The sequence below is a fragment of the Lissotriton helveticus genome, chromosome 2_2 (assembly GCF_964261635.1).
Source record: "Lissotriton helveticus chromosome 2_2, aLisHel1.1, whole genome shotgun sequence".
NCBI lineage: Eukaryota > Metazoa > Chordata > Amphibia > Caudata > Salamandridae > Lissotriton > Lissotriton helveticus.
In genome coordinates, this window is record NC_136060.1 from 223,403,070 (window position 1) to 223,475,158 (window position 72,089).

The following is a 72,089-nucleotide window of genomic DNA, read 5'->3' on the forward strand; positions in this document are numbered from 1 at the left end:
TTCTTGCTTGGTTTCTGAAATATGATTTATGATAACCGATGGAGAAAAGTAACTCTATAATAACGTACATTAGGCTATCTGATCCGGAACTGGCTTAAAATAAGTCTGCTACTAATCTCATTTCAAGAGATGGGATACACATCCTTGGCTTAACAAACCTAGCTAAGAGGGCAATGGCCTGTCCCTGAGACCAGGAAGGGCCCATTGGTGTTAACTATTGACATCTTAGCAGGGATCAGCTCTTTGGGAGCAGACAGGATCAGTTGTCAAGAAATGGCAGTTTCAGCATTGCTCCTTTTGACTTGGACATGTACCATCTTCTATTTCTCCTGTTAACTGCACTATCCTAGATAGCCAGAATTCAGTCAAAATTGGAAGGAGAGCCATTTTTGGCTCTGCCAGGTGGGAGGAAGTATAATCTGTGCAAGGTATGTGCTTTGTTCTGAAGACGGACCTAACAGGTGACAGCTGGGTTTTGCCATCTTGAAATAGGGCCTTCTGGGAAGTTTTGCAGTAAGGCAAACAGAATGTACTGCAAAACGTGTTAGAATTGTGTGGGACCATTTCGTTGGCTATAGCACAGGATAACTCTGGAAGATCACCACTGCCTTCTCTGAACATTCCTATACCTGGGAAAGCTCTTCTCAAAGAAGTGGGCTTGCTGAAAGAGGATGCCTGCATCCTTCTGGAAGAAGTGTCCTTTCACAAGGACTACTAATTTCTCCTGACATCCATTAGCTGACACTACGCCCCAGAGGCAAAAGTGGTAAGCCACCTGTTTTCCTGCTTCTGGGACCCCAACCATAGTAGTAATTCTGATCACAAGAGGGCTCAATTGACCATTGAGGGCTCTACTCTACAGGAGACCAAACTAGAGGAACACCTAGTACCTTGAAGGCAGCCCTTTGGAGATGGGGCTACAGGAAAGACCAGGAGGAATTTCCCCCCCTCTCTAGGACTGGGACATCATACTGAAGCTTACTCAAGAAAATTGTGCTGAAGGTGTGCCAGAAACCCTGTTTTTTGCTGTGCTCAAAACAGGTTTAGCAGGATCTCATTGTGATAGTATCCAGTCTCATGTCACACTGATTATCTACAGATATCAGCCTTGCCCAGTTAAGGGGTTTGATTTAAAAAAAAATAAAACCATGGACCTGGGTAAGATGGCAAATCTGTCCAAACAAGCAACCTCTGCAGCTATGAAATCCAGGTGTCTCCCAACAGTCCTTGGTTCCAAAAACTAATGGCTTCGGCAGGAACTCTATGACAACATATCTGATTTTGAGGGACCCTTGTCAGCCAGCCTTGAACCTTGTCCCACTGGAAGATTTAGATTTTACAGATAACGGGCCTGATGTAGAAGTTGGCAGATGGACTGTCATTCCTTCATCATGGTGGAACTGATCCATCCATCAAGGCGGTAGTTATCTGTCTTTTGTATTTAGAATTTGGGCTAACAGACTACCATCAGTCATGTTGAAGGAGGGACTGCGTGATGCTCATCAGTATTCTGTTGGTGCTCACCTCATCCTCCATCTTCGGAGAGCACTCTGTCAACGCTGGTATGGAGAACATCCATCTACCAAATTTAGAGTTAAGTGTCATCAGAGAGGGATGGAGTAGACTTCAAGAGAGAGAACAGAAAGGTTGGATAGGGTTTCTGACAGTTGATGGGGAGATCAATGTTAACGGACGCTGTCAGAACCCCTTTCAGAGGGACATGGGCTCCACTGTGGGGGTTGAGGCCTTTTACTCCTAATGTCCTGGAGTCCAAACTTACTATGGATTATAAGCAACTGGGCCACATACCAATTCAACAATTGACTCTTAGGGTTTGCGTCATTGAGGCAGTCCAAGGGTCCCTTGGGGGGGAGGTAGATGCAGAGGGTTAACACAGACTAACAACTCAACATTCATGCAGCAGCAGCAATATATGATTGCCCTACCAAATACTTATATGAAAAAAGAGAAGGATTTTGTTTTACCGCTTTTAACATAAAGGTAAACACACCATTCAAATACAACAACATAGTCCCCCTGAGGTTTGGACTCTAGTGTTTCATGGGCTGTTCCCTGTGTCCCACTCAATCCACACAGAAGATTTCTTCACAGCAGCTGCCCCAGCATACGGCTCACACCACACAGCAATCTGTCTACGGCATCCCATCCTGGCATATGGGGTCAACAGTCCCCACTGCACAGGGGCTCTGCCTGATTCACACAGTTGAGCGCACAGCAGCGGGTCTTTAAATGAATAAACCTGTAGACTTCACTCCCATGAGACTGGTTAAAAAAGTCTGTTCACTTCTATTGATCACTACACAGTATGCTGCCATCATTGCATTCATGCTGCTTGACTCCTGGTTAGGGAATTAATTGTTCACCACTATGAGGGTAGAAATGTGGGTGTCCTTCTCGGTCCAACTGGGCAGCAATGTGTGAGACAGGGCTATGTCATGGTGCACATGCATGATCTGTGTTTGCCTATGACAACAAAAACCAGCATTAGGAAATCAGACATCAGTATAGTTGGGGCACTTAGAGGAAGGTTGCATATCTATTACAATGTCGAGAACTCTTCCATTCCATCAGATGCATTTGTTAGCACACATCAGCTTAATAACAATAGAGCAACAACACCTGCAGCTCCCACTACAAAAGACACTCCTCAAACCACACAAACCACTTACCATTCACAACACGAAGCAGCAGAGGGCCTTGACACAAAATTGCAAATGGACCAAAATTCTAAGCACTATTAGTTATATCTGATCATTGATGACATAATTAGGGTTGAGTTCCAGTTTCATGGTGTAGAGACCATGAGCCAGAGTAGTAAAACTTTGGCCAGAAGCGTAGATAGGGTATGTGCTGTCTCCACACCAGACAATCACCAGGAGGACATCCACATTGGAACATCCTGTGGGTGGAATAATCTTTTCCCAAACTTCCAGGGCACACCAAGAGACCTTGGCAACCGGGTATAGGTCTCCCAGGCCCCTCATCCTTCATGGCCTGGGAAGAGATTGTTTACCATAACCCACACTGAAGGCATTGTCGGATTTCACGGTGGAATGTAGACTGGTAAGTACAATAGGGGTGATATCCCAAAACCAGTCCCAGGATGCTTGTTTTCGGTCCTTCGAGGACAAGGCTTGGCAATTCAGGCTGAACTGTGCCCATGGGAAGCAGGGTTAAGATTGATTGCAAATGGCTGTGTCCAAACTGGGGAGGCATGGTGAGCAAAACAAATATAGAATCAATCCAGATCTGTGACTTGATATGAATGTTTGAAAATGTTCATCTCTTTGTGATGGTATAGACGGGTACGTGCAAATACTAGGGGTGTAATTTCTAAAGGTAAAGTTAAAATTAAAACTAAACTTAGACCAAAAGCCAAACTTCGCTATTTGTCGGTATTTACAAAGTGACTTATGAATAGTATCTTTAAACCTGTTCCTCATTCGGGGTAGAATCTCTACATTTGGAACAGAATCTCAGCACTATGGGTGGACCAAAGCACTGTGAAATAACAAAGCAAGCTTTGATGTATGTCGAAACATATATGCCTAGACTCACACATTATGAGATACATATGTATATGTGTAGGACATGTGCATGTAGGTAACAGTGGAGTATGACAACATTTTACTAAACATTTGATTACACATTGAGTGAGGGACCTTGGAGGTGAAAAAACTAAAACTGTTTTAAAATGTGATAGGAGTAGAACTTGTTAGCTATTAAGGGAATGTAGTGGAGGGGTAATTGTGATGGCAAAAAACACACCTCTACAACAATGCAGATATATCAAGCAAGATACAATACCATCAACCTATTAATATGACCCTTTTAGTGGCAACAAGAAAATCACAAGTACATTTGTTATAACATCTCTTCTACAGTTTCACATTTAACAATTGCTTGTAATGTCTTCCACAATCAGGTCAAATGTGAATACAAGTCAAAACCTCTAATCATACCTCAGATTTCCAATTTTCTCAAAAACACTATGCACACACCTTTGTCTGTTTCCCGTCCCCCACCCACCTCCAGAAGAATGGTGTTAGCCCAGCAGCCAATCACAGCCTGCCTGTATACATGAAATATGAGCAGTCACAAACACATGAAAAATCCAAAACCAATTTCGAAAACTAGAGTAAATTCTAATAAATAAAATCATACCAGAACAACAGAAATCCAATCAGTAGAAACGGAGATATCTAATTTCATAATTGTATTTAAGTATAGCACCTTAAAGCACAAAGCACCCAAATACATTTAAAATTATATTTAATTGTGTTTTATTATTTTATAGTTTAATTTAGGTGTTGGTTCTGGTTATTATAGTGTTAAAGCATGTGTACTCAATGAATGTTTATTATTTTGTTTATTAATAAGATTTTTGTAATTGTTTATTAATTCTGTTAATTATGGAAATACATTTAATAAAAAATGTTGAAGTGTTTTTTATTGGTGTTGCGTTATAGGGTAGGAAATAAAATAAATACATTTATGTTTTAAATAATTTTTCTGTTTGTTAATACTTGCTACTTTTAAATAATTATTGATTATAAATGTATTTATTAATTTATTTCTATATATTATTTGTAGGTTTTTGTTATATGGAATTAATATCATAATATGTGCTCTTTAATATATTTAATATATTTAATTTATATATTTAAAATATTGCTTATTTAGTTAAATTTTTTGTAATATATATATATATATATATATATATTTATTTTTCCAATTATTTAAGTGTTATTAATAATTTTTGTTTCCCTGCTATCCAGCCCTTTCTCTAGTGTTGCACTCACTGGAGTGGGAGAAGTCATTTTTACCACTCCGCTGTCCAACACTTTCCCTACTGTTGCACTCACTGGAAAGGGAATAGTAATTTTTACCCAGTGCCGGAATGGCTACCGGGCAGTTTGGAATGCTGCTGAGCTGGGGGGTTATTTCGTTCGTGGAGACCTGCGTGTGCTAAACGAAATTCGTTTTGCAATAATATTTCGAAGCACATGCAGGTCTCCATGAACAAAATCAGCCCCCACTGCAGTGAAATCAGCCCCCAGCTCGTCAGCTTTCTAAACTGCCCGGTAGCCAGTCCGGCCCTGTTTTTACCCCTACGCTATCCAACATTTTCCGTCTGTTGCATTCACTGGAGTTGGAATAGTACATTTTATTACAACGCTATCCAACACTTGCCCTAGTTTTGCACTTACTGGAGTGGGAATGGTACTTGTTACCCCTCCGCTAGCCAACACTTTCCATACTGTTGCATTCAATGGAGTGGGAATTGTAACTTTTGCCCCTCTACTATCCAACACTTTCCCTACTGTTGCACTCACTGGAGTGGAAATAGTAATGTTTACTTCTCCTCTATTCAACATTTTCCCTACTGTTGCAATCACAGGAATTGGAATTGTAAATTATTTCCTATGCTATCCAACACTTTCCCTACTGTTGCACGTATTGTATTGCAAAATGTAAGTTACATCTTTTTTAATAGTTTCATGTTTTAATTTATTATAGAATGTCTTTTTTATTTTAAATTATTTACATATATATATATAATATTTTTATATAATGTTAAAGTTTGCAAATTAAATAAAGATAACGGTTACTACATTTGTGAGTAAACATATGTATATGTATACATTTGCATGTTTGTTTATATTTTGTTTAATTAGGTGTATTTCTTATATTTACTTAAAATGTATATTACATGTAATTCATTTTGTTACAAATACTAATATTTACAATATATTATTTTAATTTATATATATTTCAAAATTGATACTTTTTACTTCAATATTTTTTTACCTCTATATTTTTCACTATTTTTGTACTTACCTGATAAGATATTGGAGTCAATATTTTTGAAGTCGATATATATTTTTACGATATTTAGAACATCGATGTTTGTTACATCAATATTCTATCAGTGAACCAAAGGGAACAGGTATTCAGCCTTCCTTCTTAGAGGTCAGGGAAGGTGTTAGCAGCAGGGCAGTACTCCAGTAGCAGCAGGGTAGTCCTCTGAAGAACACGCCAACCTATAGCAGCAGGGCAGCTGTCTGGGGAACAGGGAATCATTTTTATGTGGTCCACAAGTCCAGGAGTTTACTTAAGACGGTTCAATATTTATACCTGTTGCCAGCCTTTGATATGGGGATGACATCTTGGTTCCCTTCACTTCTGTTTCTTGAAAGTTCTCCCCTTCCCCTGTTAAGGCTCCAAGTAGTCTGGGGTGACAAAAGAGTGGTTGTGTGTGTGTATGTCCTGAAGGTAGCCATTTGAAATTTAAGTGAGGCAGGGAACAACTCCACTTCACCCAGCCTGCCAACACCTAGGGCCAGATGTAGGTGGCCAATTACCGGTCGGTAACGGCCGAATTCGGCTGTTACCGACCGGTAATTGGATTTTGAGATGTAGGTGCCTCAAAACAGGCCATTTCGGTAATTTTACCGAATCTGTAAATATACCGGTCGGTAAATTTACCGACCGGTATTTTTACAGAATCGGTATAATCGAGATGTAGGTGGGACTCTTCTGAGTCCCACAAGCCCTACAAAATCGGTATTTTACCATCAAATACAAGTTGATGGTAAAATACCGATTCAGGTGTGCATGCACATGTGTGCATGCACACCTGTGCCATATGACAGGTAGACCTGCCCTTAGGGCAGGTATGCCTGCCACATGGCACCTGAACCCGTTTTGGGGGTGCTAGAGGGTGTCAAAGTGACACCCCCTGCACCCTTGTGAAATTCGGTATTTACCGATTCGGTAAATACCGACCGGTAAATGCCCAATCATTCCTATGGGCTTCAAAGCCCATAGGAATGAATGGGCATTTACCGGTCGGTATTTACCGAATCGGTAAATACCGAATTTTACCGATTCGGTAAATGCACATCTGTATTTACCTACATCTCGGTACTTATATTTTACCACTTCTTAAATACCGAATCGGTATGATTCGGTATTTAAGAGGTGGTAAAATAATTTTACCTACATCTGGCCCTTAGTCCTCCAATGTCCCATTGTCTGTGAGGAATACACAAAGGTCAACTGCCAAGATTTCACAGTCCCAGACCGAAGGCACAAAATAGCTAGGAAAAGAATGTCAAGGTTCTAAAAGTCAAAACACAAGAGGAGTAGGCTGTGTTTAACTTTCCATGCCTGCTCTCATGAATTGTATCAAAGAGAAGTGGATACATAAGTCTCCTCCTAATATCTAGGTGTGACATGTAGTTTTTATTTTTATTTTTTGTCTTATTCATAGTGTCCTTTATGAGATACTGTAAGCCCTGATGAAGATTTTCAAAACTAACACACAAGTAATTATGGGGCTCATTATGATGGCTGGCGGACTTTAGTCCACTCACCACCCTAGTGGAAACAGGACCTCCCGCCTGCCAGGCGGCAGTCCCCCACCCCAATTATGATGCTACCACCACCACAGCGGTTGCATCTGGAATTTTAACATTGTGGCGGGTGCTGCTAGCTGCAGCACCTGCAGCAATGGTACAATGCCATGTTGTGCATTGCCATGCACAATGTGGCAAATGCAAAAACAACAATTGATAGACGGAATGTTGCACAATGTGGCAGGCACAGTTCGGTGCATAGGTACCCTCCAAGTGAAGCCCCCCAACTCCCGGGGGTCCGCAACGTGCCCCCAAAGCAAATCCCTGCCAGCCCTTTCATGGCGGCATTGCAGCCATGGAAAGGTCTGCAAATGCTCTACATCCTAATATGGATGACCCCCATATTTGTGCCCCTGCTCTGCCTGGCCAGCAATTGTAATGATTGCCGGCTGGCGGAAAAGCAGCGGATGGGCTTTCTGTCCGCCGCGATACCCACTGCCATCGTAATATGGCGGTGGGTAATTCAGGATACGATGGCGTGACAGTCGCCACCGCCAGCATGGCAGTGGCAAAAGTTACGCCATAATAATCAGCCCCTAAGGGTGGAACATTGTGCCCCAACCAAATATAGCCAACTGCTGTATTAATGGCAATGTATAAGGAGTATATGTATGTATTGCCTTCGCTTTGATACAATTCATACTGACACTTTTTTTGTGATATGGATAGAAAGATTTATTATGTTAAATATAATTTATGTATTTCATCATTACATCTTTTGTCTCACTGTGTTGAATATTAATGTGAATACACCACAACTAATATATCATTAAATAAGTCACTGTTGGACGTACTATTTGTCCACAAGAAGAGTTGTGTTTTGACTAAGACAAATTGGTTATTCTTTGGGTTAAATGTATCAAGTATGTATTTTTTGTGCAGGAAAGGTGTGGGATGATACTTAAATAACTCTTTAAATAATATTTAAAAAAATCTTTATGTGAGCAGGCATGGAATGGTAAACACAGCCTTAGTGATTTTTTAATAATTCATGGTATAGCTGATTCCTTCCGTTCTGTATTGCCGATTTATGGATCTCATCCCCTATTTCCTTAGCAGGATCTCTCCCCTATTGCGTTAGTCTTTCTAAAAGTGGCTTTTTTTCAGAATGAGGTTTGGAGTCTGACTTTAGCATTAAAGAGGAATTTACATTGCAATTCATTTCAGTCGAAACTTAACATTCCTATCGGTTCTCAATCAACCGTTAGCACTTACTAAATGTAATAAGGTAGGCCAAATGTTATCCAATGGGACAGATAGACGGTGCTGTAATAATAATTTAATTCATGAGTTTTTCACTACTAGGACATGTAAAACTTAAAATCAGATGTCCTACTTTTTAAATACATTCACCTGCACTATGGGCTGTTCAGGGCCTATCTTAGGGGTGACTTATATGTAAAAATAAAATTTCTCTAAACTTTAACTCACAGAGATCTCCACCTTGGTAGAGTACAAGGAAAAGTGAAAAACTTTACTAAACTTGAAAAACAATGGAGAAAATATTTTCACCATCATCGGGACCAGTGTAGGGATCATCAGCGGTCCGGACACCGCGATTACAATGCAGCCGCACATGGTGAAAGTGCATACTCCATGCAAAACTCAAATTTAGCTGAAAAAAATCAAATTTTTCTCACATTTCTGTGTAGGAAAGTTGAAGAATCACTGGGTTGACATAAATTTCTTACCACCCAGTGATCCCCAGGTCTCCTGATAAAAATGGTATCTCACATGTGTGGGTGGGCCAAGTACCCATGGCAGAGAAGGGCCCAAAACATATTGTGGAGACATCAAAATTATCTGTCACAAAATTACCTGGTTTTGCTAAGGGCCCACCTGCTTTTTTGGTCCCAGGCACAGTGGCCAACTAGCGAAACCTACCAAACCCACACATTTCTAAAAACTAGACACCCAAAAGAATACAGGCAGGTGCGACTTGTGTGGATCTCCCAACGTTTCCCTACCCAGAATTCCCAGCAAAAATCAGATTTAGCTGAAAAAAATCACATTTTCTCGCATTGCTGTGTGGGAACATTGTGGTATCACTGGGCTTACACAAGTTTACTATCACTCAACATTCCCCCAGGTCTCCCAATAAAAATGCTACCCCACTTGTATCAGTGGGCCAAGTACCCGTGGCAGGGAAGAGCATAAAACGTATTGTAGAGACATCAAAATGATCTATCACAAAATTACCTGGTATTCCAAGGGAGTCACCTGCATTTTTGGTTCCAAGCTCGGTAGAAATCTAGGGAAAGCTATCAAACCCAGACAAATCTTACAACTAGACATCCAGGGAGTGCAGGGAGGTATGACTTGCATGGATCCCCAATGCTTTCCTATCCAGAATCCCCAATAAACCTCAAATTTAACTAAATAAATTATATTCTTCCCACATATCTACCTGGGATCACTGTGCCAGCACAAATGGCCTACCACCCAGCGTTCCCATTGGTCTCCTGATAAAAATGATACCTCACTTGTGTGGGTTTCTAATGTAGAGTCAGCCAAAAAAAAGCATATAAAAAAATAGCGCTTAGAGCTCGCTGTTCTATCCTCTCAATCCCTATGTTGTTGGCCCTTCTAACCGCAGGCCTTTGGTCCACCCACACAAGTGAGGTATCATTTTACTCTGGTGACCAAGTAATCCCACTATGGTAGGTATTTTGTGCCGGCACTGTAATCCCAGACAGAAATGGGAGGAAAATAGGATTCTTTAGCTAAATTTGAGGTTTGCAGGGGATTCTAGGTGAGAAAAAGATGGGGGATCCACGCAAACCACACCTCTCCTTTGGGTGTCTACTTTTCAGAAATGTCTGGGGTTGAAAGGTTTCCCTAGATGGTTGCTGATTCCGGTACCCAAAATGGAGGTGCCCCCTTGTAAAACCAGGTTATTTTGTGATGGATATGGGACATCTGCGTTTTTGGTCCTGGGTTCAGAGGCCACCTAGGGAAACCTACCAATCCATACCTTAGATCATCTTCAATGAAGTCAAAATGGTACTCATAGCATACAAATCACATTTGTAGACAAATGCTAAAATATGTTTTGCCTCCACAGAAAAGATACTGACAGATGTACAAAGTTCTGTAGTGAGAGAAAGTGCACTAGTACAGGGGAAACACATAACTGTTGTGACTCCAGTACCAACCTTAGAGGCTGTTACTAAAGCAAGCATTCCAAACGCAAAAGCACTGCATCCACGATGGATACAATGTTCTAATTCTCTCACTGCGATACCAAAGGGGATGATGGACGGAGTGCTTGACCAAATCAACCACTCACCCCCAGTCAATTGATCTGGGTTTAATCCATCATCATTCTTTTGCTCACTCCACCACTCCAGTTCCAACATGGCCATATGCACATCAGTCTGACCTTGTGCCTCATGGGAACAGTCCAGCCCGAACCGCCAAGCCATGTCTTCCCTGGACCGAAACAAGCATCCTGGGACCAGAATCGGATTCATACTCATCATCAGCCAGTCTATCTTGAATCCAGTGGTGGAGAGAGCAAGGGACCCACGTCTGGGCATGCCCTACCAACTCAGGGCAAACAAAGTGATACCAAAGGGGATAATGGACAGAGTGCTTGAGCAAATCAAACACTCACCCCCAGTCAACTGATCTGGGTTTAATCCATCATCATTCTTTAGCTCACTCCACCACCCCAGTTCAGACGTAGCCATATGCAAATCAGTCTGACCCTGTGCCTCATGGGAACAGTCCAGCTTGAACTGCCAAGTCATGTCTTCCCTGGGCCGGAAACAAGCATCCTGGGACCGGTTTTGGATTCATAATCCTCAACAGCCATAATTCTCTCACTGCAACAGATGTAGATTACAGGTATGATCCTACACTGAAAACTCTAGCATGGCTTCAGTACAAACAAGAATATCCTCCCCCGATTAAAATCCTGCCTCTCGATTAGTATGATTGGATCATTTACACTGACAGATCTGCTCAGCCTGCATAGGAAGTACACAACAACATTTAAATGGTGAATGCATGATGGAAAGTCTAGACCTGATAAAACGCAAAAGCAATCCGAGGGGACTGCACCGCGCAGCTGGCAGAACTACAAGCCCTGATACTGGCACTATAAAATATGGATCAGGAATTTCCCAAACTCACTGCGTGCGTTTCTTTTTATTTTATTGTGTCCAATCATACAACGAATATGTTCGCTATCGGGGTCAAAATTGGTTGAGAGATTCCCAAGATTGCACAATAAAGCACAAGCTGCTTTGGGAACAGGTGGCAAAGCTGAAAGATTGCTTGCCAAATGCTCATGTAATTAACTTATTGAGTCATCAGCGTGTTGGCGTGCACGTTAAAGGGAATTTATTGGCTGATGAGGCCACCAAGGTGACATTACAAACTGCTGTCGTTGCTGCAATCACTCGCTCCAGCACAAGGATAGACAGACAAATAATGATACCTGTAAACGCTACACACAACAACTCAAGTACTCCTACCAGTTAGATGCACAAAACACTCTGTAAGCTCAAATTCCTGGAGTGAGGGATAGACTAACACCAAGCATGGATCGATTGGAGATTAGGATTCATTCTAGCTGTACATGAGGGTCTGGGTTCAGCACAAGCAGGCATCCCTGCAACTGTTTCACTACTATACCAGCATTATTGGTGGTGAGGTCATGCTAAATAGACCAAGGTTTTTGTTCTCAAGTTTGACATCCGTCAGCAGATGAAAGGTTCCACTATAGCATGCCCACCTCAAACATCACTACGGATATTAGACAGGCCCCTTGCATGTGTCTATTTAGACCTTACAATCTAACAGGGCTTACAGGTACATATTGGTGGCAGTGGATTCATGCTCTATATTCCTTTGGGTTTAGCCTCAGCGCCCGGCTGATGCCTGAAGGTTTTGTGAGTCTTCATAGGGGCATACACAATTGGTACATTACATTACAACTGTGGTCCTGTGTTTAGCTCACAGGCTTACAAAGAAGCCATGGGAAGTTTGGATGTAGCATTGCAATACTCCTCTCTGTATCATCCTGAGGCAAAATTGATCATGAAGAAGAAAAAACAGGACTTAAAGAAATCCTTAAAAGCTAGGGTATTTTGCTTGGGCGGCAGTAGGGTCAATCACCTCTTTGAGGTCCATAGGGTGCCTAACAACATGCCAAGAAAATCCCTGGGCGGCCATGCTCCATATGAAGTCCTGTTCAGGAATGTGGATACCAGACCATGATTGTGGCAGCACAGTGGTGGATGAAAAACATTTGCCATCAATGATTGGCTGTTTTACAGGAACTCAATAAATTCTGGGAAATACAACGCAGTGTCTAAGTAAAACGCACCACCACTGGAGAAGTTAAAACTGTTCCGGCAGAAGCTGCCTGTGTCCCAAAGATTAGGGACCTGGTCAGCGAAAAGATAATGGACAAAAAAGAATTTAGGCCATCATACAGAGTGCCTTTACCTGTCCTGGCTGTCAAATTAACAAAAGCAGTACTTCTTCCGCCCCTTGCTGACTGGAAAGACAACATATTTGTCTCAATTGATCTGATCAAACTACGCTATGTTGCCAATACTTAACAGTAGGCCACGTGTCAACAGTAGGCCGCGTGGACTCCTGGGTAGGCACTGATGTCCCCTCACTACCATACAGGACGTTCAGATGAAAAGATAAATAACATTTGAAGGCAGTGAAGGAGTTACCAACAATGGAATGCAACTTCTGCCTGTTGAAACTGAGCAAAATCAAACGACAAATTACACACAGATCTCAATTCGACCTAATACCAATCTCTATGTGAATATATCTCAAAAGGAGGGATCAGTCAGTTCTGTAAAACCTGCTGACTACCAAAGGTAGATCAAACTGCATCTGGCTACTTCAACGAGTTTGATGATTTCTCATTGGATTCAATTAAACCTGAGTTATCGCCACCGCCTGGCCACCAAAAACAACAAATTTGTGATTTCTACATTTGGCTGAAAATGACTCATTTTGTTTTTCCCTGGCTACAGCTCTGGATTGCAATTGGTCTACTGTTCCCAGTCCTTTGGATTGGTATAGTGGCTGTCTTTTTCTTGCTTGTGAATGGACACTCTGCAGTACAACATGTGAACTTGGTCTTGAAACCGCATGCATCATCACACCATGAACAGAGGTACCTGTCCTTAGTGAACATTACAGCAGTTCCAGTTCCTAAAGGAGTTTGGGACAGAGTTTCCCATGATGTGTTTGGTCCTACTGAACTTTCAGGTATACCTCATTTGTTCAACATTTCTCTTAGTGATATCATCTCTTTTAGTACTCTCTGATGATTGAGAGATTGAAACTGTGCTTACTATGCTGTCTTATTTAGAACAGTCTGCTGCATTTTCAATTGATGAATTGTATATGGTACATCATGTTTTGTTACCAACACTATGGTCAACATTTTTTACATAAAGCAAGTATCCCACGTAATGTTTTCACCTATCATCAATAGGAAAATTGCCCAACACCGCCAAAATGTAGTTCATCGACATTTGCACAGAAGTTTGCTTATTTGTCTGGGTTTAATACTTCAGACCCAGCCTCTTGCTACTATAGGCTTGCACCTACATCTCCAAAAATGAATATGCTTACTAACACTAAGCTGATATACTTTGCTTCCTTTATTTTCCAACTGTCTTTGCAGGGCTTCGACTTTTGAAGGGACACTTTAGACATAAAATCTGTCTGGAGGGCTAAAGATTGAGAGGTTCAGGGAACTGAGGCCCGATTTAGAGCATGACTCATACCATATCAAATTATTTTCCTAAAGAAGACTCTGCAATAGACTTCTTGTCTTGGGCTAGCCAAGATCAAGGATTTGAACACACATTAGATTCCCTCACTTACACACTATGAGGGTTGGCAAAACTATACTGTACACAGTGAGGATACAGTAGATGCATAATACACAGTGGCTTTTGCAATTCATCAGACCGCAATTGGAAGGGATGGTTGGTTTGGCCTATTGGCACAAATGGGTGTCAGTCAAGATTCCGGAGGTACCACCGAAGGCTTTAGTATCCACAGGCCTGATCAGCACTATGTACAATCAGAACACTCTGGGGTGATGACATCTTACAGTGTTGGGAAATTATGTCTAGAGTGGCTAATGACCTCAACACTGTCCCAAGTGAAACAACAATTGTCCCTTCTCCCAGATGACATGGATCTCAGAGATTTTTTGGTTAGGTCTCCAGAAGCCACGTAAAAATCGCTTCTTGCATGCTTTTTACAACAAGCTACAGAAAATCTTCCAATAGGAGGCTGCTGAGAGACTACAAGAATTAGATAGGTTTAACCTTGAGAAGGTTTTGGCTGTGGTCGACAATGGTATGACCACATTATCATTCAGAATGTATTCACTAGGCAACATTTTGTCTTCTGCAATAGATATGATCACATTTACAATAAGATCTCTGTCTCCAATGTAAATACATGCCACAATACGGTCGCTGAACCCGCCCAAGACATACCAAGTTTTATCACCCTTAAAGAATTCCCTCTTCTCACCATCCACGACACTGAATCCCTGCTAAATTCAGCCAAATCGGGCTCTCCTAAAGACCTAATACCAGCCAAAACTGCCAAAAAACTTGCAGCTTAATGGCAGAACCTCTGTGTGCTATTCTGAATAGCTCAATCAAAGAAGGTAGGCTTCACGAAGAATGGAAAGTCGCCCAGATAATGCCCATCAGGAATTGTCTCCTGATGAAATAGCAAACTGTCGTCCAATTTCACTTCTCCCCTCGTACAGCAAATTGTTGGAAAAACATATCAATACTCATCTATCCACTTTCAATGAAACCTCCAACTGTCTTGATCACTCGCAGTCAGGATTCTGCCCCAGATATAGTACTGAATCAGCCCTGTTTAATGTTATTGATGACATTCATATGCAGGCGGACACCCGCTGAGCAGTATACTGTTCGACCTGTCCGCCGCATTTGATACCATCTCGCACCAGATCCTGTTGGAAAGACTTGGATCTATAAGCATCTAGGATACTGCACTAGACTGGTTGAGGGACTTTATCAAGGAAGGAAGAACCCAAACAGTAAACCTCGGTAAGCATGGGTGGATTTTACGAATTGGCAATCCGCGAACTTGCGTATTTACGGATTCGCAATCCGCAAAATCCGCGAACTCTCGCGAATTTGCGGATTTTTTTTTTTTAATGTTCGCAAGGATTTCTGCCAGTTCGCGAGGGTTCTGTACCAGTTCGCAATTGCGAACTTACTTGTCGGCTCGCAACGGCCGCGACTATGTTGTTTCTACATCTGGTTCATCATCACAGGTTCACAGCACCCTCTGTTTCACCACTGCCACCCTCTGGTACACCCATGCCACCCTCTGGTACATCACTGCCACCCTCTGGTTGGTTTATCACTGTAGATTATGGGGGTGAAAAAAAGCAAGCACACCTGCCCTGCTTCAACTGACATGAATTAATTTGGGGTTGATTAATGTGTCACTGAATTTAAACTTCCAGTCTGGCTGGCACCTGCTTCCTTATCTGTAATTTGCTGAACTCTGAAGGGGCCCCTCAGGAAGCACTACAGGGAATGGTTACTAATGATAAGATTGAACTTTTGCTAGAGTTCGCGGATTGCGAATTTACCGAAAATCCGCAAAATCTGCGAGCGGAACGGATTTTACGCCCATGCTTAAACCTCGGACCGTTCGGCTCAAAAACCACCCCAGTGGCCAAAGGAGTACCAGAGGACTCCTGTCTTAGCCCTTCGCTATTTAATATTTATGTAGCCCCTCTTGCAGCACTCCTCAGGGAAATTGGGTTTACACCTATTTCCTATGCAGATGACAAGCAGCTCCTTCTCACCTTTGATAAAGACACCCCTAATATCAAAAGCATATTTGCAGAAGGCATGAGATCTATAACATCATGGATGAGCAGCAATTTCCTGCAGTTAAACGCAGGGAAAACTGAAATAATGCTTTTCAAAGATGCGGTCACCAGCTGGTCTCCTAGCTGGTGGCCGGAAGAACTGGGCTCGGCACCATCCCCTAAGCCAGTGGTCAAAAACCTGGAGGTCCTAATAGACAGCAAACTTAACCTTGACGAGCACATAGCTACAACCAAATAAGCTTGCTTCCACGCACTTGGCCTGCTTCGCAAAGTCTTTCACTTCCTTCCCACTTCCACCCGTAAAACTCTGGTTCATGCCTTAGTACTCAGCTGCCTGGATTTCAGTAATGCCTTGCTGATCTCTGCCAAAGAATCTGCCCGTAACAGCTTTGAGGTAGTGCAGAACACAGCAGCCCGCCTGGTAACCAGTACACCATATCAAACCCCGTCATTGCCCTTGCTATGCAAGCTTCACTGGTTACCCATCCGCAAAAGAATCCAATTTAAAATCTGCTGTTTGGTGTTCAAAGGCCTTAACCAGCTGGGTCTTATATATCTGGCTAACAAACTGATCAGACACGCATCATCGCGCACCCTTCGCTCCAATGGGAAAGGTCTTCATGTCGTCCCACGCATCAAACAAACAGGATTGGGAGCTAAATCATTCTCCTATTTAGCCCATCAACTCTGGCACCAGCTTCTACTTGACATACACCTCTGCACCAACTATCCAAGCTTTAGGAAAAATCTCAAAACCTCACTCTTTTAACTCCCACTGCCTCACCTGCATGCGATCACAGCGCGGAGATACCCCATGTGGGGTGATTCAAGTGCTTTACAAATGACATAAAAATATACTAGAACAGGGTTTGTCTATTCTACAACATGAACAATCACAATTGAGGTCCATTACACTATTAAGTGTACAAACATTGCGTTCTGGCCATGTGCCCTTGCATTACATCAACAGCACGACTCTGTTCTCTGTATATAATCTGACAGATAGATAGATGGTTGTGGCATGCAGAGATGCAAAATATGCTGTATTGCACATTGAAAAATCAGACCAATTACCTTTCACTATGGCTGAGTCACCTTCCACACAATGGTTAATCCATAGCTATATTACACTGTGTAACAACATTCCAATTTCAATACTGTCTCAACTACCATAAGGTAGGCGGATATGGAGTGCTAGGCGAAGGGTATATACACGAGTACTGGGAATTACTGTATAGATTTAGATGCAGGAATAGGGACACTGAAGGTTTTCTTAATGGTTCAAACTGTGAAAGAGCTTTAAAAGGGTGCTTCATTTGCAAGGACCATTTGCTTTATGGGGCCTGTAATGCTTCAGTTGCAAACTTGTCCTGTTATTTGAGGGGTTCCCCATCTGCTGTGATTCATCCAGTGTTCAGCTGCTCTCGAATGGGAGCTATTTGAGGCAGAATGATGAAGGGTGTTGTGGGATGGTACCAGGTTTCGCATATCTGGTCACAGTAAGTACCTGGGTTACTTGTTGTAGGCAAGTATTGTTTCCACCAGCCCACACAGTTAGGGAGGAAATGCTATGGTTGAATGTTTCCTTTACACGGTTTGACACTCTGAGCAGACTGAAAGCCACGCTTTTTCAGAAAGATGAGGCCTTAACCTTTGATCTCCAGGTTGCATGTTCTTCATCTGCGGTACAGGCACTAGTCTGTAAGAAACGGTCCTTTAACATGTCTGATATGAGGGGGATTGTGCACCTATTTAAACATATAGGTTCTGGACTGTTGAGCACTTGTCAGACAATCTTCTGAGCCATTCCAGCATTCATACACTCCGTATTGGGAAGCATTTATGGATGGCTTCCACTGGTCCTACTCCTTGTAGAGGGCATCCTGGATTTAGTTTCCCTGCTTTGCAATGGACATCCCAGTTCATTGAGAGATTGAAAAAACACAGCTGGTGCGACTTTGTCGTGAGCACATGGCGCTCCATGTAGGCACACCACAACTTCGAGAGCTAAGCGAGCATGGATGTATGACGTTACAACGCATACTTTTACAACGCCTACCTTTACATCGCAACTTTTACAACGCATACCATTACAACGCATAATGCTTTTAGGTGCTGGATAGTGAATAGTTTAATTTACTATTCCAACTCCAGTCCCCGTGGATAGTAGGGAAGGTTATTGGATAGTAAATTAACCTATTCCCTATCCTAGAGCGCCCCCCAGAGCAATGCGTTGTAATAGTTTGCGTTGTAAAAATTGCGTTGTAATGGTAGTTTGTTGTAAAAGTTTCGTTGGAAAGGTTGTTTCCCGCGAGCATTGGTTCCTATCATTGAGACCAGTCTGGTTTGACTGCATCTTGCCTGTGTTCCTCTGTCTATTCTGCAGATACGAATGCGTTTTGGACTTGTGTCTGACCCTTCCATCAGCTGCGCCACCGGACATAGACGTACAACTGAACCCCTAAAATCCCACGTGTATCAGTGTCCTCAGCATATTCAAATGATGAAGGCAGCATTGTTAGAGCCTCCACAGGAGGCTTCAGCTCCTGGCGGAATGGACAAAGGCTCTACAACACGCTCACAGGTGTCGAGAATTTCCTCAGCGGCTGCTGTGAGAACTGGAAAATATCACCTTTGCACCATTGACCTGATACAAGAAGTGTTACAGGGGCTGTCATATGCGAATCTGAGAGACAGTTATGTTGCATCTCCCACACTGGACACATAAAGTTTTGGTTCTCCGTGTGATGGGAACAATTCTGCCTTTTTCAAAAACAAGCCAAATGGCAATCAGTAACGTTGTTTTTCTTCTGCTCTCACTGTGGCATCATGGCTTTCGATGTGCTCAGTCAGTATAATCATATATTGAGTCTTTAGTGGACTTGTAGAGTTTTTGAAGTTTAATAGCATCTTTTTGTATGTTTTTAGACCCTGATTTCATGACGATGTTTTTATGCATTTTAGCAGCCTTATTTTAGCATTAGTTGACCTTGTCGATCTTCAGATGAGGAGTGGGTGTTATGTCATCCTAACCTAGGCCTAAGTAGCCAGGCGATCTTTTACAAACATTTGTCCTACCTTACTCTGCATACCGGTTCCAGCAACAACCTTTTACCCAGTTATGTACTGAATAACTATCAATTGGTTTCTTTGAAACTATCCTCATTTATAATGCATAAGGATTCTTAGCATCATATCTTAAATCCCCTGCACATGACGTACATAGCAGGATTAACATACTCTGTACAAAAGTCATCTCTATCTTCATTCTCGTGCGGCAGGGCTACTTTGCATAGTTACAATTAATGATGCAGGCTTATCTGTAAAATCCTACTCACAATATATCAATTGGGGTAGAACCCCTCAGGCTACCTTTTTGGTATAAAAGAACCTTGCCTTCACTAGGTAACTAGAGGAGATGCTTCCACGCTGACACTAACACGGAGGTCCCTGCACGCTGAAGCTTCAACACTCAGTGGTCTGACATCCCTTACGGTGTTCAACTCGTGACTAAGACAGGGTCCTTCATTCTCTCCCATCAAATAATGGGGTTTTCTCTTTCCTAGGGGATTCTCGGACATTCCCCCGGACATCAACAATCACAGAGAATGCGCAGCGTCTGCCCCTGGAGACCCGGTCCTGTAGACGAGTTTCGGCTTCGTTTCTCCAGCTTGAGTGCTATCTCTGCTGCTACTGACGTCTCCATCACTGTGTCAAGGTGGTCGAAGCAGAAATATTGTGGATACATCAAAGAGAGTTCCTTCCCCCTCTCCTCAGTAACCTCAAGTTAAAGAAGATGCACCCAGGATTGTCAGTGTGTGCGATGTTCATCGCAGCAGGTGTGTCCATTGCAACCATCAGTGTCGACTTCAACCATTTCCCTAACTCACAAAGAGACCCTCATTCTCTGCCACACATTTAATTGAAAGTGAAAGAAGACCTGCGAACAACAATACCAGAAACAAAAGCAGGACTGCATGAAAGTGATCTCCAGCTAGAGCAAATAAGCAGCCATATTGGAACGGTGTCGAGGCCAAGGAGTTTAGGTGATTTGGTCCACCCAATTAACTATCTGGGCCCACTCATTAGGGATTCTTGACTTATTTTATCAGACACTTAGTTACCAGTCAATATTGGGGTAAGAAGTTTAGTTGGTAATTAAAAAAATATTAATTTAAAATAAAAATGCCAGGAGAGCTGAAAAAAGCAGGAAGTAACTCATACAATATAATAGGAATGGGAAACAACCCTAAGATCTAGACACTACACCACCTACAGAGTATTGGAGATAACAGACTTGATTTGTCTGACCTTCAGATGGCTGCCAAGCTACACTCCCCTTCCTATCCTACCACCCTCGCCAACTCCACCAGCCTGTCTCAGGACTCTAGACTTTTGGTCCCTTCCTGACCCTCATCTTTATCCGGCGGAGTCCAAAATGTATGCATAATAGGGAGAATTATCCTGTCGATGTTGATGGTACCTGTGTGCCAGTTGTTCCACGTATCTCACCAATGATTGGATTCGCTGGTGAGATCTCAATGAATGCCGTCATCAGTATTGGCAGCCATTGGGGGCAACACGATGCATAAGTCGTTACTGGACCTAGCAAGGCGTCAACATCCAACCGCAGTGCTGATGGGAGTGTAAGACAGATGTCTAACACACATTCTTCTCCGCAAAGCAGGCATCGTAGAACAGGTAAGATGCAATCTTGCCAGATTGGTCTGAATGAAAGGAACCAGGTGGTATTCAGATCTCTTAAACGAGCCAAGCCAAGAATCTGTGTAATTCTTTCACAATACCGCATGGCTAGGAGGGCTTGTTCCATGGTAGTCTGGGTTTCGTTGGTGACTGGACTTGCCATATCAAAGTAGAAGGAACAAAAATAGAATTCCTGCTACGAGTCTCAAAATGAGAGGCAGGCCGCCGAACACAGAGTGCACGAAATTTGGAAAAATGCAGAGGACTGCTTCGAATGGTGTTAACATTCCAGAAAAGATTTGCTAGGTAACGGCAGAGCTAGAGTCAAAAATCCACAGCTAGGCACATTGCGAAAAAAGGGTCAGTTTTCACTGGAAAAATTTGTCCACAGTGTTTTTTGGGCCGTTTCGTGTTGTGGGTACTAGGCCTACCCACACAAGTGAGATACCATTTTTATAGCGAGACTATGGGAAAGGGTACAAGGGCGGAAGTTTATGGCTCCATGCAGACTCCAAAACTTTCCATCACAAATGTGTTTTTTTACAAAGTTTAAGGGTTTGCAAGTGATTTTGGGTAACAGAACCTGGTGAGAGCCACAAAAGTAACCCCATCCTGGATTTCCCTTGATGTCTAGATTTGAAAAATTTATAGGGTTTCCCGTGTCCTAAGGTGCCGGCAGAGCTAGGGTCCAAAATCCACAACTAGGCACATTGCGAATAAAGGGTCCTTTTTCACTGAAAGCACCAATCTCTCCTATCTGGCTTACCAAAATTTTAGATTTAAAATTAATTTAGCTGGAAAAAATAAAAACAAGAGGTGTTCAGCAAAACAGGAACAGTTAGTTTAATCAAACACTACATCCGGGAGTGCGGCATATAGAAACAGGTCTGAGGACTGGCTTAAAATACATCAATTTTAATGACTTTTTTGTTTATTTCTTGAAGCAGCTTAAAACAATTCATACATCCTGTTTCGGGAGTGGAATACGGTTCTTTTCATGTAGCCAAAAATCACTCCCACCTGATAAGAAATGCAGGTGAACCTCGACCTTGCTCTGGCATATTACATGTGGGTAATGTGTCCAGATGTCTGGCATGGGTAGCAAGTGATCACAGCATGTGTAGTGTGTGCTGTGTCTTGATTGGCTGAGTAGGATCTAGCTGTATGGTGTTTTGGGAACGCACTCCCCTGTGGCTTATCTCCTCAGACAATTGTGATGTCACTGCCTTCTTCACCCGTTTGTCCTGCTGGTTACATGCCACCCACCTTTGATCTGTCAATCAGTTGCCTCATGCCTAGGGCATGGGACAAGCATGGCCTCGTGTTTCTGACCTAGGTTGATGGAGTGGTCATAGCTAGCCAGTTTGGTAACAGTGATTTGATTTTGGTTTTGTACATAGAGTATCATTACGTACATTGATATTAACAGTTTCATGGGCATTGAGTGGTTGTTCCCATGCTAAGCCCTTGGTTTTTGACACATTCCCAAATCTTTGACTTATTCCCAGGCTTACAAGGTCTTGTAACTCTGGTAATGCGCCAAAAAGATAGGCCTCCACTGGAGAAGCATAATAAGGAGAATTATCCTATTTCAACTAATTTTTTCTCCCTTCTGCAGTACACATAGCTTCAGGAATGAGCCTCTCAGGATTGTTTTTGTGCAGGAAGGTAGCCCTTCCTGCACAAACACAATCCTGGCTATAAGACAGGCACCCTTACACCATGGTGTAATAGGGCCTGCTTTGCCACTACTCATCCAAAATGACAACAACAAGAGGACTTGATGTGCTACCCTGTGTCATAAAACTCATAAATAGCAAGCAGTTGTGCCTATCATGCGTCCAACACCATAGGTTACAAGAAAATGCGTTTTTCCTTTAATTTTCTTTGTACTATACTTGTGCCGATTATTTTTTTTAATGGGTTGGCTACAAAAATAGCCTACTTACATGAATATATAATTGCACATTTCAAGATAGTAGAAATTCACTTGATTGTTATAGTTCCGAGGTTTTGGGCTACATGAAATGGTATAAGGAATAATACGACTGCAAGTGAGTTTTCAGGCTTAAGCTTTCCTTTCAAAAACACAGGGGCATATTTATGAGCCCCTTTGTCTCACTCTTGCACCACGCAATGTGGTGCAAGAGCAACACTAATGTATAATGAGATTTATGATGCCATGCACAGCCACATTGTGTAGACAAGTGTAGCTCCATAAATATTGAGTATTGTGTCAAACATGAAATCACTGAATTGACGTGCTCTGCACTAGGGAGGCATTCCATGGGCCTTGCGTTGGTGTTCCCATGCAACATACATGGATTTTGGCACATTCCCACAAGAACAGGTACCTTTGGGAATGCTCCTAAAAGATACACCTCCCAGGAGAGGAGTAACGAGGAGAAATATCTTTAATTCTACTAGTTTTTTCCACTTTCTATGTCTGCTTTCTGCAGCATACATAGAAAGAGGTTCTATGTGTGCTGCATTGTTTTTGTGCAGGAAGGTGCCCCTTCCTGCACAAAAAAACAATTCTGTCTACAACACAGACACCCTTGTAACATGGTGCCTGCTTTGTTGCTAGGCTGTCAAAATGGTGCCAGCGCAAGGGAAAAGGACAGACATGTACTGTATCGGATGAATACGGCACATGCCCTTTCCTTGTGAAATAGGGCAGGAGAGCATGGTGACTTGCTGTGCTGCTCTGCGCCATAAATGTCATAAATAGGCCCCACATTGTTTTCAGTTGTACTGATGTATGTGATGCCATATTTATGACTCAGTTTGCATTGGTCTTGCACATCGCAATTAGGTGCAAAAGCAATGCGGACCTGAAGTCAGATTTTTTATTTCACACATAGCCACTTTGCTTGGCTTTGAGTAGCTCCAAAAATCTGGAGTAATGCAAAGCAGAGCATATCGCTTTGTTGCGCTACTCTGCCCTCTGTAGGCTTTCCATGGGAGTTGCTTGGATGTTCCCATGTAACTCCCATGGTTTTGGATGCCTTCCAAAATTTACAAGACCTTGTAAACCTGGGAATGTGCCTTACCATGAAAGTGTAATGAGGAGAAATGTCTGTATTCCTCCTCGTTACTTCCTCATTACACACATTGAAAGAGAAAAATGACTCTCAGGATTGGTTTTGTGCAGAAAGGTGTCCCTTGCCGCACAAAAATAAATCCTGCATGAAACTCGGGCACCCTTGCACCAACATGCAAGGGTGCCTGTGTTAGTGCTAGGTAACCCATTGTGCACCAGTGCAGGAGGAAAAGTCATGAATAAGCTATTATCCTTAAATATGGTGCATTTGTGCACTTACCCAGTCACGCAGGGCAAAACAGTAAAGTGACTTTCTGTGCTGTACAGTGCCACAATTTCACAAATATGCCCCTCGGGTCAATTGAAAAAAACCATATCAGAACATTTTTGTAGCTAGTCTCCTTTCAGGCTCCGGAAGCCTTGCATATGGATTTGCAAAAGTACATCTGATGACACCCTGCGCAATTCACAAGTAACACAAAGGTGTCATGCTGTAACTAACTTTGACTTGACACACCTATTAATTAATGTGCTAAACAAATGGCGCATTATCTCAGTGAATAAGGTTGCATCTAAATGAGCAGAATATAGGTAAGTTATGCAAATGTATTTGACACTAATTACTCACATTTCAATATGAATTAATTTTAATTAAACACTGAATGCCTACCAAATAAAAACGGTCTGAGCCGTTTATTTTAGAAATACACAGTAAATAAACGCTTAAAATCTAAGAAACCTGTCAAAAAAGAATAATACAATATATATGAAAGCTACGACTGCAGGTGTAAAATTTGAAAAACCTCAAACGAGCTTATTCTTTATGCATTTTATTTTCCAAAGTATTAGCTTAACTCAGTATTCTTAAACATTGCAAATCAAGGAATGCTTCTTCTGGGCCCCAGGCGGGCTGAGGGAGTCAACTCCCAGCCCAGGTGATTGAGGAGTGTGCAGCAGCAACATGTCCAGAGTGGTTGTGATGTCTGGCGCAAGCGCAGTGCAACATCTTTTACCAGGTACAGCAAAATGAAAACTAGCGTGCAAGGAAAATACTTCAATAAAGAAAAAGCAGAAACTCCAAGATGCAGGAAACACAGCTCAGTCGATGACCCGTTTAAGATATAGTATTTGTTATCACGTTCTAAACAGATTTTTCTTATGCACAGTTGCCGCAAAACACTGTAGTGCTCATTAAAAGTCAAGTAGCAATAGTGAGGCACAGAAAAAAATATACAAATTACACACTTGTAAAAGTGCATCACTCTCCTTTAGCAGTAAATTGTGAACACGTAGGAATTTTAGGAAAAGAGTTGATGTTCACATCCAAGTGGGACCTAATTTTTGTTGGAACCTGTATCGTTTAAAAAAGATTGAAAGCTCATTCGAACTGAGGGGGCCAAGTGCGTCCAGTACCATATAATAATTTAATGGTTCCTTAGCTTTCTTCTACTGGATACACCAAATCTATATACCACAGCACCTTGAGACTCTTATGTTTGATTTGCTGCGCTTTATAAATCCTTGTTTGATTGACTGATATGTGTGTATGAATTTGCAACCCTTCTACTAGAAAACATTGACATGGGTCGAAACGTGAAAAGGGATATAATAATACACCAAATAAAAGAGTTTAAATAAAAATACTTCATTATTTTTTCATTCATATAATCAGACATATGTGTACTAGAAAATATTCACATGTAAGCAGGCTTATGAACACATACAATTTAATATTTTTTTCCCTATATAATCATACTATAAAGGGATGAAATAGGATTTCTTAAGGCCTATCAGTGGAGAGTGGGGTGTGCATTTGATCCATAGAGACTAGAGGAGCATATTAAATTATGCATGTCACTATGGTTTAAAAAAAATTAAACGGTGTCACTTTGGTTGTCAGCAGGCAGCATGGATGTCAAATAAGCTAAAACTTAGGGCCAGATTACGGCTTTGGCACAAATGCACCAAAGCAGCGCAAGGACCGCCAGCATTATTACAAGTTAAAAATGTGTAACTCTTAATACTGTTGGCAGTCCTTTGCCTTTTTCATGGCAGTGCCTGGAAAACAGGCACCGTAATGGGAATGGCAAAAAAAAGTTCCAGCACGGTATGGACTGTGACGTCCATGTGGTGCTGGAACTTTGTGGGAATACACACAGGGGGGGCATATCTTCTGCACCCCTGAAAGTATCCCCATTGTGGGTGGGGCAAAGTGGCCCTGTAGATGTTCTTGCACCATCGGCTTTTTCTTTGTGAGGTTCTGCTATGAAAAGGCTGGTGATGCAAGAACTTGTAATATGCTGAGCGGGACTGCTAGCCATATTGCATTGTGGTGCAGCTGCGCCACTGCCAGGGTACGACTGTTTACTAGTGGAGCCAGTAGTCCACAATCCGGTATGACTTTGGAAGTCGTAACAGTGGACCACCACTTCTCCACCACTGTGAGTCTGCCGGTCACAAGACCATCCGACTTGTAATCAGCCCCTTAGTTTGTTCAGCATGAAAGGATAGAGGAAATATCTCATGAATGGTCGGGCATCTCCATATCATTAGATAGTCTCCATCTCTGTGAGGTGAAGCCTTTGGAGATCGCTTTTGTCTGACTACAACAACATGTTTGAAGGTAGTGGAGGAACCATGTCGTCTATAGTTATATGTTTTTTATAGGACGGGGAATTCTTACAAGATGGCAGTTAATTGGGGGATAGGATTGGTCACTGTAGGAGCAGATTTGTTTGCCTGTTGGTTTTTATGTGTGCTCTTTATTGTAGATAATACTGCTAATTAATGCATTCTATTTCTTTCCTCCTTTCAGTACAACCAAAGAAGGGGGCCAGGTGCAACAAATGCCACCAAATCCATTCTGCCTGGAAATACCCTTTGCTGGTAAATCACATGAATTTACTCTTCTTATATTTGGCATTCATTAATCTCCCTTCTTTAACATACAGCATGCCCCCAATATGTTCCTTTTTTGTCATTTTCCTAACTGTTTCCTAACCTCGAATTTTATCTATTTAGGAGTCTGCTAACCACATACCGGCTTGGGTTTCCTATTACATTCCATTCTGCTTTCTCAGTTAAGGTATTGAGTGATTTGGGGAAATGCAGGGTGGCTGAAAATGTGTGGCTCCCTGCAGATTCCAGAACTTTCCATCACAGAAATGTGAGGATTTGGTTTGCTAGAGATTCTGGGTAACAGAACCTGGTGAGAGACACACAGGTCACCCTATCCAGGATATCTCTGGATGTCTAGCTTTAAAATAGTTATAGATTTGCTAGGTTTCATTATGTGCCGGCAGAGTTAAGGTCCAAAATCCACAGCTAGGCACATTCGAAAAAGGGTCAGTTTTCACTGGAAATATGTTGTGGTAGCAAGCCTCAGCCAGGTCTACTAGTGCAAGGGATTCACCCTTCTCTGCTTAGAGTCCTTAGACCAATAAAAAGAAGTTAGCACAGAAACTGGAAGAGAAAAGACAGAGTTTATTAAAACTCATGAGGTGGAACTACATTCAAACAACACCCTTTGGTATAGTATGAGGTAGCACACTGACTAGAAGGAGCTTGGTCCTTTTATACCCACAGGGGCTGAAATGTAGGCGGTAAAAGGCACAGAGTGTTGGTTTTAAATACATATAAGGTCATACAGAGAGTGTGCTAGCAACAAGTGGGAAGGGCTGACAGTCCGCTAATTCTGGTGGACACATCATGACAGTTACAAATTGGAGACAGCTGCATGCTCAACTGAGCATGTGTTAAGCAGAAGAGGATAAATATATCTTGTCTCTAGGCAGATTTCAAGGGCAGTTAACAGGAAGGTAAGACAGAGCACATGGCAAACAAAATGGCCGAAAGAAATACAAAATTGATTCCGTAAACGGACAAGAATGTCTCTAAATACAAGATGTCTTCTGCTAATGCGTAACCTAATCATTGCTAAATTACAACAGATCACCCTTTCAGCATTTGCTAAAGACATTCGTCTGTCTAGGGTAATCCGGATCTGCATCCTGTACATTGATGTTCATCATCTCAGTAACTTCACTATTTAGCATTTGTTGTTCTTTTGTAATATTTCTTTTGGCAAGTGTACAAGCAGTGATGTACATGAGCTAATCATGGGACCACATTGTATACAAGTACAGCATGTAAATAGTATCACCAGTAGTATACATAGAATAGTCAGTAGCTTCCAGCCCCAAGTAACAAAAAGTGTCCATATCTAGTTTGAAAATGTCCATGTACCAGTCTCTGGGTGAATGTCTGCTGCAATCTTATGCAGCTTAGAGATTGCGTCATAAACTGAAGGTGAGTGGTCAGGTATAAAGACGCAGCAACTACTACCGATGATGCGGGATGCACCACCTCGATCAGCCAAAATCACGTCGAGCACCATCCTATTTTGGAGTGCTACAAATTGCGGTTCTTCTGTAATGTTCCCAAGTGCCATAGCTGTCTGATTGGTGACAGCTTTCACTACACAAGTCAATCGTCAGATTTTTCTGCTATTCAATGCAGCACCCACAAAGAAAAACAAACCCAAATTGAAATCGACATATTGTTGCAGAGCGGTGTCTGTCTGGTCAATCTCGTCAGTACTTGTTGTCTGTTTATATCTATTCTTAGAAATATCATTGTACAGTTTCAGGTCAAGATGATATGATGCAGGTGCTAAAAACACAGGGGGCAACAAAAATGATATGTAGAATACCCCTGACCATCCAACAGGTAATTGATAATATATCCTTTATTACCACACACAAAGTAGGTGTTGTGCGATGATATAAAACTACTATTAATAACACCCTCAATGTTCAGCGTAGTTACACATTCGCTTTGTCCTACGGGATTTCTCCCAGCACTGCCAATACATAAATCTGCTTTTGCTCTGGGTACAGAAATCACAAAGGGTCCAATGTTCTTCATATTCTTCAGATTTGTGAAGACATATGGTGTTGAAATATTGTCCGGTTGGTATTCATCCCATTTCCATTTAGTCCCTTTAGCTTGAGGATAACCTTTTTCATCTTGGTAACATTCTTTATTTAATTGAAAAATGATTCCACCTACTGAAGGCTTTCCATAAGCAAACAAAAGGGCATACCAAGCTTGACATGAACCATTATGGGAAAACGGTAGAGGAATAAAAGGTGGTCCTCCTTTCTTCTGGTGTGCAGGTATCATCCCACATACCCAACAATTGGTAGTATTTGTAGCATTACGGGTATGATGCAACATCGGAATAAATGTGTTATTGAGGTAGGACTGTCGATGTTTCTGCTCATGATAAGGAAGAGTGTAATAGTAGTGTTCCAGTGGAGCAGGAGTAGTTGCAACAAAAAGCTGTCGAGCAGGAACTGCTTTCTCAATGAACCAAGTGGTTATTGCCAAAACCACCAGGGCAACAACAAGCCCCACAGCACATATCATTTTCCTATTCATTTCAATGACAACGATGCTCGATCTTTCTAAGAACCTGTTGAAAACAATCGTTGGAGCTTTTCTCCCTTGGGTAGCCGTTGATTTCTTCACCACGGGCCTAGACAGGTGTCACTACACTAATGTAGGGCTGATCCCCCCTTGCCTCATTGACTCTCCATTTCACAAACCCAGTAGCTCAACCAGTCTCATTCAAAAGTGCAGATTCTTTCCTCGGTCTCAAATTGTATCACGATGTTCCAGGAATCGTGTGGTCCTGAAAGACTTCCGTAGACTCGTCAGATAAGATAGCTTGACCTTTCTCCATCTCCAGAATTTCTCGATGGTCGGTCAGTATAGCAGGTCCCACCAAGGCGGGCGATACACGCTTGCAGTGCATGGTGTGGAGCCAATTCTTTTTGTTTGTCACTCGAACTGCTGTCCTTGTAGCCAACAGCACCTGCTCCGGACCTCGCCACCTCGGCTCCAAGCTGTCGAATACCTTTATCATCACATGATCACTGGGACGGAGGTCATGGGTCTCACCTGTAGATTTGTCAGGAAGAGCTTCCTGAACCTGTTGATGAATAGAGGTCAAACTGTCAGTTAATTGTGCCAAATAATCATTCAACAGAACACAAGGTACATCCTGTATGGGGCGTGGCTTAGGAACTCCCCAAATGTTCATTGGTCTTCCAAATACTACCTCATATGGTGTAAGAACTGATCATGAGTGTGGCACAGATCTTATGGATAACAGTGCCAAAGGCTTTGCATCTGGCCACTTTAGGGACGTGGAAGCCAGTATTTTCACCAGCTTCAATTTTAAGGTAGCATTATACCTTTCCACCAATGCTGCTGATTGTGGGTGGAAGACTGTATGGAATTTCTGTTTGATCTCTAACCCTTTCAGGACATACTCAACAACTTGCCCAATAAAATTAGGTCCGTTGTCGCTCCATAAAATTTTACAAACATCATACCTAGGAAAAAGTTCCTTCAGAAGCACCTCCGCTGGGGTAAGAACAGTATTATCCTTTGTTGGGTGCGCCTCTACTCGTTTACTGAAGGCACATACCACCACTAGGACATATTTTAGATTATTGCAGCATTCGAGCTGGATGTAATCCATCTGCAAAACTTCAAAAGGTGCGGTTGGTGTAGCAAACCCTCCTGTATGAGTTTGTGTCCCTTTTCCAGGATTGTACTGCCAACAGATCAAACAGGACTGTACCACTCTTTCAGCTGTGCTGGCAATTTCAGGATGCTCCCAGACTTATGTAAGCAATTTAGTTAATGCAAGAGCTCCAACATGTGCCAGTCCATGTGCCATTTGAACCATAGGTTGTAAATAGGCTGCAGGCAATTTCCATTTATTCATTTCGTTGTTACGCCAACAACCCTCATCGTCTAACATTCCTTCTTTGGACCACTGTTCAAGTTCTTCCACAGAGGCATATCTCTGTATATGCAATACCTCCTCTCTAGCATCATGCCAAAGCTCAGCTTGTGATTTTACTTCGTACATAGGTGTAGTGCTTCGCTGTATTGCAGTTTCGTGCGCTACACGATCTGCAAAGGCATTTCCTTGTCCTATTTTGTCAGTGATCTTCTTGTGTGCGCTACACTTCATAATGGCAACTTTCTTCAGATATGTAAGTGCAGTCAAGAGATTATGTACTAATTCTCCGTGCATTATCTGCATCCCGGAGTAGGCCAAAATCATGAACCACTCCAAAAGCATAGCGGCTATCCGTGTAAATGTTCACACAGAAGTCAGTACTAAGCTCACATGCTCGTGTCAAAGCTATTAGTTCAGCTACTTGAAACGACTTCTGTGGTATGCGAGCTGTTTCCACTACTGTTTCAAGTGTGGTGATTGCATATGCAGCTGAGGTTGTGCCATCCGGTAACTTTGAACAGGACCCATCAACCCACAGCTCCCCATCAACATCTGGAAAGGGCGTATCTTGCAAATCAATGCGACCCTTTGTCTGTTCCTCAGTAAGGAATATACAATCATGAGGCTCCTTTGATTGAGACTGAGTCGCAGGATATGGCAACAAAGTGGCTGGGGTTAGTGTAGCACACCTCTTTAATGTAATATGAGGTGCTAACAGTGTCAATTCGTATCCTGTCAAGCGAGCACTAGTTAAATGCTGAGTTTTAGTCTGATTCAAAAGGGCATCTACTGCATGGGGTACTTGCACCAGTTGTGTGACAAAACTATCCCTTCACTCTGACGTATGGACACAGCTGCTCCTGCAACTGAACGAAAACATCCAGGCAACGCACGAGCAACAGGATAAAGAACTGCAGAAAAATATGCACAGGGACGCTGCTTGTCACCGTGTGTCGGTACTAAAACTGACAATGCACATCCATCTTTCTCGTGTACATAGAGTGTAAAGGCCTTCGTATAATCTGGTGTGCCTAACACTGGTGCAGAACAAAGAGCTTGTTTCAACTGGCAAAAGGCATTTTGACATTCATCTGTCCAAGAAAGAGGAATCAGAGTGTTCTTAGTCAAAAGTGCTAGCAATGATTTAACAATGTGTGAAAAACCCAATATCCATTGCCTACAAATGAGAATTGCTTGAATGCAATCTGATGTCAGTGCACTGCCCTCCTTAGACAGAAGGTGTCCTAAATAGGTCACCTTCAGTCTACAATATTGCAATTTCTTCCGTGAGATACTTTATGGTGATGTGTCGCAAGAAAAGAAAGTAAGGACAAAGTACATTTTTCACACTGCTCAGGTGTATCAGCTGCCAACAAGATGTCATCGACATATTGTATGAGAGCCACTCCTTCAGGCAAAATAAAGGAAGCGAGTTGTCTTTTTAAGGCTTGACTATAAATACTCGGACTCTCAGTGTACCCTTGAGGAATTCTACAAAATCTGTATGTTCTGTTATTCAAAGTGAAACCGAACAAATATCGGCTATCAGGATGGATAGGAATCGAGAAGAAAGCGTTCTTCAAATCCACTACTGAAAATGTAGTTGCTATTAGAGCGACCAGAGTACCATGGTAAGCAATTTCGTTCTGATACTACAGGGTACTGTGGTACTACAATCTTGTTGACTTCTCTCAAATCGATTATAAATCTATAAATCTTAGTGTCAGTATCTTTTTTCAAAACGGGAAGAATCGGACTATTGCAAACATTATAAGGAACTTCTTCCACAACCCCCACCTCAATCAAATCCTGTACAATACATGTAAGTGCTTCTTCTCCTTCTTGAGAAATTTTATACTGAGGCAATCTCGGCAGTATAGCACCCTCCTTGACACTAATATGTACTGGTGGAATAATCATTTGTCCTACATCGGTGTATGAAGTAGCCCATAAAGTACTAGGGAGTGAAGCTAGTGCAATATCTTCTTTAACAATACAGGATATCTCAATCATGGGGTGGTTGTCATTTAAAATAACCTGCACTCCTTCCGTAGAACATCGTATCATGGCCCTGAAATATTTGAACATGTCAAGACCCACAATATTATCTGGTGTATTTGGAGAGAGCAACAACGGACATGGAGCAGGAAATGTATCAACATGAAGTGCAAGTGGCTGTGACAATGGGCTAAGGGAAGATTTTCCATCGAAACCTATCGATGTAATAGTTAAGCCACACAGGGGAGCCCTTGGAATTAAGTGTTTAGACAAGGCGCTGTGAGTAGCTCCTGTATCAACTAGAAACTGATCAGTAGAACCCAAAACATGTGCTGAAACATAGGGACCCTTCTGATCTACTGGAACTTCAACTGATTCCTTATCCCATCCGAGGCAATCCTATGGATAAGCAGTATCTTGCAAATTAGACGGCTCATAGTCGGACATTTGATATTGATTCCGTCTGTCAAAAGTATTAGCCCCCTCCTGTCCACGTGTATTAGCATCAAACCTAGCACGATCATTTGTATTTCCTCTAGGCCCTGAATATCCTAAACGATTTCTCATTTGTACCCGACCATGTGAACCCTGCTGAGCACGTAGCACTGGACAATTAGAAATCCAATGTCTGAATTGTCTGCAATACACACACTGATCAACAGACAAATCTACACGAGGCTAGGGAGGAAAAGATGAACCATAAGATCCACGTCCACCTCTATTATTACCTCTAGAAGGTGGGCCATAAGCTTGAGCCATCATAAACTTTGTTTTTAACTCTTTAGATTTTTTATCCTCCTTACTTTTCGCTTCTAATTCTTGTCGTTCATAATACTGAGCCATAGTTAGGAGAGAAACCAGAGAGGAGGTAGTCCATGAACTTTCACTCGCCTTTAGGCCACTAGCAATTTCTGGCAAAAGGTTTGTGACATATTTATCGACAAGCAGATGCCTAACTGTGTCATCTGTCAATGACTGACCACTAGATTCGTGGAATGCTTCTTCAAAGCGTGTGAAGAAGTCTGAAACTGATTCATCTATCTTTTGCTTACAAGGTGCTAACATAGTGCAATCTATCTTTTTAGGGGGAATAATCGTCTTTAATTTAACCAAGATAGCTGCTGGAAGATCTAAAATTAGCTGACACGGTTTTTGTGCAGGTTCTCTATCTTTATCCAATTGTTCTATATCTGACCACAATGCCCCAAATACCACACGATCATCAACTTTACGCACAGTTCTCCACATATCAGGCGGTAATATTAATCCAAAAAACAAATCAATGTCAGACAAAGTCATAGTACAAGAGCTAATGGCACCCTCAATTTCTTCATAAAAAGCTGTTGGAATCTTTCGCGGATGAGGCAATGCATTTTTATGAGCCATGACAACTGCTCTATTCCAAGGAGTGTAAACCCAGTTATAAATAAAATACCCTTTCGCGTCAATAGAAGTCTTATCATCACTTGTGCCTGTTCCTTCAGGAGGAACATATAAAGGTGCGGCTTCCCGCATAGGTTTCACATTTACAACATTCTTATCTATTTCGAGCATCGGAGCTCGTGCCATGTTGATTCGAGATGTTTGTGCAGCTGCGTCTGCAGCCTTTTTCTCCTCCCGCGAATGGACTGCTTTATCACGTAATTTAACCAAGTGTCTGATCATGTCAGCCACCTGGGAGAAGACTAAAGAACCTCCACGTAATTGCTTACAATCAGCTGCTATATAATCTGGCTCTACTTCCACCGAATATTTCCTAAATCGCTCAAGAACCTCTGCAGCAAATATCTCGGTTAAATATTTTTGTTCCCTTTCCGACCAATTCTGAATAGTATCTAAGATTTCAGAAGCAGCATTAGTACTACGATCGGCTTTAAGCGCCGCAGATCTAATCTGAGAGGAATGTTCGGTATTTAACATTGAGCGAGTGTCTCAGGCTTTATGCTGCTTCGTAGGAGAGTCTTCATCTGACTCATCAGGAGCAGAGGGAAGAGTATACGGAGGTGGACAACGATATAATAAGAGAGAATCATCTTGGGGTTTATTAAGAATAGGATCAAGAGGCCTACGAATAGCGTATTGGCCATTTACCTGAAACTGACTCTCCCTATCTTCCCTTTCTTTAATTTCTTTAATCTCTTTATTTTTCATTTCTAATGCTTTCGCATGCACACTTTTACGCTGTTCTTTTTCAATCAAGGCCTGTTCACGCTTCATTCACTCACGCACTTCTTTCTCCCACTTTCACACACAGTCAAACATGTCTTGCCTAGCCTTTCGCTTAAACATCCATTGCTCCACATACTGAATCTTTCGCAAATCAAATGACCCATGCATAGGCCAACGCAACTCAGGATCCTTGCGGGTGTATTTATTCCACAATGTGCTGTACATTATGGACAAAATACCATATTTAATAAACATGTCTCTATTAGGTGTCCCCTCAAGGGGGGGCGGTTGGGCTTCATCGATTCTCAAATTCGTACCACTACAAAAGCAACACATCTTACGAAGTGTGCTGGAAACAGGCATGTCAAAAATAGTGAAAATATGCAGTATTATAATCAAAAGTAGCGCTTAAAGTACTCTTCGTACGTTGCGTCATTCAAATATTCTTAGAAGAAGAGAAAAATCTCCTCATTACCTGCCTATATAAATTGCAACACATATATATACACATTCATAGGGCGAGTTCAATATTTGGCCAATTCCATATACAAATGCCACAGCAAGAGTTTCTAAACTACCTTACCAATCCAAGGCGTCAAACTTACAGCAAGTGCCAAAAAACGTCTCTTTCCAGTCAAATGGTGTCCAGGTTCCTACTGCCAAGTTCTCAAATCGACCAAAAGGTCACTGCACGGCGAATCAACAGAAGAGATCTCAGTCGAGGACCGGCGCCACCTGAATGGTCAGATCAGAAAGAAAGGGAAAACGCTGTGGATGCCAAGACTCGGGTCTCCTCCGGCAGTGATCACGTCCAAAGCGAGATTCCAATCCTTCGTCGCGACCAGTCCTTCGGGCATCCGAGTCGCCGATGAGCCCCAGGTTGGGCGCCAATTTGTGGTAGCAAGCCTCAGCCAGGCCTACTAGTGCAAGGGATTCGCCCATCTCTGCTTAGAGTCCTTAGACCAATATTAAGAAGTTGGCACAGAAACTGGAATAGAAAAGACAGAGTTTATGCTACATTACGACAATGTGATGTGTCCACGTTGTGTTTTGGGCCATTTCCTGTTGTGGATAATAAGCCTACCCACACAAGTGTGGCACCATTTTTATCAAAAGACTTGGGGATGCTGGGTGGCTGGAAGTTTGTGGCTCCCCACAGATTCCAGAACTTTCCATCACAGAAATGTGAAGAAAATGTATTTTTTTAACAAATGTTGAGGTTTACAATGGATTCTAGGTAACAAAACCTGGTTACAGCCACAATTGTCATTCTATCCTGGATTTCCCTGGATTTCTAGTTTTTAAAAAAAGTATTGGTTTGCTAGGGTTCGTTAGGTGCTGGCAGAGTTAGGGTCCGAAATGCAAAGCCAGGCACATTGACAAAATGGGTCAGTATTGACTGGAAAAATGTGATGTGTCTACATTGTGTTTTGGGCCGTTTCCTGCTGTGGGTACTAGGCCTACCCACACAAGTGAGATACCATTATTATAGGGAGACTTTGGGAACGGCTGCATGGCTGGAAGTTTGTGGATCAATGCAGGTTCCAGAACTTTCCATCACAGAAATGTGAGGAAAATGTATTTTGTTACAAGGTTTAAGGTTTGCAAGGGATTCTGGGTAATAGTCCCTGGTGAGAGCCACACAAGTAACCCCATCCAAGATTTCCCTAGATTTCTAGTTTTCAAAAATGTATAGGGTTGCCAGGTTTCCTTAGGTGCTGGCAGAGCTAGGGTCCAAAATCCAAAACCTAGGCATATTGTGAAAAAAGGTTCCTTTTTTACTGGAAGTGCCAATCTCTCCTATATGGCTCGCCAAACTTTTGCTTTAATATGAATTTAGCTGGAAAAAATAAGGACAAGAGGTGTTTGGCAAAACAGAAACAGTTAATCAAACACTATGGCCGGGAGTGCAGCATATAGAAACAGGTCTGAGGACTGACTTAAAATGCATCAATTTGAATGTCTTTTGTGTACATTTCTTGAAGCAGCATAAAACAATTCCTATATCCTGTTTCAGGAGTGGAATGAGGTTCTTGTCATGTAGCCATACCACTTGATGAGAAATGCAGGTGAACCTCGACCTTGCTTGGACATATTACATGAGGGTAACTTGTCCAGATGTCCGGCATGGGCAGCATGTGATCACCGCATGTGTACTGCATGCTGTGTCTTGATTGACTGAGTGGCATTTAGATTAATGGTGTTTTGGGAATGCGTGCTCCTTTGGCCAATCTCCACGTACTATTGTGATGTCACTGCCTACTTGTTTGCATGTTTTTCCTTCTGGTTACGTGCCACCTGCCTTTGATCTGTCAATCAGTAGCATCAACCCTAGAGCATGGGGCCTGCATGGCTACGTATTTCTGACTCGAGTTAATGGAGGTCATAGCTAGGGAATTTGATAACAGTGATTTGATTTTGGTTTTGTACATACAGTATCATTGCGTACATTGATATTAACAGTTTCATGGGCATTGAGTGGTTGTTCCAATGCTAAACCCATGATTTTTGACACATTCCCAGATCTTCGACACATTACTAGAGTTACAAGACCTTGTAAGCCTAGGAATGCACCAAAAAGATGCGCCTCCCCAGGAGAAGCTTAATAAGGAGAAATATCTTATTTCTTCAAAATTTTTCCTCCTTCTGCAGTACACATAGAAAAAGGAAACAACATCTGAGGATTGTGTTTGTGCAGGAAGGAGTACCTTCCTGCACAAAAACAATCCTGACTATAAGACAGGCACCCCTGCACCATGGTGTAATGGTGCCTGTGTTGCCCGTACGCATCCAAAACGACAACAGCAAGGTGACTGGATGTGCTACATGGCGTCACAAAACTCATAAATAGCAAGCAGTTGTGCCTATCATGCGCCCAACTCTATAAGTTACAAGAAAATTAATTTTTCCTTTAATTTTCTGTGCACTAAACTTGCTAATATTTTTGTTAATGGGTTGGCTATCAAAATAGGCTACTTACATAAAATATTTATTTATTTATTTATTTATAAAGTTTTATATAGCGTGAATGTAACCCACGAGGGTATCAGAGCGCTTTACATTATATAGTTAAAGACATAAGAAATGAGGTAGTATACATGCATTTGATATTAGTCATTACTCACAAAAGAGGTAAGAAGTAACCCTGGGCGGAGGAATCGGCTACGCCCACGGAGTAGGCGTAGTGTTGCCTTCTACGCATTTTGCGTAGGCAGCGTAGCCGGCAACACTACGCCCACTCCGTGAGCGTAGCCGAGTCGGCCGCCACCCGCCTCCCTCCCGCCCTCCACTAGATACTTTATTTAAGCAATTACACTGATTAAAACAATTTTAAAGCACTTACCTTGTCCGGGGCTCGTCCGGGGCTCCCTCTTTGAATAGCGTCCTTTTCCTGGAAACAAATGCGCATGCGCGGGCGGCCGCGCATGCGCATTTCTCGGGAGAAATGCGCATGCCCGGCCGCCCGCGCATGCGCATTGGTATCCAGGAAAAGGACGCTATTCAAAGAGGGAGCCCCGGACGAGCCCCGGACAAGGTAAGTGCTTTAAAATTGTTTTAATCAGTGTAATTGCTTAAATAAAGTATGTAGGGGAGAGCGGGAGGGAGGTGCATAGTGGGGCTACGCGGAGTGCGGGAGTGGGCGTAGCTTCTCGCCCTCTCCGCGTAGCTCCGCGGAGCCCCACTACGCCCCACTACGCCCAGGCTTAGTAAGAAGTATAAGATAACATAGGTATAAGGTAACATAGGTGACCAGTGGACGACACGTGACGATCATAGAGGGCAACTGCACATTGCAATCTAAACGGTTATTGCGCCTTAGGTCAGTATTGTGGAAATAAACAAACATATAATGTTCTCTTTCAATCCACATGAGGTAACCAGTTATATGAGGATCGTATCATTTTAGGACGTTAATTTGTTCATTAAGAGTATTTTTACCTCTTTTTTGAAGTCGGTAAAGGAAGAGATTCCTTGAACCACTAGCGGTAAGCAGTTCCAAATCTTTGGAGCGAACCCTAAAAAAGCTCTGCAACCAGTTCTCTTATTATGAAAGGATTGTGATTTCAGAAGTAAAGAAATTGCGCTTCATAGTTGTCTGCAACCTCGGGTTCGTTCAAGCTTTAGGGCTAAGTAGATGGGAGTGTTGTTAGATAGTGCTTTATGTGTCACGCAAGCAACCTTTAGTTGTATTCTTACCTCATGTGGCAGCCAATTCAGCGTTTTTAAGGTTGGGGAAATGTGGCTATTTCTTTTATATCCTGATAACAATCTTGCTGCAGCATTACGTGAAGCCCTCAGCGAAGCTAGCTTGTATCTGGGGAGACCACAGAGAGTGATGCTTCCATAGTCTAATCTTGATAGCACTAAGGCTTGCACTGCCATTTTTAAGTCGGTCTGAGGGAGGAAGCGTTTAAGTTTCCTTAGTAAACTCATCTGATGATTGGCTTCCTTGGTGGCCTTAGTGACGTGCGACTGCATTTTCAGGTGTTTGTCTACAGTGACTCCCAGGGGTTTCGCAGAATCAATGATGAGGGGGAGCACAGTCAATGGATGTTAGGTGTTTCAACCATTGCTCTATCTTTTGTGTGTGAGTGGGTGGGGATATGAGATTGAATTCTTTTTTTTTGTATTGAGCATGAGGTGGTTGTTCATGAGCCAACTTTGCGTGTTCTGTAGAAAAGCGTTGAGGGAGATATAGTCTTCTGGAGTGGAGATTTTCAAATACAGTTGGGTGCCGTCCACATACAGGTGATATAAGATATTTGCTGATTTCAATGCGTTCGCCAGGTGTTCCATTAGTAGGTTGAAAAGAATAGGTGAGAGGGCTGAGCCCTGGGGAACGCCTATGTCGACCCCGGATGGTTTAGAGAGGGCATTCTTCATCTTGATTCCTTGAGTCCTGTTATTAAGGAAGGAGAACTATTGTAACACTGTGCCCAAGAGGCCCAACCTTCCTTCCAATAGTGACAGTAGGTTGTCATGTTTAACCATGTGAAAGGCGGAGGATAAGTCAAGCAGTATCATTAGGCAGGATTCGTTGCTGTCAAGCATTATTATTATGTCATCCAATATGTGTGAGAGTATAGATTCTGTGCTGTGACCTTGACGGAAACCAGATTAGTGAATGTCTAGGAGGTTGTAGTTCTCAATATGGTTGCATAATTGTATTTGTACACATTTCTCCAGCAGTTTCGCCAAAGTGGGGATGTTAAATATAGGGCGGTAATTGTTGAGATCTGATGGGATGGTGTTCGGATTTCTTTAGTGTAGGCGTAACCTGCCCTATTTTAAGGCAGTCTGGTATGGAGCCTTGCCTCAGGGAGATGTTTACAATTTTTGCCCATAATGGTAGGATGGATGTTTTTATCATTTAAAAAAGGGCAGGAGGAAGGGGGTCAGAGAAGCGATTGGAGGGATTAATTGCCAGAAGACTGTTATAGATTTTTTGTTCAGAGATTGGTGCGAAGGTCTTCCAGTAGGTGTTGTTTTTTGTGACTTCCCCTGGAGAACTGAGGAGGACTTTGAATTGTGATTAACCGTTAGCATCCTGGGCCATAGGTTGTGGGAGGGCCTTCTTAGATTGGATGTCTAAGAATCTTTATCTTTTCCCAGAAGAAGTTGGCAAGATCGTCGCAAGAAGGTGTAGCCAGGTTGTTTAGATCCGTAGAGTTAGCTGTGTTGCGAGTTTGTTACTTGACGATTTCGAAGAGTTTTTTTTTGGATGGTCGATTGCTTGGTTCAGCTGGGTTCTAAAAAAGTCTGACTTGGCCTTTAGAATCTTCCTGTTGTATGAGTTCCTTAACGTTCTAAGGTGATGTAGGTGAACGTCGGTGGGTGCTGATTTCCATAATTGTTCAGCAACTCTTAGCTTGCCTCGCTCCGAGATCAGGGAGTCATTGAACCAAGGATTGGAAATTTTGGCTGAAACATTTTTTTAATGCAGGGGTGCTGTAGAATCCAAAATTTCAAGCATCGCGGAATTGTAAAAGGCTGTGAGGTCAGGGACATCCTCTATGCCCGTTGCGGGGGTCAGAGCGGAGTTGCATCATTTTACCAGGGTGATGGGGTTGATGTTCTTTAAGTTCCTTTTCCATTGTTTTGTTTTCGGAATTACTTTGATATTGATTGAAAAGATGATGCTGTGATGGTCAGTTCAGTCACATAGGGTGATGGATTCTAAGGAAACAATGCTTGATTTTGCTATGATGAAGTCCAGTGTCTCTCCCTTGTTGTGAGTTGGACTGGTACAGAATTGGGATAAATCCTGGTCAGCCAGAAACGCTTTAAGACTTCCTACACCATAATCATTTGCATTGTTCCAGTGAAGGTTAAAGTCACCCAGGAAAATTTGTGGTACTTATGAATTGACATTTGAAGAAATTACTTCCATTATCTCGTCAATGAAAGTCAGATTATCCCTCGGGGGTGGTAGAATAAATGAAGCTTGCTGGCAAGGCACTTGTCATCAGAGATATTGATGAAGAGATATTCGCAGGGGGTTAGAGCAATGGGGTCTGCTTGCTTGACTGAGATTGCGTTACGATAGATACAGGCTAACCCACCTCCGAGCTCCACGTTTCTGTCTAGGCGGATTAGGTCGTGGCTAGGAGGAAGCAATAGATCAAGGATGGCGGAGAAGGAGCAATTTAACCATGTTTCGGTAAGGACAATAAGGTCTAAATCATTCTCTAGGATGAGGTTGAATATGTCAGGAGCATGTTTGCTAGCTGATCTGCAATTAATGAGTGCACACTTCATCTTGTTAATAGAATGGGTTAAGGTAGTCTGCTCTATGTTGATATTTGTGAGATTATCTCTATTTACGGATCTGTTGTTGTGGGTAGGTTCTCAGAAGGGGTTGGTTTGAATGGGTTGGATAGTGCCACATTGTGACATACTGTTATCTGTTGCTAAGGCATAAGATTTGAGGAGGCCGTCTATGTCGCTGTCTGATAATTCAACGTTTGCCCTCCTAGGCCAAGAGGGGGAAGGTAAGTTAGTCTGAATATTATTGTCAGGGTTTATGATCTTGGGGATGTGACTACTAATTTGTGGACAGATTTGGTTTCTCTGACTAGTTTTCTCATGGTGAGAATTCTTGGGGAAGTATCTACTAGTTTGGAGACAGATTTTGTTCATTATGACGTTGGTGGCTATGTGCACGTTTAGAAGTTCATTGGTGATGGGTGATAGGTTAAGCATCTCAGCCTTGAGATGGGCTAGGGCTAAGGTTAACTCATTGAATTGTGCAATTCAAATGGAGTTGGGGAGGTTAGTAGTATGTGTAGGTGTAAGTTCATTTATGGAGGGTGATCTGCAGGTAGGGTCTGTATGCATGAACAGGTTCTCAGATTGCATGGGGATATCATTATTAGGGATCAGAGTGGTGCGTTGAAGGAGATTTGTTGTGAGTTCCAAGTCGCTGTGTGGGCTGGCTATTGTATTTTGTGTTCGGATGGGTGGAATGAGTATTGAAGGTGTTAGTGTCAGATCCGATGTTGTGGTAGACAGTAGGTCCGGGGATCTATGAAATCTAAATTAGATGAGAGTGTGGATAGAAACACTACATGGGTGGAGTCCGGGTTGGAGGCTTTATTCAAGGTCGACGGGGATAATCATGATGAATCATCAATGCCGGGATCTGTAGCTAAGATTATTCCTGTCCCTTCTAGGCCGGGGGATCCAAGTGTGGAAGTGATTGATGTGATTGGGGGGTAGGAATCAATGGGTGTGTCTGTAGTGAGATGGTTGGTAGCTGCATGCAAGCCGGTCCCTCCTGGGCCAGGGGACCTGAGTGTGGTTGTGACCGCAGTGGCTGGGAGGTAGGGCTCATTGGGTGTGTGAGGAGATGTCAGTTCGGAGTAATTTGTTTTGGGGTTTTGCCGTGGAATTAGGGTGGCATCTAGAAACTGATGATGGTGAGATGCGGGCAGAGTGCTATTCTTGCTATTTACTGCTGTCTTGAGAATAGGAAAATCATGTCTATGGTATCTAGATAAGCATCGGAGGCTTGTATAAGGATATTACCGTTATTGTAAAGGTTGATGGTGGCATTCGCTGGGCAAAAAGCTGAAGCTGTTACCGACAGTTTGAAGGCATGCTGTTTTTTTTTAACATTGGAGATACGGAGCAACGAGTGAAAGATGTTTATCCACTGGGCACGTTTCTTTGTGTGGAAGATAAGGTCGTTGGATAATATGCCTTTGCTGATGCAGAAGTATGGGCCAGAAATAAGAGTCTCAGGGTGGGTTACCATTAGCCTGTGCTTGAATTTCTTTGCTGCATTTTTGGAGAGATCGGATGGGTAAATAAAGGTAAACACATGATGGCCTGCAGGTTCAAGGTTTTTATCCATTTTTTATGTATTTATTCATTTATGTATTTATTTATATATTTCTCTTTCTGGTGTCCGACCCTTTAAAATGTGTTAGTAGTATTTAGTATTCAGTACCCTGTACCAGTTCAAGATAGCCACTCTGTATCCTTCATTGACCTGTTCCTGCGATGTGGTCCTGTTTTGCTTCCCATTAGGTGTTTTCTTCATAGACATCCCTTTGAAAAGTAGTCCACTTTTGCTATCTGTTAAGTGGACCTCTGTGGTGTAGTCCTGTTTCTCTGTTTATGACATCTTTGAATCTTTCTGGGTTAACCGTGTGGTCCCAACCTTTTCATTGAATCCATATCAAAGTTCTATGAGAGGCACCCTCACAGCTTCCAAGCAAGCAAGATCCTTAGTCTCATTGAGAGGAAGACAAAGAACTGCTCCAATACAAACAGTCAGCAACTTGCAAAATGGACGCCAACCATGTTGATAAGGATCGCTTCCAGCACACCAAGACACAAAACTAAAATAAAACCGGTGTCAAGTATGTGTGCTGGTATTGCAGTAAAGCAACACGTACTCACGTCTGCTATGCGCTTTCAAATGTAGCTGTAATAACACTGGACTGACTGTCTAGAATGCCACCAGCTTCATTGACACTATCTGTGGGGCCCTTCGGTCGAAGCGGCGCGGACAGAGGGAGACAAGCGCTAACAATCAGAGCCCAAGAGCTCCTGTGAACATTACTCCCGGGACCAAAAGAGGGCTCCAGTACCAATTACTCACACCACCAGCTTGCATTCACCCGCTTCGTGAATACGCGGCTCTCTAGCCCGGCTACCAGGGCAATGGGCAGCATGAGCCACGACATCGAGAATTACCAAGAATCAGCGCGGTACAGCGGCACTCACCAGGGTCGTTCCGTGTGGATCCGCGATGGGTTTCGTGCAGTCGTGGCTTAAGATGCGGACTCCCCAGGCATAAAAGGCTTAGAGGCTCGAACCATCAGGAGGGGCCGGGGGATTGCCGGACGGTGAGCCCTTGAGTCACGTGCAACCACAAAATACCCAGGCGTGGGCAGGTCGGGAGGCTCGCCGGGGGCCCTCCACCTGTCTCTGCAAGCACGGGACCGTAGCACCGCACCGCCACCATCAGAGGCGGAGGGCTACAGGAGGTAGAGTCGGGACCTTGCATCGCTCGATCAGTCGGGGAGCAGGAAATCCTCAAGTCGATGTTATCCCAAAGAGTGAGGCATACGATGCAGAGAGGAGAGGATGGTAGATTGCGGGGTTAACCAGGGATATACACCGAAATGGTGATGCCCAACCCAAGAGCTCCTACAAGGGGCTCCTACTCTGCGGCCATGAAATTGCAAATGACGAGATTGTATAAAGTCACTTGATTTTTATAGTTCCAATGTCTTGGGCTACATGAAATTGTATAAGGATTAATAGGACTGCGAGAGATGTTTCAATATTGGCAGAACATCAGTAAGTTTTCAGGCTTAAGCTTTCCTTTCAAAAACACAGGGGCATATTTATGGGCCCCTGTGTGTCACTCTTGCACAACGCATCGTGGTTCAAGAGGGACACTAATGCAAAGTGATATTTATGATGCCACGCCAAGCCACTTTGTGTAGCCCAGTGTGGCTTCATGAATTTAGAGTATTGTGACAAAGATGAAATCACTGCATTGATGTACCCTGCACTAGGAAGGCATTCCATGGGCCTTACATCAGTGTTCCCATGCAACATACATGGATTTTAGCGCATTCCCAGATTTACAAGAACAGGTACCTTTGTGAATGCTCCTAAAATATACACCTCCCAGGAGATGAGTAACGAGGAGACATATCTTTATTTCTACTCATTGTTTCCTCTTTCTATGTGTGCTACTTTCTGCAGCACACTGAGAAAGAAGATTTCCTATGTGTGCTGCCTTCCTCAACAAAATCAGTTCTGCCTATAACACAGACACCATTGAAACATGGTGCCTGCATTGGTACTAGGCTGCCACAATGGCACCAGCACAAGGGTAAAGGACAGAAATATACTGTATCAGATGAATACGGCACGTGCCCTTTCCTTGTGACATAGGGCAGAACAGCATGGTGACTTACTGTGCTGCCCTGCACCACAAATGTCATAATAGGCCCCCCATCATTTACAGTTGTACTCATGTAAGTGGTACTATATTTATGACCCAGTTTGTATCGCTCTTGCACTACGCAATGTGGTGCAAGAGCAATGCAAACCTGAAATCAGATTCTTTAATTCACACATAGCCACTTTGCTTGGCTTTGAGTAGCTCCAAAAATCTGGAGTAATGCAAAGCAGCACATATCACTTTGTTGCGTTACTTAGACCTTGATGGGGGTCCATGGGCGTTGCATGGAGTTCCCCATGCAACTCCCATGGTCTTGGATGCATTCCAAAATTTACAAGACCTTGTAAACTTGGGAATGCGCCTTAAAGTTGTGCCTGATCAGGAGAAGTGTAATCAAGAGAAATATCTTTATTTTTCTTAGTTACTTCCTCATTGCATGCATTGAAAGAGAAAAATAACTTTCAGGATTGGTTTTGTGCAGGAAGGTATGCCTTGCTGCATAAAAAAAATGCTGCATGAAATGCAGGCATCCTTGAACCAACATGCAAGGGTGGCTGCGTTAGCGCTAGATAAACCATTGTGTGCCAGTGCAGAAGGAAAAGCGATGAATGAGCTATTATCCTTAAATATGGTGCATGTGTGCCCTTTCCCAGTAACGAAGGGCAAAACAATAAAGTGACTTGCTGTGCTGTGCCACTATTTCATAAATATGCCCCTTGGCTCAATTGAAAGCATCCATATCAGAACATTTTTGTAGCTAATCTCCTTTCAGGTTCCAGGAGCCATGCATATGTATGTGCAAAACTGCATCTAATAACACTGTGCGCTATTGACAATTAACACAAAGGTGTCATGCAGTAACTAACTTTGACTTGACATACCTACTAATTAATGTGCTAAACAAATGACGCATTATCTCAGCGCATAAGGTTGCATCTAAATGAGCAGAACACAGCTAAGTGATGTAAATGTCTTTCCCACTAATTACTCGCTTTTCAATAATTTTTTTTTTTTACTTTAATATTAATTAATTTTAATTAATCACTGAATGCCTAACAAATAAAAATGGTCTGAGATGTTTATTTTAGAAATCCACTGTAAATAAATAGTTCAAATCTAAGAAACCCTGTCACAAAAAGAATATCACAATGTATATACAAGCTACGGCTGCATGTGTAAAATTTGAAAAACCTCACACAAGCTTATTCTTTATGCATTTTATTTTCCAAAGTATTAGCTTAACTCAGTATTCTTGAACATTGTAAATCAAGGAATGCTTAATTTGGGCCCCAGGCGGACTGGGTCAGGCAACCCCCTCCACCCTTAACTGTTACTCTTATGTGTGATTTGCTGTGCTTTACACATTCTTGATTGATTGACTGGTATGTGTCTATGAATATGCAACACTATCACTAGAAAAGATTGACATGGGTCGAAACGTGAAAGGGGGTATAATAATACACCAAACAAAAGACCAGCAAAAGAGAAGTGGTAAACACCACAACTCATAGTGCTCAAAAGAAGTGTCAAAGTTTAGAGCACCAATGGAGACGGTCAAAAAATGATTTTGACAGACTGAGGTATAAGTCTGAACTTAAGGCTTACAATCATGCTAAAAAAATGCCATAACAACCTATTATGCACAACAAATTAATGACAATTGCAATACAGTAAAAGAGCTATATAAAATAGTGAAAGAACTTAGCAAACCTGCTGTCTCAATCCTTACCTCCGTCATTGGAAGCCTGCGAAAAGATAAGCAACTTATTTTCGGAAAAAATTAGCAAATTCTATGCCACTTTTAGTCCCACTAGAAAAACTGACATAACTAGTTGGGATTTTCAGACCCTGCATCCAGAAGCCCCATCTGAAATGAGTAACTTCACCCCCCTGACAGAAAGTGAGGTTCTTAAGGCAATGAGCGAAGTGAAATCAGGCTCTCCCCTGGACCCCTGCCCCCACTTTATCTTTGCTCAGATTACCACCATCCTCTGCCCATATGTCACCCAGCTGTTCAACAATTCCCTCAAAACTGCCACCTTCCGGCCGGATCAGACGTTCTCAGCCCTGAGAGCTATCATCCAATCCCCCAACTTCCTTACCTATCCAAAGTTTTGGAGAGACTGGTAAATAGGCAACTGTCACACTACCTGGAAACCAACAACCTATTGGACCCATCACAGACGGGTTTCAGGGCTACCAACAGCACGGAGGCCATGCCGCTGGCAGTGCTACACAACATCAGAGCATGCACTGATCAAGGTGGAGCAGTTGCTTTGATGTTGTTGGACCTGTCGACGCGGTCTCACACAATAGAATGCTGGAAATCCTTTATGATAAGGGAATTAACTCCAACGCTCTGCAATGGTTCAGATCATTCAGATGTATGACGTTACCACGAGATCAAAATGATCGTGGTACATCACAACACAGCTTTTACAACGACTTGCGCTGTAGGGTGCTAGACTTAGGAATAGTATGATTTACTATTCCAACTCCAGCCTACGTACAGTATGGAAGGTGTTTGAATAGTAAATCACACTATTACTTAGTAAGTTTAAGTAAGTTTTTAAGTTTAAAATATTTGTAAAGCGCAACATACACCTAAACGGTTTCTTGGCGCTAAAGTGGCAAAAAACAGCCTAAGTGTCGGAATCAACAGCTCGGGCGTCAAACTGAGGCAGGGGGAAAGAGGATTTTAAGACAGAAAGGCCTGGGTGAACAAAAAAGTTTTAAGGGATTTGCGAAAGGTAGAGTACTGAGTGAGGGATCTGAGGTGGAGGGGAAGGGAGTTCCAAAACGCCGGGGCAAGGGTGGAAAATTTAGAGCCGCCCAGTTTTTTTTTCCTATAACGAGGGGCAACTAAGAGATGTTGGGCGGAGGAACGGAGGTCTCTGCTGGGAACGTATGTTTTGATGGCTGAAGATATGAAGAAGGGGGCAAGGCCGGATCTGGCCTGAAAAGCCATACAGCCTAGTTTGAACAAGGCGCGTTCCCGGACAGGGAGCCAGTGGAGGGTCTTCAGTAGGGGAGAGGTGTGGTGAAATTTAGGGAGACCAAAGGCAAGGCGAGCCGCCTGGTTCTGGACCAGTTGTAGCTTGCGCATGCAGTACTGGGGGATACCGTTGTACAGGGCGTTCCCATAATCCAGGCGGGACAGGACCAGTGCGGACATAATCAGTTTGAGTGCAGGAAAAGAAAAAAAGCGAGAAATAGAACGAATAGTGCGGAGAGTGAGAAAACAGGAAGAAACCACCGAGCCTATCTGGGAGTGAATGGTGAGTTTGTCGTTGAGCTTGATACCTAAGGTTTTAACAGAGGAGACTGGGGTGGGAGGAGAGCCAAAGGAAGGGGGCCAAAATAGGGAGTTCCAGGGACTGGAGCAACCACCCGTAAGCACAAGTTCCGTCTTATCGGGATTGAGCTTCAGGTGGTTGAAGTTCATCCAGTCCCTGATAAAAGATAGAATTGATTGAAAATTAGAGATAGAATCAGGTGAAGAGGACAGATTGAAAATGAGCTGGAGGTCATCGGCATAGTTGTATACCGTGACATCCAGCTGCTGAAGTGCAAAGATGAGCGGAGAGATGTAGAGATTAAATAATAAAGGGGACAGAGAAGAACCCTGGGCACCCCGCACTGGACCTGACAGGGGGTAGCTGAAAACTCCCCAAGACGAACCGCCTGGGTCCGGTCCCTCAGGAAGGACGAGAGCCAGATGAGGGCCGAGCCTCCAATGCCCGCCGCCCTGACACGGGAGAGTAAGATGGAATGGTCCACCGTGTCAAAAGCGGCGGACAAAATCAAGGAGGACCAGCGCCTGAGGTTGACCTATGTCCATACCTTCTCTAAGGGTGTCCGACACAGACACCACCACTGACTCTGTCGAGTGCCTAGGTCGAAACCCAGCCTGGCAAGGGGCCAACACCCCATTTTCCTCGACAAAGGAGCTGAGCGCAGAAGTGACGTGACGCTCCAGCACCTTGCCTAAGAAGGGTAACAGGGAAATGGGGCGATAGTTGGCCAAGGCAGAGGGGTCGGCTCCTGGTTTTTTTTTTAAAATGGGAACGAAGAGGCAGCTTTCAGTGACGGAGTCACTACACCCCGGGCCAAGGAATCGTTGAGGAACCTAAGAGGAGGCAGAGTGCAAACAGAATAGATCTGCCGTAAGATTTGTGCAGGGCAGATATCTGCTGGGGAGCCAGATTTGATTTTAGGGAGAAGGGAGAGGAAGATTTCCTCAGTAAGGAGCGGAAAAGAATTGAGAGAAGCTAGAACCGGGGGTAACTGGGGGTCTACGAAGAGGGGGGAAGGGGGGGGATGTTAGTTTGGATTGTCGCGATTTTTTCCACGAAGTATGAATTCAATGAATCGCAAAGGTGCTGAGAGGGGAGAGGCTTCAATGAGGTCCTATCAGAGAAGGCCAGGTCATGGGTGATGGAAGAGATCTCCTTGGCTGAGAAGTAAGCTTTCTTGGTCTCTATAATGTTTTTTTTATAAGTCCCTAAGAGAAGGACGTAGCGGGACTTGGAGGTGGGACAGTAGTCCAGTCTCCATCTACGTTCTGCTTGTCGGACTGTTAATTTCTGCTCTTTCAGTTCTTTGCTAAACCACCGATTGGCGTCTTTAGGGCGCCTGATCGAGGTGCGCCGAAGGGGAGCCAAGCTGTCGCTTCCGTTCTTAAGCCAGGAATCAATGGCCTTAGCTTGAGCTGCAGACGCCAAGCCCGACAGAGAAGGGGAGGAGGCCAGAAGTGAGGAGGTTAGGTCCAGCAGGTTGGCCTTGCCCCAGTTGCGAGCCCAAGAGTTTTTGGCATGGGCAGGTATCTTGGTCGGACGAAGATTAAGAGAGAAGGAGATTAAAAAGTGATCTGACCAAGTGCAAGGAGAGACTGTGAGTGAGGACAGGGGGCAGTTGAGAGACCAAACTTGGTCTAAGATGTGGCCGTGAATATGGGTAGGAGTGTGGACTAGGGAGGTAAAGTTAAGTGACAGAAGAATTTCAGAAAATTCCTTGGATGGGGCACATTCCTTAGGGTCCGAAGGCCAATAGTTGAAATCCCCAAGGACCAACACTGAAGCATAATTGACAGCCAGAGTGCCAAGTAAATCTTGAAAAGCGGGGAGAAAAGACGGGGTGGGTTGGGGTGGACGATAGACCAGCACAACGGCTAGGTGAGGGGAAAAAGAGGAGGAGCGAACCACGAGGTGGTCGATACCTCCCAAGGGGTGGTGAGGGAAGAGTCTGAAACTGAAAATCAGTGCGGGCAATTAGAGCAACGCCGCCACCCGTTTTCCCAGCTGGGCGGTCAGCCCGGATAGAATAATAGGTCGAAGGGAGGGCGGCCAGAAGAGACGGAAGAGAAGACTCACAGAACCAAGTCTCAGTTAAGAATAAAAGATCAGGTTTATCCGTGTCTAGAAGTATGAATAATTCCTGATGATGTCTGATGGCGGACCTTGTGTTTAATAAAAAGATAGACAGAGGAGGAAGGCGGATGTCAGGAGTGAGCGGTGAGTAAGAAGCTGGCGGGGAAGCAATAATAAGGGGACAGCCTTGAGGACAGGCCCTGCAAGGAGAATAACAGCCCATGTTAGTAATCCGTTGGATAGTGAGAGGGTCGAGGGGCCGATGACCTTGTAGGAGGGTGAGGTCAGCTGAAGAGTATCGGATGATAGGACCAGGGGTGGTAGCCCCTGGCCTCGGCCGGCCGCGGACGGGCGCAGACGGGCTTAACTCTGGCGCTACTCCGGCGCGCCACCGACACGCCCGCTGCGCTCGTCCGCTGCGCTGACGCAAGGGGGGACGTTTAAATAGGCTGATGACCAGGGTGGGCGGAGTCAGCAGGGCGGGTTGGGAGGGGTTTTTAAAAAAAGAGAGTAGCGTCCAGCGCTCGTAATCAGCGGGACGGCGAGGCTGGGCTGGGCTGCTTGTAGTCAGCGAAGAAGTAAAGAAGGTATTTTAAAATTAGGAGTCAATTGCCACCCGCGAGCAAGTCCTCTGCCACAGGACTGCTCGAGTTTAGTGGCGAAAAAGGGGCGGAGCCTAAATAGGCTGATGACCAGGGTGGGCGGAATCAGCAGGGCGGGTTGGGAGGGGTTTTTAAAAAAAGAGAGTAGCGTCCAGCGCTCGTAATCAGCGGGACGGCGAGGCTGGACTGGGCTGCTTGTAGTCAGCGAAGAAGTAAAGAAGGTATTTTAAAATTAGGAGTCAATTGCCACCCACGAGCAAGTCCTCTGCCACAGGACTGCTCGAGTTTAGTGGCGAAAAAGGGGCGGAGCCTAAATAGGCTGATGACCAGGGTGGGCGGAGTCAGCAGGGCGGGTTGGGAGGGGTTTTTAAAAAAAGAGAGTAGCGTCCAGCGCTCGTAATCAGCGGGACGGCGAGGCTGGGCTGGGCTGCTTGTAGTCAGCGAAGAAGTAAAGAAGGTATTTTAAAATTAGGAGTCAATTGCCACCCGCGAGCAAGTCCTCTGCCACAGGACTGCTCGAGTTAGTTAGTCTAGAGAGCCTTCCAGTGCAAATTGTGGTAATGACTTGCGTCGTAAAAGCTGCATTGTGAATGTATTGCGGTGTTTTGACCACGTAGTAAAGGTTGTTTCCCGATCATTCTTAAGTAAAGGAACTCAATCAGTTCACCTGGGCCAATTTCAATCTAAATCCAGCACCACCAGCTGCAGTTTCTCACAGGGGGCATCATTAAGCCCCACTCTATTCAATGCCTATGTTTCATCTTTGGCCAAAATCAGCAGGAAGTGGGGAATCTGCATCTGTTCGTATGCAGATGAAATGCAAACGATGGTAGCACTGGAAGAAAGGCCTGAAGTCTCCAAACAAAAACTGCATAATTGCCTGACAAAGATGGCTCAATGGATGCACGAACACTGCTTAAAACTGAATGCGGGGAAATCCGAGATTCTACTTTTTGGAGGAGCCAGGCTTCTCTGGGACCCCACGTGGTGGCCACAAACACTAGGCACCGCCCCAAGTTCTAAACAATGTGCAAGAAACTTGGGTTTCATTATCAACTACACCTTATCCATGAAGGACCATGTGCGAATCCTTTGTGGTAAGGGTTTTGCGATGTTGAAATTACTAGCAAGACTGTTTCCTTGGATACCACTGGACTGCCGGAGATCAGTCATGCAGGCCTTGTTGATAAGTCAGCTAGATTATGGTAATGTATTATTCGTAGGCATGACTGAGCTCTTGTTCACAAGGCTTCAGGTACTCCAAAACGCCGCTGCCAAACTGGTCTGTAAGAAAAGCAGGATGAGCTCTGCCTCAATGTGCATGAGGACACTGTACTGGTTACCCGTGCGTCAATGAGCAGTATTTAAATTGCTCTTCCATGCACATAAAGCATTGCTCCAAAGCGGCCCAAAAATACTCCAGGATAAAATCACATTTTATATTCCCTCAAGGAGCTTGCGGTCACTACGTCAAAAGCGGCGGACAAAATCAAGGAGGACCAGCGCCTGAGGTTGACCTATGTCCATACCTTCTCTAAGGGTGTCCGACACAGACACCACCACTGACTCTGTCGAGTGCCTAGGTCGAAACCCAGCCTGGCAAGGGGCCAACACCCCATTTTCCTCGACAAAGGAGCTGAGCGCAGAAGTGACGTGACGCTCCAGCACCTTGCCTAAGAAGGGTAACAGGGAAATGGGGCGATAGTTGGCCAAGGCAGAGGGGTCGGCTCCTGGTTTTTTTTTAAAATGGGAACGAAGAGGCAGCTTTCAGTGACGGAGTCACTACACCCCGGGCCAAGGAATCGTTGAGGAACCTAAGAGGAGGCAGAGTGCAAACAGAATAGATCTGCCGTAAGATTTGTGCAGGGCAGATATCTGCTGGGGAGCCAGATTTGATTTTAGGGAGAAGGGAGAGGAAGATTTCCTCAGTAAGGAGCGGAAAAGAATTGAGAGAAGCTAGAACCGGGGGTAACTGGGGGTCTACGAAGAGGGGGGAAGGGGGGGGGATGTTAGTTTGGATTGTCGCGATTTTTTCCACGAAGTATGAATTCAATGAATCGCAAAGGTGCTGAGAGGGGAGAGGCTTCAATGAGGTCCTATCAGAGAAGGCCAGGTCATGGGTGATGGAAGAGATCTCCTTGGCTGAGAAGTAAGCTTTCTTGGTCTCTATAATGTTTTTTTTATAAGTCCCTAAGAGAAGGACGTAGCGGGACTTGGAGGTGGGACAGTAGTCCAGTCTCCATCTACGTTCTGCTTGTCGGACTGTTAATTTCTGCTCTTTCAGTTCTTTGCTAAACCACCGATTGGCGTCTTTAGGGCGCCTGATCGAGGTGCGCCGAAGGGGAGCCAAGCTGTCGCTTCCGTTCTTAAGCCAGGAATCAATGGCCTTAGCTTGAGCTGCAGACGCCAAGCCCGACAGAGAAGGGGAGGAGGCCAGAAGTGAGGAGGTTAGGTCCAGCAGGTTGGCCTTGCCCCAGTTGCGAGCCCAAGAGTTTTTGGCATGGGCAGGTATCTTGGTCGGACGAAGATTAAGAGAGAAGGAGATTAAAAAGTGATCTGACCAAGTGCAAGGAGAGACTGTGAGTGAGGACAGGGGGCAGTTGAGAGACCAAACTTGGTCTAAGATGTGGCCGTGAATATGGGTAGGAGTGTGGACTAGGGAGGTAAAGTTAAGTGACAGAAGAATTTCAGAAAATTCCTTGGATGGGGCACATTCCTTAGGGTCCGAAGGCCAATAGTTGAAATCCCCAAGGACCAACACTGAAGCATAATTGACAGCCAGAGTGCCAAGTAAATCTTGAAAAGCGGGGAGAAAAGACGGGGTGGGTTGGGGTGGACGATAGACCAGCACAACGGCTAGGTGAGGGGAAAAAGAGGAGGAGCGAACCACGAGGTGGTCGATACCTCCCAAGGGGTGGTGAGGGAAGAGTCTGAAACTGAAAATCAGTGCGGGCAATTAGAGCAACGCCGCCACCCGTTTTCCCAGCTGGGCGGTCAGCCCGGATAGAATAATAGGTCGAAGGGAGGGCGGCCAGAAGAGACGGAAGAGAAGACTCACAGAACCAAGTCTCAGTTAAGAATAAAAGATCAGGTTTATCCGTGTCTAGAAGTATGAATAATTCCTGATGATGTCTGATGGCGGACCTTGTGTTTAATAAAAAGATAGACAGAGGAGGAAGGCGGATGTCAGGAGTGAGCGGTGAGTAAGAAGCTGGCGGGGAAGCAATAATAAGGGGACAGCCTTGAGGACAGGCCCTGCAAGGAGAATAACAGCCCATGTTAGTAATCCGTTGGATAGTGAGAGGGTCGAGGGGCCGATGACCTTGTAGGAGGGTGAGGTCAGCTGAAGAGTATCGGATGATAGGACCAGGGGTGGTAGCCCCTGGCCTCGGCCGGCCGCGGACGGGCGCAGACGGGCTTAACTCTGGCGCTACTCCGGCGCGCCACCGACACGCCCGCTGCGCTCGTCCGCTGCGCTGACGCAAGGGGGGACGTTTAAATAGGCTGATGACCAGGGTGGGCAGAGTCAGCAGGGCGGGTTGGGAGGGGTTTTTAAAAAAAAAGAGTAGCGTCCAGCGCTCGTAATCAGCGGGACGGCGAGGCTGGGCTGGGCTGCTTGTAGTCAGCGAAGAAGTAAAGAAGGTATTTTAAAATTAGGAGTCAATTGCCACCCGCGAGCAAGTCCTCTGCCACAGGACTGCTCGAGTTTAGTGGCGAAAAAGGGGCGGAGCCTAAATAGGCTGATGACCAGGGTGGGCGGAGTCAGCAGGGCGGGTTGGGAGGGGTTTTTAAAAAAAGAGAGTAGCGTCCAGCGCTCGTAATCAGCGGGACGGCGAGGCTGGACTGGGCTGCTTGTAGTCAGCGAAGAAGTAAAGAAGGTATTTTAAAATTAGGAGTCAATTGCCACCCACGAGCAAGTCCTCTGCCACAGGACTGCTCGAGTTTAGTGGCGAAAAAGGGGCGGAGCCTAAATAGGCTGATGACCAGGGTGGGCGGAGTCAGCAGGGCGGGTTGGGAGGGGTTTTTAAAAAAAGAGAGTAGCGTCCAGCGCTCGTAATCAGCGGGACGGCGAGGCTGGGCTGGGCTGCTTGTAGTCAGCGAAGAAGTAAAGAAGGTATTTTAAAATTAGGAGTCAATTGCCACCCGCGAGCAAGTCCTCTGCCACAGGACTGCTCGAGTTAGTTAGTCTAGAGAGCCTTCCAGTGCAAATTGTGGTAATGACTTGCGTCGTAAAAGCTGCATTGTGAATGTATTGCGGTGTTTTGACCACGTAGTAAAGGTTGTTTCCCGATCATTCTTAAGTAAAGGAACTCAATCAGTTCACCTGGGCCAATTTCAATCTAAATCCAGCACCACCAGCTGCAGTTTCTCACAGGGGGCATCATTAAGCCCCACTCTATTCAATGCCTATGTTTCATCTTTGGCCAAAATCAGCAGGAAGTGGGGAATCTGCATCTGTTCGTATGCAGATGAAATGCAAACGATGGTAGCACTGGAAGAAAGGCCTGAAGTCTCCAAACAAAAACTGCATAATTGCCTGACAAAGATGGCTCAATGGATGCACGAACACTGCTTAAAACTGAATGCGGGGAAATCCGAGATTCTACTTTTTGGAGGAGCCAGGCTTCTCTGGGACCCCACGTGGTGGCCACAAACACTAGGCACCGCCCCAAGTTCTAAACAATGTGCAAGAAACTTGGGTTTCATTATCAACTACACCTTATCCATGAAGGACCATGTGCGAATCCTTTGTGGTAAGGGTTTTGCGATGTTGAAATTACTAGCAAGACTGTTTCCTTGGATACCACTGGACTGCCGGAGATCAGTCATGCAGGCCTTGTTGATAAGTCAGCTAGATTATGGTAATGTATTATTCGTAGGCATGACTGAGCTCTTGTTCACAAGGCTTCAGGTACTCCAAAACGCCGCTGCCAAACTGGTCTGTAAGAAAAGCAGGATGAGCTCTGCCTCAATGTGCATGAGGACACTGTACTGGTTACCCGTGCGTCAATGAGCAGTATTTAAATTGCTCTTCCATGCACATAAAGCATTGCTCCAAAGCGGCCCAAAAATACTCCAGGATAAAATCACATTTTATATTCCCTCAAGGAGCTTGCGGTCACTACATCTAGTGTTGGCAAGAACAAAGCGTATTAAGAAAGCTAGGTCAGGAGAGAGATCCTTCTCATATTTGGCGGCTAAGAAGTGGAATGAACTGCCTTTCGATCTACGGCTCACCTCCAACTATCTATCATTCTGGAAAAAACTAAAGACTCACCTGTTCCCTAAATACTAAGAATCACCTATGCTCAACCCTCCCATCATCCCAACAAGTGCATTCGCTCCTAGTGCCTTGATATCCCTCTGGGATGATTGTTGCGCTCTATGAATAAATAAATAAATAAGAGTTTAAATAAAAATACTTCATTGATTTTTCATTTATAAAATCAGCTGTATTTTTACTAGAAAAAATCACATGTAAACAGTGAAATGCACACATACAATTAAATATTTTTTTCCCTATATATTTATACTATAAAGGAATGAAATAAGATTTCTTAAGGCCTATCAGTGGAGAGTGGGGTGTACATTTGATCCATAGAGACTAGAGGAGCATATTAAATTATGCATGTCACTATGGTTTAAAAAAAATTCAACTGTGTCACTTTGGTTGTCAGCAGGCAGCATGGATGTCAAATAAGCTGAAACTTAGGGCCTGATTATGACTTTAGTGCAAGGGCGCCCGCTCAACGTCGACTCCGCTACACCAAAGCAGCGCAAGGACCGCCAGCAGTATTATGAGTTAAAAATGTGTAACTCGTAATACTGTTGGCAGTCCTTTGCCTTTCTCATGGTAGTGCCTGGAAAATCAGGCACCGCAATGGGAATGCCCAAAAAAGTTCCAGCACGGTATGGACTGTGAAGTCCATATTGCTGGAACTTTGTGGGAATTCAGACAGGGAATGTATCCCTATTGCAGGTGGGGCAATGGGGGCACTGTAGATGTTCTTGCACCACCAGGCGTTTCTTGGTGGGGCTGCACTATGAAAAGACTGGCGAATCAAGAACTTGTAATATGTTGAGTGGGACTGCGCCAGTCCATGCTCAGCATATTGCAGCCGCGTCCCGCCATGGTACGACTGTTCACTGGTGCAACCAATAGTCCACAATCCGGTATGACTTTATAAGTCGTAATTGGCACAACAGTGGACCACCACTGCTCCACCACCGCAAGTCTGGCCGTCACAAGACCATCAGACTTCTAATCAGCCCCATAGTTTGTTCAGCATGAAGTGAGGAGGATTGAGACAATATCTCATGAGTGGTCAGGCGTCTCCCTATCATTAGATAGTCTCCATCTCTGTGAGGCGAAAACTTTGTCTGACAACAAAAATGTTGTTTTTTAAAAATAAAATATTTTTATTAAACATCATTGACATTACAAACCATATTGAAACATGACCAGGAGACAGCGTACTTTTCAAGCTTCCGAACTGGGTCACAGAGATTCAAATCACAATGTACAATATATGGCAATTAGGGGGTTGAAAGAATCTCAGCTTCATTCAGAGGTGCCGGTGGGGTACACATTTCTCCCCTGTATAAGTTCCAGGGCCCCAGACCCTGTTCCTTTGCTTGGGACACCATCTGGCTATATAGACTGACTTTTGCCGGAACATGCACCAGTCTAAATCTTCCTTCCATTTTCCTATTGTGGGAGGTTGGAGGGCTCCCCGGTTTTGTGCTATGGTCCTTTTTGCGATTATTACTGCTAGTGTTGCCCATTGCTTAGTGTTGGAGGTAAGGTCTGTCAGTTCCCAAATGTTTAGGAGGCACCTGCGTGCCTCTGGCTGCAAGTCTATTGTGAGTACCTCACTGAGACTGCAATGTATGGCATGCCAGTAAGTTTGAATGTATTCACATTCTCATATAATATGGATGAAGTTGCCGTCTTTCCCACATCTGCACTCCCCACTATCAGCCCTGCCCATCCTGATCAGTCCCCGCCCTGTGATGTATATCCTGTGTAGAATTTTGAGTTGTACTAATCGTAGTCTGGCTTGGATCACCACCTCCCTTAGGGAGGAGACTGCCTCTTGCCAGTCTTCCTCATCTAGTTCAAGGCCGTCTCTTATCCATTTCTCTTTAAGAGATTGGAGTGGGTCTTTCATATGATTAATTTGTTTTTTGTAGCGCAAGGAGGTGGTATTTTCGGGTAAGTGGCCATCAAGTATTCTATCCTCCAACGGGGAGGCATCGGGGAGGGAGGACTTCCTAGCGAGATGACTGTGGAGGGCATGTCAAATTTGGAGATATCTATAGTGTTCAGTCTCCTCCAGGCAATATTGTTTTTGGAGGGAGGTAAATGTGAGGATTTCATCTTTAACACAGAGATCTTTAATCTGGAAAATTCCTATAAGGTCCCATTTATCAAAGCCTCTGGTTTGCCACAGGTTCCCAGCTTTTTGGAATTCCACAGGGGTGTTCTCTGGGTGAGTTTGCGGTCCTAACTCAGATGTTTATTCACTGAATGCCATATGTGGACCGAGTGTGTGGGTGGTCCTGTGTGGGGGTATTTACGGGGTCTAGAATAGAGTGCTCTACTGTAATCGCCCCTGGGAGGAGCCATCTGTTCATGGCGTATGCCGGATTGTCCGGGCGACTGTATGTCCCCTGATTTATAGCTGTTGATTGGGTCACCCAGTAATACTTTTTTTTATCTGGGAGGCTGATATCACCGTCATACCAGTTTAGGGCGAGTTTGATTAAGGCGATTCGGGGTTTTCCATCTCATAACAGATCTCTCTGGAGACTCTCTATCTCTTTAAAGTATGATTTGGGAACCGTATCTAACGAGTTCTGAAGGGCGTAAAGGAAGCAGGCAGAATAATCATTTTGAAAAGTGTTAAAAAGTCAGCCCATATCGCACCCGATGCCCAGGCTGTTGGTGCAGGGCGACTCTTCGTTTCCATCTTGAATAATTACCAAATAAAGAGACGGGCGCTGGAGGCAGGAAAACAAGAACAGCGTTTATTACTCAAGAGGAGTGCATGTCATTTGGGACACTCGCATAGTGTCTTCGGGAGGTGCTCTAACAAGTTTCTCTGAGGCTTCGTCTTTTATACACAGGTTTATGACACACACACATCCTCCATTACAATCAGGACATTGTAAAGTACAAAGATATTCCAACACGTGGCTACAGTAGGGGCCTTTATCCTCCATACAATAGGAGGGGGCTGTCATGCAGCCGAGTGTGCTGTTGATTCCGTTGGATTGTGTGCTCCTGATCGAATCTCAGGGGGTGGGGTGGTCATGATCAATAGTGGCTCCTTTCAAGAGAGGCGAGTGCATACAGTAGTGGGCAATAAACTGTATCCTCAGGCTAAGGGATGACCAGCGGTCCATGTAGACGATTAGGTTCAGAGGAAGAGGTCATCAAAGGAGGGGTATTCATGGAGGGACAGGAGGGGTTTGGTCAGGCGCGGGGTGCGATTCTCAGTGACAGAGTCATGCAGGAGGGGAGGGCTCCTGACTTGTGCATGTGAGAGCGGGGGCAGTCAGGGTGCATGGGGGAAGCTTGCAGGGTCAGGGAAGGGGCGCTGGTGATCGATCGCAAACTGGGAGACCAAGATACCTAAAATGGCTGTCGTGTACGTGTGTGCATGGGTCTATGCTAGCGGGATAACACAGTCAGTGCTTTAGCGATATCCGTTCTGCTTACAACAAGGGGTACAGTGAACACAAATGAACGCCGCTTATGTGTATATATAATGCCAATTTCAACAGTCGCCGCTTTTAAACATAGCTAGTACATTTGTGTTTACCCCAACTGATGGAGTGTACATATAGTCATGTGTGGCCAATGAAAATAACGTTCGTCGAATGCTAGCAAATTGCGTGTAGCCATATGCAGTTGATACAATTGACGGAATACGGTACATATGAATTTACATTCGCTGCGTTATTCATAGATTGGCATGACACGTAGTCGAGGGCAATCAGGAAAAACGTTCCGACATATTGTAGACTCATGTTCTGACTTTCTTTTCAATGACATCAACATATAGTAAAAAGTGCTACATGAGATTTTTAGACTTAAGTGACCAAAAAAAAACATTTTTGAAGGCAACAAGAATTGAGGGAGAAAGTTCAGGAAGGGGGCCTTAGTGAAAATGTCTCTTTCAACGACGAGCCACCACTGGTAGACTCTGTTAGTCCGTTTTTCTTTTCGTTGGCGCTCTTGGGCACCGGCGGTGGAGCTATAAGTCCAGCTCGGAATCATCCTTACGCGTTGCAGGGTGCGATCAGTCCTCTGCTGTTAGATCACAGTCCTGTTTCCTAACTCATTTTCTTAGGGGTGCCTCATGCTGGGCACCTGCGTGTCTTTCTTTTTCCGTGGCAAAATCCCAGTCCATAGTCAAAGTTTATATGAAAAAGGTTTGTTGAATAATCGAGGGAAGAGAGGGCGGAGCGGGGCCAGATCTTTGAACATACCAAGGGACCAAGGGAGCAAAGGACAACGAGCAGGCGAGTCCAACAGTCGGACTCAAAAGGGGACGGGGGACTTCAGGCACGAGTGGGTCAGCGAGTCGAGGGCTTCAAGACAGCCCTTCATTCCTCCATCTGCTGAGTTTGAGCGTTATGCCTCGTCCCGCGTCTCATTTGCTCTGCGGCTCCACCTTTGGTTGCGGTTACACGTGTTCCATGATCTGTGGCCAGGCCGTGCGTCACGTCCAGCTCCTCTCCTCCGGTAATTTGGATCTTTGAATGGGTAGAAAACAAGTTTTAGAAAACTGGCAGGAGAAGACATTTATACATCTCAATTCTGTCCCCAATCCTAGGTAGGTGGGGAATAAGTTCATCGGTCACAGTCAGAAGTTGTCATTTATGGAGTCTGTAGGAGTGCATTGCTTATGGAATTCACAACTCTGTTCGGTGTTCATTCGTGACGTACGTGGAGAGAAATTGGACCTTTATACACAGTGTATTATATCAATCTCAAAATCGAGTCCTTATGTAGAGACTCGCCCTTCCCTTTAACCCAAGTATCGACACTCTTACATTTCCCCTCGGGGTCGGCTAACCCTTGTAAGTGGGGCGTTATCGTCATGAAGAAGGGGAAGGGGGGTGGACGTAAAACATGGGGTCAATCGGGGGAAAGGGGACGTTTTGGACAGGGAGCTGGGGTTGATTGGGGGAAGTGGGGTATTCTGGACATCCAAATTTAAGTGCAGGGGTTGGGACAATCGGGGCATTGGGGATCGTATTCCTACCGAGCTTGAGAAACAGAAGGCCATTGACGTTATAGTTCCCTTAGAAAAAGCCAGATTAGGGGACATCCGTCGTCTTACCTGTCCTTTCCTTTATTACCAACTCGGGTTTTATCGTTTTGCAGAAAGGAGAGGTAGTAATATGGCAAGTCACAATTGTTTTGGTTTTGGTCAATTTTGCTGAACACCTTTGCGTTCGAGGAAAATCCAATAATGTTTTTGTGCCGGAGAGGCACAACGTCATTATACACGAAAAGAGGAAACGGGGCTTTTGGAAAGAGAAAGAGAGAGAGAGAGAGAGAAAGAGAAAGAGAAAGAGAAAGAGAAAGAGAAAGAGAAAGAGAAAGAGAAAGAGAAAGAGAAAGAGGGAGAGAGAGAGAGAGAGAGAGAGAGAGAGAGAGAGAGAGAGAGAGAGACCGCACCCTAAATGGTCCATTCGGTACACGTACGACATGGGGAGAGGAAGAGAGAGGGTGAGAGAGAGAGTGACATGTACAATAATGGACCGTTCAGTGCGTGCACACCACAGAACAACAGGGGTTAAGTAACACGGAAACACAGGCAGAGGGATGACGTAGATTCATGCATCACGTACACACAAAATCAGACAGGGGAGACAATACATGTATTATCTACAAAAATCCAAGACAAAACATAAAACAGTTATTGGCCAAAATTATCCCTTTCTGCATGCTGCGCGTTCTTAGCATCCTAAGCTCTTTTTACCTTTTTCTTCTCTTTTAACCGTCGGTTGCCCTTACTGGTGGCTTTGATTGTACACACTTACGCCTTGGGCAATTGGTCATGAACTAACCTGGTCGGGCTAATGCTCACGGTGGTTTATTCGGGTCATTTTTTTAGCAAGTGCGTTTCTAGGCTGAGACAACAGTTGGTGTCAATTGGAGAACAACGAGGCAGCTTTTAGTTACATGTCTATGAGGATGCGAAAAAGGATGCAGTAGATTCTGAATGCATTGGCAATATTCCTAGTCCTCTCGGCGGAGGATACTTGTGTAAACCTTACCTCGAAATATACTCTAAACTTTTCCCTATTCAGTTAAGTGTGGAGTGCTTAATCATGTGTGCACATTATTTTTGGTGGTATTATTCGGAATGCGTGGGCACCATAATCAAACGCCTTTTTCCCGTCTTCTTTGTCCGTTAGATCACCATTTTCCTTCTTTGTATTCTTAATCGATGTTCCAAGGTGACCTGCAGGAAGAAGGAAAAAGAAGGGGGGGTGGGGCCAGCATTTTAAGAACACATCAGCGCGCATAAACCCGAAAAGGCTTTTACTTACTACATACTCGGTCTATCTCCCCGGAACGCAGTTCTTGCCAACTCGGCATTTAAGCCTAGATGAACCTTTTAGTGTGTGAGAGATGATTATCGGAAGCCGGTGGATAGCATAGGTCACCCAAGTGGGGTATTACGGATCGTATGTAGGGAGGCCAGATGGCACTCCTTTGGAGCGACTTAGGGGTATTTTTAGCACAATTTTTCTGATACCGGTAGCATATAAAGCATAGACTGAATTCCAGGGTCTTTTATTTAGCGGTTGCTTTGGGCTGTACAAAAATGTGAAAAGTACATACAACAAAAACCTGTTCCATTCATTTTTGCAGTGTCTCTGCGTACTATACCTTTTAATCCTTAAACAGTGGTCATTTATTCAAAACTTACTAATTCACACGTGACAACTACGTTTGCTTTTTTCAAAAAATCTTTAATAAGAACGTCGGTACATAAATATGGGCCTACGACCCCGTGGGCCAGCCACGGAGCAGGCTGGAACTGTAGATGCGGGGATACTTTATTAATAAAAACTTTAGTGGAGTCAGTGGTCGTTTATTTCATAATCTAAAAGTGCGAAAAGCGCAATAAAATCATGTCGAGACTTCAGTGTGAGCGAGTGTCATAAGTGTTGGGCTTCCAACTTTCAATAATCATGATGCGCCAAACTTAACAACAATTCATTGTCCGAATGTTCAATTAATACCCATCTGATGTCCATTTACCGTCTGAACACATAACCAGTACCCATCCAATATCAATTCTTTGTCCGAACATATAACCCGTACCCATCTCATATCAATTCATTGTCCGAGCTGACAGTATACATCCTATATCAATCCATTGTCCGAACTCATAATCAGTACACATCCTATATCAATCTATATGTTTAAAAACTTCATACATATCCTATGACATCAAGGCTGAGCAATCGGGGTGCAATAAGGAGTTGAGAGTTTCATGTGCATCGGCGCCATTTTGGGTGCAGTCAGGCAGAACCAGGCATAGTGTAAATGTCTACTAACTCGTGGTTGGCCCAGAGCTTCTTTTGGCCATCCAAAAAGTTCCGTCAAAGGGCAAAAGAAGGGATCGGTGGTTTGAACCATCAGTCAGAAAAAAAAAGGGGGGAGGGAGTGCAACAATTTTCCTACCGGGTCATACTGTGCTTTCACCGGAACTGGTCTGAACTGTAGTCTGCAGGATTCTAGTCATTCAAACTGAGGCTGGCGACAGCATGGAAGTGCCGACGTCCTGCGGCTATATTTCCATCGTTCCGTGGGCAATCATGGCAGTCATTCCCCATCGGGGGTATCTGCGGGGGTCGGGGACTCCCGCGGCTCCTCTAGAATCTTCAAGGTTGTGGAGAACTATGGTGGTGGAGTCGACAAGTAACCGGGCCATTCCTTCATGCTGGGCCCGCTCTTGCCAGGTCGATCGCCATTTTGAAAGTTCGGCAGCTACCAGCGATCGCGGGGTCAAATGAGCGGACGGGCTCCACCCTGCCGGACGAGCGTTGCAGCATCGCCACAGTGGAAGAACCCTTTTCCGGGCGCCTGGGGCGCTGAGGGTGCAGCTGGGAAGCCTCCACCTGGGGAGGCGGGAGAGGCTTGTATGCACCGCCTCTCCCTCCCAGTGCACCCCACGGCGTCTCGCTTGACATTTGTTATGGCCGGACCAGGCGATGAGGACGAGGGGGGGGTCGGAGGCATGTGCAAGACATCCCCCCCCCAGTGTTGTTGCGGCCGTTACGGAACAGAAGAGAAATGTCCCGTCCGTCTTTGGGCCGGGCCTCTGGTTAATGGCGGCCAGACGCTCCTTGCCATGACTGGGAGAGAGAGAGGGACAACCTGCAACTCTCCAGTGTTACCGCCACCGCGGCTGGATCCCGTCGGCCTCGGCCTCTGGTTGATAGTGGCCGGACAGGGAGAGGGAGGGGAGGGTCGAGGACACAGACATTCCCTCCCCTGCAACTCTCCAGGGTGGTCGTAGCAATCCCCCTGGCCGGGTCCCGTTGGCCTCGGCCTCGGCCTCTCCTCTGGCTACACCCTACGTGATGATCTCCTGTCGACGGTTGGCAGCAGGACCCACCCTATATGTGTTGTTTCCGGCTGGGCGTAGCCGCAACCCTGTTGCACTTTGGAAGTTTCCAGAATGGGGCGGATGTCTGCTGACTTGTATCTTCCCCAGTTTTGCCGTTATTTGGGCGTGGCAGGCGGTGGGACAGACATGTTTGGGGCAGTGAGGGGGCGATGAAGCCTCGTTACCTTGTGGCCGTTGCAATGTCACGCTTGGTTTCTCTTACTATTTTCAGGTTTCTTATTACGGACTTTTTCTAACGTTTCTTGTTTCTAGGACAGTCATAGGTTTTATCATTAAGTATTGTTATCGTTTCCTTTGTTCGTTATTTAATAAAAAGTTCATCAGTGGCCTACTGATTTTCGTTTTCCCATTCCTTTCTTTCCAGGTTGTTTCGCGCTAAAGTTTCTGTTAACAGGGTATAGTGATCACTTCGTTATTATTGTATATGTCCTTTTCACTAGGGGTGCTCTCTGGTCGGGCCAGATGACCTTCCTCTAGTAAATGGTCCGGGTGAGACTGGCGTATCAATCAGTGGGGAGTAGATAGGCATGACAGATTACAACAGGGGACAAAGGTCCGCATTACCTACCCTTCACTATTTGCAAAGACTAGACAGAGCATGGCGACTCTGTGCTTGTTTGCAAATAGAGAATACCTCCAAAAAGAACCAATTCCAAACAGTCAATGTTCGGACAATCAATCAATCAATCAATGAGGAATGAAATAGGTACGACGTGTTAAAGGTTTGCGTTACCTACCCTTCACTATCGGCAAAGGGAGAGAGAATATTCCTATTCTTCCCTGTTTGCAGGCAGAGAAGATCCTTAAGAGAACCAACTTCGAACAATTCAATGCTCGATTCAATCAATCAATCAATGGGGAGAAAAATAGGTATGACGGATTACCATGGGGACAAAAGTCTGCATTACCTATCCTTCACTATCTGCAAAGACTAAACAGAGTATGGCGACTCTGTGCTTGTTTGCAAATAGAGAATCTCTCAGAAGCAATCAATAAGTAATACTAGTATTTTCAAACAATCAATCAATTTCGCAATTTGTCGTGTGTCACGACCTTACCCGGACCGGACCATGTGGACAGTTCTTCGCCTTCCTTTTTTCCAGCGCCCGATCGTTCTCTTTTTTCCATGTTTTTACCGCAGCAGTCCTGTGGGATTCCAGTCAGGACAATAGGTCACTTGAGAGAGGTCCGTTCGGAATCGGTGAAGTTCATTCAATCGGCAGCCGGACGAGGGCCCTCTCAAGGCAGGTATACTCCAATCATTTAGATGTTCACCCCATCGTCTGGACCTCTCTTACCGGACCCTATGTCGCTGATGGACACCGCGTTGGGACGCCAATTGTTAAAAAGTCAGCCCATATCGCACCCGATGCCCAGGCTGTTGGTGCAGGGCGACTCTTCGTTTCCATCTTGAATAATTACCAAATAAAGAGACGGGCCCTGGAGGCAGGAAAACAAGAACAGCGTTTATTACTCAAGAGGAGTGCATGTCATTTGGGACACTCGCATAGTGTCTTCGGGCGGTGCTCTAACAAGTTTCTCTGAGGCTTTGTCTTTTATACACAGGTTTATGACACACACACATCCTCCATTACAATCAGGACATTGTAAAGTACAAAGATATTCCAACACGTGGCTACAGTAGGGGCCTTTATCCTCCATACAATAGGAGGGGGCTGTCATGCAGCCGAGTGTGCTGTTGATTCCGTTGGAATGTGTGCTCCTGATCGAATCTCAGGGGGTGGGGTGGTCATGATCAATAGTGGCTCCTTTCAAGAGAGGCGAGTGCATACAGTAGTGGGCAATAAACTGTATCCTCAGGCTAAGGGATGACCAGCGGTCCATGTAGACGATTAGGTTCAGAGGAAGAGGTCATCAAAGGAGGGGTATTCATGGAGGGACAGGAGGGGTTTGGTCAGGCGCGGGATGCGATTCTCAGTGACAGAGTCATGCAGGAGGGGAGGGCTCATGACTTGTGCATGTGAGAGCGGGGGCAGTCAGGGTGCATGGGGGAAGCTTGCAGGGTCAGGGAAGGGGCGCTGGTGATCGATCGCAAACTGGGAGACCATGATACCTAAAATGGCTGTTGTGTACGTGTGTGCATGGGTCTATGCTAGCGGGATAACACAGTCAGTGCTTTAGCGATATCCGTTCTGCTTACAACAAGGGGTACAGTGAACACAAATGAACGCCGCTTATGTGTATATATAATGCCAATTTCAACAGTCGCCGCTTTTAAACATAGCTAGTACATTTGTGTTTACCCCAACTGATGGAGTGTACATATAGTCATGTGTGGCCAATGAAAATAACGTTCGTCGAATGCTAGCAAATTGCGTGTAGCCATATGCAGTTGATACAATTGACGGAATACGGTACATATGAATTTACATTCGCTGCGTTATTCATAGATTGGCATGACACGTAGTCGAGGGCAATCAGGAAAAACGTTCCGACATATTGTAGACTCATGTTCTGACTTTCTTTTCAATGACATCAACATATAGTAAAAAGTGCTACATGAGATTTTTAGACTTAAGTGACCAAAAAAAAACATTTTTGAAGGCAACAAGAATTGAGGGAGAAAGTTCAGGAAGGGGGCCTTAGTGAAAATGTCTCTTTCAACGACGAGCCACCACTGGTAGACTCTGTTAGTCCGTTTTTCTTTTCGTTGGCGCTCTTGAGCACCGGCGGTGGAGCTATAAGTCCAGCTCGGAATCATCCTTACGCGTTGCAGGGTGCGATCAGTCCTCTGCTGTTAGATCACAGAGTCCTGTTTCCTAACTCATTTTCTTAGGGGTGCCTCATGCTGGGCACCTGCGTGTCTTTCTTTTTCCGTGGCAAAATCCCAGTCCATAGTCAAAGTTTATATGAAAAAGGTTTGTTGAATAATCGAGGGAAGAGAGGGCGGAGCGGGGCCAGATCTTTGAACATACCAAGGGACCAAGGGAGCAAAGGACAACGAGCAGGCGAGTCCAACAGTCGGACTCAAAAGGGGACGGGGGACTTCAGGCACGAGTGGGTCAGCGAGTCGAGGGCTTCAAGACAGCCCTTCATTCCTCCATCTGCTGAGTTTGAGCGTTATGCCTCGTCCCGCGTCTCATTTGCTCTGCGGCTCCACCTTTGGTTGCGGTTACACGTGTTCCATGATCTGTGGCCAGGCCGTGCGTCATGTTCAGCTCCTCTCCTCCGGTAATTTGGATCTTTGAATGGGTAGAAAACAAGTTTTAGAAAACTGGCAGGAGAAGACATTTATACATCTCAATTCTGTCCCCAATCCTAGGTAGGTGGGGAATAAGTTCATCGGTCACAGTCAGAAGTTGTCATTTATGGAGTCTGTAGGAGTGCATTGCTTATGGAATTCACAACTCTGTTCGGTGTTCATTCGTGACGTACGTGGAGAGAAATTGGACCTTTATACACAGTGTATTATATCAATCTCAAAATCGAGTCCTTATGTAGAGACTCGCCCTTCCCTTTAACCCAAGTATCGACACTCTTACATTTCCCCTCGGGGTCGGCTAACCCTTGTAAGTGGGGCGTTATCGTCATGAAGAAGGGGAAGGGGGGTGGACGTAAAACATGGGGTCAATCGGGGGAAAGGGGACGTTTTGGACAGGGAGCTGGGGTTGATTGGGGGAAGTGGGGTATTCTGGACATCCAAATTTAAGTGCAGGGGTTGGGACAATCGGGGCATTGGGGATCGTATTCCTACCGAGCTTGAGAAACAGAAGGCCATTGACGTTATAGTTCCCTTAGAAAAAGCCAGATTAGGGGACATCCGTCGTCTTACCTGTCCTTTCCTTTATTACCAACTCGGGTTTTATCGTTTTGCAGAAAGGAGAGGTAGTAATATGGCAAGTCACAATTGTTTTGGTTTTGGTCAATTTTGCTGAACACCTTTGCATTCGAGGAAAATCCAATAATGTTTTTGTGCCGGAGAGGCACAACGTCATTATACACGAAAAGAGGAAACGGGGCTTTTGGAAAGAGAAAGAGAGAGAGAGAGAGAGAAAGAGAAAGAGAAAGAGAAAGAGAAAGAGAAAGAGAAAGAGAAAGAGAAAGAGGGAGAGAGAGAGAGAGAGAGAGAGAGAGAGAGAGAGAGAGAGAGAGAGAGAGAGAGAGAGAGAGAGAGAGAGAGACCGCACCCTAAATGGTCCATTCGGTACACGTACGACATGGGGAGAGGAAGAGAGAGGGTGAGAGAGAGAGTGAGATGTACAATAATGGACCGTTCAGTGCGCGCACACCACAGAACAACAGGGGTTAAGTAACACGGAAACACAGGCAGAGGGATGACGTAGATTCATGCATCACGTACACACAAACTCAGACAGGGGAGACAATACATGTATTATCTACAAAAATCCAAGACAAAACATAAAACAGTTATTGGCCAAAATTATCCCTTTCTGCATGCTGCGCGTTCTTAGCATCCTAAGCTCTTTTTACCTTTTTCTTCTCTTTTAACCGTCGGTTGCCCTTACTGATGGCTTTGATTGTACACACTTACGCCTTGGGCAATTGGTCATGAACTAACCTGGTCGGGCTAATGCTCACGGTGGTTTATTCGGGTCATTTTTTTAGCAAGTGCGTTTCTAGGCTGAGACAACAGTTGGTGTCAATTGGAGAACAACGAGGCAGCTTTTAGTTACATGTCTATGAGGATGCGAAAAAGGATGCAGTAGATTCTGAATGCATTGGCAATATTCCTAGTCCTCTCGGCGGAGGATACTTGTGTAAACCTTACCTCGAAATATACTCTAAACTTTTCCCTATTCAGTTAAGTGTGGAGTGCTTAATCATGTGTGCACATTATTTTTGGTGGTATTATTCGGAATGCGTGGGCACCATAATCAAACGCCTTTTTCCCGTCTTCTTTGTCCGTTAGATCACCATTTTCCTTCTTTGTATTCTTAATCGATGTTCCAAGGTGACCTGCAGAAAGAAGGAAAAAGAAGGGGGGGGTGGGGCCAGCATTTTAAGAACACATCAGCGCGCATAAACCCGAAAAGGCTTTTACTTACTACATACTCGGTCTATCTCCCCGGAACGCAGTTCTTGCCAACTCGGCATTTAAGCCTAGATGAACCTTTTAGTGTGTGAGAGATGATTATCGGAAGCCGGTGGATAGCATAGGTCACCCAAGTGGGGTATTACGGATCGTATGTAGGGAGGCCAGATGGCACTCCTTTGGAGCGACTTAGGGGTATTTTTAGCACAATTTTTCTGATACCGGTAGCATATAAAGCATAGACTGAATTCCAGGGTCTTTTATTTAGCGGTTGCTTTGGGCTGTACAAAAATGTGCAAAGTACATACAACAAAAACCTGTTCCATTCATTTTTGCAGTGTCTCTGCGTACTATACCTTTTAATCCTTAAACAGTGGTCATTTATTCAAAACTTACTAATTCACACGTGACAACTACGTTTGCTTTTTTCAAAAAATCTTTAATAAGAACGTCGGTACATAAATATGGGCCTACGACCCCGTGGGCCAGCCACGGAGCAGGCTGGAACTGTAGATGCGGGGATACTTTATTAATAAAAACTTTAGTGGAGTCAGTGGTCGTTTATTTCATAATCTAAAAGTGCGAAAAGCGCAATAAAATCATGTCGAGACTTCAGTGTGAGCGAGTGTCATAAGTGTTGGGCTTCCAACTTTCAATAATCATGATGCGCCAAACTTAACAACAATTCATTGTCCGAATGTTCAATTAATACCCATCTGATGTCCATTTACCGTCTGAACACATAACCAGTACCCATCCAATATCAATTCTTTGTCCGAACATATAACCCGTACCCATCTCATATCAATTCATTGTCCGAGCTGACAGTATACATCCTATATCAATCCATTGTCCGAACTCATAATCAGTACACATCCTATATCAATCTATATGTTTAAAAACTTCATACATATCCTATGACATCAAGGCTGAGCAATCGGGGTGCAATAAGGAGTTGAGAGTTTCATGTGCATCGGCGCCATTTTGGGTGCAGTCAGGCAGAACCAGGCATAGTCTAAATGTCTACTAACTCGTGGTTGGCCCAGAGCTTCTTTTGGCCGTCCAAAAAGTTCCGTCAAAGGGCAAAAGAAGGGATCGGTGGTTTGAACCATCAGTCAGAAAAAAAAAGGGGGGAGGGAGTGCAACAATTTTCCTACCGGGTCATACTGTGCTTTCACCGGAACTGGTCTGAACTGTAGTCTGCAGGATTCTAGTCATTCAAACTTAGGCTGGCGACAGCATGGAAGTGCCGACGTCCTGCGGCTATATTTCCATCGTTCCGTGGGCAATCATGGCAGTCATTCCCCATCGGGGGTATCTGCGGGGGTCGGGGACTCCCGCGGCTCCTCTAGAATCTTCAAGGTTGTGGAGAACTATGGTGGTGGAGTCGACAAGTAACCGGGCCATTCCTTCATGCTGGGCCCGCTCTTGCCAGGTCGATCGCCATTTTGAAAGTTCGGCAGCTACCAGCGATCGCGGGGTCAAATGAGCGGACGGGCTCCACCCTGCCGGACGAGGCGTTGCAGCATCGCCACAGTGGAAGAACCCTTTTCCGGGCGCCTGGGGCGCTGAGGGTGCAGCTGGGAAGCCTCCACCTGGGGAGGCGGGAGAGGCTTGTATGCACCGCCTCTCCCTCCCAGTGCACCCCACGGCGTCTCGCTTGACATTTGTTATGGCCGGACCAGGCGATGAGGACGAGGGGGGGGTCGGAGGCATGTGCAAGACATCCCCCCCCCCAGTGTTGTTGCGGCCGTTACGGAAGAGAAGAGAAATGTCCCGTCCGTCTTTGGGCCGGGCCTCTGGTTAATGGCGGCCAGACACTCCTTGCCATGACTGGGAGAGAGAGAGGGACAACCTGCAACTCTCCAGTGTTACCGCCACCGCGGCCGGATCCCGTCGGCCTCGGCCTCTGGTTGATAGTGGCCGGACAGGGAGAGGGAGGGGA